Genomic DNA, 60,581 nt, shown 5'->3' with positions numbered 1-60,581 from the left:
TTTGTTCATTATAGCATTGATTGCAATAGGAAAAAAATAGAAATGACCTTAACATTCATCAGAAAGGAATGGTTTAAAAAGTAGATTACATTCATATTATGGAATAATAAGTAAAATGTATGTATTAAATGTATGAGATGCTTCTATATGTACTGACATGGAAGGATCCCTAAAATACACTGTTAAACTGAAAAAAAAATTCAGTACAATAGAATAAGATGCACAGTGATCTCACTGAAATTGTGTATTAAGGAGATAAAATGTATAGTTCTCTTTAGGCTGCTTCCCAATTCCCTCATTAGAGGTGACTACTATTAATATTTTATATGTATAATCCCTAATTTTTTTCTGTGCATTTATAGTTACATATATATAAGTCCATACCATATGATCTCATACACAGACATGCACAGAGGAAAGACTATGTAAATTGATACAGGGAAAACACCATGTAAAGATGGAGGATTGGAGTGTTGCATCCACAAGCTAAGGAACACCAAAGATTGCCCACAAACCACCTGAAGCTAGGAAGAGGCAATGATGGATTTCCCCTACAGGTTTCAGAGGGAGCATAGCCCTGCCAATACCTTGATTTTTGGACATCTATCCTCTAGAACTGCAAGATGATAAATTTCTATTGTTTTAATCACCCAGTTTTTGGTATTTTGTTATAGCTGCCCTAGGAAACTAAAATAGGGAGTAAAGGTGGAAATAGGGAGACCGAGAAGTGAGCTATTGCAGTGATCCAGGTAAATGTTGATGGTGGCTTGAGTCAAGGTGGTAGCTGTGAATGCTGGATATGTTTTGAAGACAGACTTTGCTGATGGACCGAGTAAGAGGTATAAAAAAAAAAAAAGGAAAAAAAAAAAAAAAAAGGAGAGGCATTAAGGATAATTCTAAAGTTTCAGTGCTGTTAGTGCCCCAGGTGGCTGCATCTTTGTGCCTGAGGCCTTTCCCAGAAGTGCAAAAGGAAAGCCAATCTAACAATTCCTACCTTAGACTGGAAGTGCTGGGAAATTAACCCCACCTAGGGGAAGCCCTCAACCAGTGATTCTCAGGAGTTGGTGTATAAATATCCCAGCTCCTTTGCCCCTCAGATGGGATAATTTTGACATGTGTGTTTTACACTATTTCTCACAAGATTAAGCTCCAGTCAATCAGTGGTAGCTGGCTTACCAACACATCTTTATTGGCTGCCTTCTCTTTCATGTATCTCTCCTACTGGTGACCCTTGTTTCTCTAAAATAAATTATTTGCACTTGAATCTTTATCTCAGAGTCTGCTTTTGGAGAAACCCAGACTAATACACAAGATTTTCAGCTTGAGCAACTGGGAAGATATTTATTCATATTTATTAATTAATAAATTGACATTTATGAAGATGGAGAAGACTTTGACAGGTGAAGATTCTTGGAGGGGGGAAGATCAGTAAAACATTTTGAACCCAATAGTTTTGAGGTGCTTGTTAGGTCACCAAATGGAGAGGTTGAATAGGCTTAGAGATATACAGTCTGGAGTCAGGAGAGAGATTGGTCTAGAGATATACATTTGGGAGTCAACAACATAGAGATAATATTTAAAGAAAGCCATGAGTCTGGATGAAATCACTAAAGGAGTTAGTGTAGCTAGAGAAGAAAAGAGGTCCCAGGATTAGTAGGGTTCTTGGCACTGTAACATTTAAATGTCAAGGAAATGAGGAAAATCCTGCGAAGCAGATTGAGAAGGAATGGCCAGTGAAGTTGGAGGAAAAGAAGAGTGTGTGAAATCCCAGAAACTAATGGAGGCAAGTATAATATCAGTCCCTTCTTTTTGTTTGTTTTAGTATCCTTCATTTATTTTGGAGGCTTTCCTCAAATATCTAGTGGTCATATTTTGTCTTTTCACATTGACGAGTCGGGTTTTAAAAGGTTGATTTGAATTCTGTATCCATGTATGGGTTTTGTCTTTTGGTGGCTTTCATAGTAGAAGCTGAAACTCTAGGTCATTTCTCTGAGGCTGTTTCTCCAGGGAATTCCCCGTTTTCAAGCTGAGGGAGGGAATAGCCTAGTCACCAAATAAGGAGATTATGGGGTGGGGGAGGGAGTGAGAGTGGATAGAGAAGTGTGTGGCCTCTTCGTTCGGTATGTAGACTTCCAATGACTCTCCCTTTTTCTAGTAAGGTACCTCTCTGTTTCAATTACTGCACAGACTAAACCTCTAGATTCCTGCCAGGGAGGAGTAGTAGTCATCTGACAGGTGCAAGATTATAGAAGGGACCTGAAGGCTAATGAATCCTTACAGAGACTTTCATCCAATCCTCTTGTCTTGAACCCATTCTTCTCCCTGGTTCTTTCTTCCTGGGTTTCTGGGTCCTCTAGTATTTGAGTTTAGCTGGAGTTCTGTGGCAGGAAATGGCTTGCTTCTCATTAGCACCACCTCTGTAGACAGTTGGTATGTGGCTTTTTCAGCCCTGCTAATTTTTCCACTTGGATTTCCACCTTCTCATCCTCTCATGTCTCCTCTCCCACTCTCTTTATCCTTGTGGGTTTATTTTGGTCTTATTCACTTGCTTTCCTTTTTGTGGGGCTCGAAGAACTAGAAGAGATAAACACATGTGTTCATTTTTCCTTCTCAACAACAGTATTTTTTTTTTTTTTTTGCAGTACGCGGGCCTCTCACCGCTGCAGCCTCTCCCATTGCGGAGCACAGGCTCCGGACGCGCAGGCTAAGCAGCCATGGCTCACGGGCCCAGCCGCTCCGCAGCACGCGGGATCCCCCAGGACCGGGGCACAAACCCGCGTCCCCTGCATCGGCAGGTGGACTCCCAACCACTGCGCCACCAGGGGAGCCCTCAACAACAGTATTTTGAGGTCATCAAATGTAGAGCAATTTTCTAGTGTCTGGGGCCAGAAATTCAAGAGAGATGTGAGTTCTTCCCTGGAGAAGCCACATTCCTTGAATTCTTGGTGTCTCTGGTCTTCCAGAGTATCTCTTATTTTCTTTTTCCCAGAGGCTAGAACTCGGCCAGAAGTATTTCTGCCTGGCCAATTCATCTATTTTCCAGTTACCTAACTGTGGAGGCATTTCCTACTTGCCAAGGAGCCAACTCAGGTTGACTCCTCCCTTTTGTCTATCCTTCTATGTCCATGATATCCACACAGGAGGAATATATATGCATAACTCTACTAAGTCCAGAAAGTAATGGAAAGTTATGAAAGGGAATCTCCAAGTTATATGGGGAAAATGTTTGGAAACTTCGGGCCGAGAGAATGTATATGGAGTGGGTGGGGGTGATTTAGACCATAAATTTTATTTTATATCACTATCCACACATCCCGGTGTTTCTGAATATGCCAAAGTTAATGCTAATAATAAATGGAAACATTTCTATAATGCTTGTTATAAGTCAGTACTATTCTAAATGTTGATCACTTAACTTGTAAAATAAATCATTATATATTAACTACATAATTGTCAGGTAGATACTGAGGTAGATACTACCATTATCTCCAATTTACCACTAAAGAAACTAAAGTACACAGGAATTAAATACAAGGCTACGGTGAAGGAATTGAACCTAGGTGTTCAAACTCCAGAGTTCAGATGCTTAACCACTAGCCTATGCTGACTCTCTTCTTCGGGCTAGATCATATTTTGCTTCCTTTAACTCATTAGGTGAAAATTTTAGGATACCAAGTGTCAGAAACCAATCAAAGTTTTCCCATACCATTTATTTATTATTACATTTAACACCCAGACCACATCTTGATGGTATCCTCACTAATTTTGGCCTTCTGTTTTTAATTGGGATTCTTCAACCATCTGGATACTTCTGGCCCCCAGAAGTGGTATTGCTTCCCTATAGTTGGAGTCAGTGATGGAATGGATGTCTGCAACCTTACAACAGAGTCTCTGAGTACTTAAGCGCTTTGTCTGGGTTGCAGTTCAAACGAGAAGGGTCATTCTGATCATTTTTATTATTTTCCCAGGGGCAAGTTTGGGCTCATACTAAAATTCGATTACAGTTCCTTTTTTTCTTATTTGAGATATAAAAGGAAAAATCTTTTCTTCATCTATTTATGGATGCATGCATTGGAGGAGGAGGAAGGATGAGCTGGGGCACTGCAGGCTCAGCCAAGGATGCCACAGTCATTTTGCAAAAGCTGGAAGCAGAGCAGCAGGGTGGAAAGAGATATCCTGAGGGACAGAAAACCAGGCATGAGACTAAATATCCAGTAACTCCCAAAGCTAACATCTAAACTGTGAAGTAGAAAGAGATCTCCCATGTTTCAGAAAGCTGGGAACTGGCTTAAAGCATAAAGAGTTTACTAAAATATTGCTGATACTCAAGAGTCCAAGTCTTGCTGAAGGGAAAGCCCTGATCCACCTTCCAAATATTTGAAAACAGTAGTGAACTGAATGTAATTAGAGCTGAAGCAAAGCTGAGATCCAGCTCAACTATAGGTTAGATTGACTAATTTCCCCATACTAGTGACCTGACAAAAAGGGGCTTGCCCTTTTTAATCTGTGTTGGTTTCTACAGTCCTTTTTCACAAAAACATATAATTAAAAGCTATCAGATACACAGTGAAACAAAAACAAACAAAAAGACCCATGGTCAAGAGTGGAAATAGTGCTAGAAGCAGATGAAGTGATAGCTCAGATTTTAAATGATCAGACAAGGACTTTAAAATAGTTATAATAAATATGTAAATGTTCTAGTGGAAAGGTGGATAAAATGCATGAACAGATGGAGAATTTTAGTAGAGAAGTGTAAACTATAAAATAAGAATCAAATGGAAGTCCTAGAAATGAAAAATAAGATATAAGAAGTGAAGAATGCTTTTTGATGGGCTTAACAGCTGACTGAACACAGCAGAGGAAAGAATCAGATGCTTGAAGACAGGTCAGTATAAATTATCCAAAGTAAAATACAAACAGGAAAAAAAAAAAGGAGCAAAAAGTATGGAACAGAGTGCCCAAAACCAGAGACAAAATGAAATGTTCTAACATATGTGTAATTGGAGTCTCAGACAAAGAGGGGAGAGAAAATCAACAACAACAAAAAAGTATTTGAGGAGATAACAGCTGAGATTTTTCTAAAATAGATGAGAGATAAAATGTACAGATCCAAGAAGTTTAGCAAATCCTAAGCAGAATAAATACACATAAAACCACACCTAGACATATCCTACTCAGACGACTGAAAACCAAAGATAAAGATAACATTTTAAAAGGAACCAGAGGGGGAAAAAGACATATTACATACAGGGGAGTAATGATGCAAAGAATGGATGACTTATCAGAAATGAAGGCCAGAAGACAATGGGTGACATCTTTAAAGTACTAGAAACAAAAACTGTAAATATCCTTCAAAAAAGAAAATGAAATAAAAACATTTGCAGGTAGACAAAGCTGAGATAGTTTGTTTCAGACAGACCTGCATTATAAGAAATGCTAAAAGAATTTCTAGAAGCTGATAAAAATTCGGATCTGCAGGGAAAAATGAAGAGTACCAGAAATGGTAAATATATGGATAAATATAGAAGACCTTTTCAAAAATAATATCTAATTTTATTTATATATAATGTATATATATATAATTATATATATATATATATATATATATATATATATATAATGTGTGTATAATATATTGTGGGATGTATAAATATACAACAAGGACTCAAAGGGCAGAGGTGGGTAAATGAAATTATACTATTGTAAGATTTCTTACATTATTCATAAAAGAGTACAATATCATTTGAAAGTTAGATTGTGTTAAGTAAAAAAATGCATGTTAAAAGAATTATAGCTAACAGTAGAGGAAATAAATGGGATAATAAATTCACCCAAGAGAAAGCAGGAAATGAGGAACAAGTGAGACCAAGAGAAAACAAATATCAAGATGAAAAACTCAAACCCAAGCACACTAACAATTATATTAAATGTAAATGGATCAAGCACTCCAATTAAAAGTTTTTCCATATTGGAAAAAAAAAAAAACAAGCAAGGAATTCCCTGGCGGTCCAGTGGTTAGGACTCCACGCTCTCACTGCAGAGGGCCCGATTCAATCCCTGGTTGGAACTAAGGTCCCATAAACTGCGTGGCAAGGCCAAACAAACAAAAAACCAAGAAAGGATTTCTAAATAAAGGAGCTTTAAGAAGCGTATTTGTATTTGTTCATCTTTTTTCTCTTAATTCAAACATGCAGCTATCTTGTAAGGAATGGCAGAGGGGTTGTGATAGCCATACCTTGATCAATGGTCATAATGTATGTCTCATTTGCTTCCATGAGAAGAAAAAATTATAGCATTGCTGTGCCAGACATTTCATTTGGTGATTTAGTCAATTGTTACTGGTAGTATCTGGCCTTATTGATCAAATACATATCCTTATATTGAGAACTTATATCTAACAGCCTCCTAAAAACTTGGCATTTCTAACAGAGTTTATATCTGACTTTTAATAGGATATCGAGGTCATGCTTCTGTAAATACAGAAAAGAAACATCCTGGAGCCATGGAAAGAGCATTGGACTTGGAGTTAGAGGGACTAGATTCAAATCCTAGCTAGATTAAAATCCTAATCCTACATGTTAGTGAACTATGTGATCCTGGGTAATAAACCCTCTTTCCTTCTCTGGATCTTAGTTTCCATCTATAAAAATAAGGATAATAGGGCTTCCCTGGTGGCGCAGCGGTTGAGAGTCCGCCTGCCGATGCAGGGGACACGGGTTTGTGCCCCAGTCCGGGAAGATCCCACATGCTGCGGAGTAGCTGGGCCCGTGAGCCATGGCCGCTGAGCCTGTGCGTCCGGAGCCTGTGCTCCGCAACGGGAGAGGCCACAACAGTGAGAGGCCCGCGTACTGTAAAAAAATAAAATAAAATAAGGATAATAATAATACAGGCCTTATAGGTTTGTTGTGTTGATTAAACAATGTATAGGAAGGGTCTAGTCTAGTGCCTGACACATCAGTTCCTTCTAAAAAATAATAGTTGAATCTAATGTCACAGAATTTGGAAAGCTAGTGGTAGCTCAAAGGGGAGAAATTAAAGCATTAACAGACAGAAAGAGAATATTAAGACTAGAAGCTCTTTCAAAGCAGACGTCTTTAGTTCTTTACCATCTCTGTACTTTGAATAAGACTAAGTGCTCTGCTTATTTGACAAGTTTGTTTACTTGAAATGATCCCGTCAAGCAAGAAGAGCAAGAGAATTCTAGCAGGTTATAGCCCCCCCCCCCTTTTTTTTTTTTTTGGCCACGCCGTGCAGCTTGTGAATCTTAGTTCCCCATCGGGGACTGAGTGTGCACCCTCTGCAGTGAATGCCTGGAGTCCTAACCACTGGACCTCCAGGGAATTCCCAGCCCCAACTTTGCTTCTAATGTTTGGTGACAGGTAAGAGGTTAAGCCCTTGCTTTAGGCTTAGACTAGTCTTTCTGCAGCTGTTCCATCATTCCACTTTATGGTTTAACGGTGGTGAAAGGAATTAGCATTTATTTAATGCCTACCACGTACCAATCAGTGAGTTAGGGGTCTTAACATATATCATCTCATTTTAATGGATTTTGTTTGGGGAAAATTGAACCTGGGAAAAAAGTGACTTCCCCACAGTTACATGGCTGATAAGTGGCAGAGCCAGCCTGTGAACAAAGAAAGATCTCTCTGATGCCAGTGTCCGGGCTTTTTCCATGACACCATGCTGCACCTCTGGCCCTTGCCTCACCTGGGCTATACAGCAACAATCTCTTCACTGGTGTTCCTGTATCCAGTGTTTCTCTTCCCAACCCATTCTCCGGATGGCAGCAAGCTGAACTTCCTAAAACACTGCATTGTCTTGACTCAACACTGGTTGGCTTCTCTTTGCTACTGTGGGTCCATATTGTTTGTTTGGCATTTAATGGTGTCAAGAATCAATTTGCTACGTGACCTTAGGCAAATCATCTTCTGTCACAAACTGACCCAAGCCACCTTGCTATATTATATTAATAAATATTTATTTACTAATTATTGAGTGGTGTTTTGTTGTTATTGCAGGGGTGAGAGGAAGATATCAGTAGCCTCCAACAGTGAGAGATGGGCTACAAGTTCTTTCTGGAAACCTTACCACAAAGTGGTGTGCTACAATGAAAGCAAGTCTCAGACTGAAATCTACTACACGCTCAACATATTTATTAACAAGCAGGCAAAACCAGTCATACAACTTGTAAGCTCAGTGAAGTCCCAGATGTTGATCCTTTTAGACACTTTGCCAACTACCTTGCCTGAAAAGTTAACTTTAAGTAAATAAGACAATATTCTATTTAGCAGGATTCATCTAGCCTGCTAGTCAGAATCAGGTGACAGGATCTTCCACTAATGGGGAGAAAAATACTGAATAGGTCCCAGCTCATAACATCACTCTAAAGAACCTCGTTGCTGGGCTCACTATATTCTTATATGTTTGTCAAGCAAGGGTGGAGGTACCTATATAATACAATGCTCCTAGCTAAATCACATATCTTGACACCATTTATTTCACCCATGAAAAAACATATCTAACATCTAACCCTATTTAATAGTCTTCTAATGCTGATTGAAGTTCTTGATGTAAACTGCTACTGGAATGTGGGATATTGATTAGAATTTCTCAGATACCACTCCTAGAGTGTTTATTTCTTATTAGGGTACTTCAGATGTTAACTAACAGCCTCCAAGCTTTACACTAAAACTAGTTAACACACACGTATATAAAACTTTCTAGTCTGAAATATTTAAACATATATTAACATATTATATATCATATATTTTATATGATATATTATAATATTTAATATAAGTAAATTACAGACAACATAACACCTTCACTGGGGTTCAGTTTGTTTATGTGAGGAAATAGGATGAGCTAACTTCTAAAGTTTCTTCCATGATTTTATAAGTGGATTTTAATGCAGTTAGAAGGATCTGGGTTAGAATCATGGAAAAACTTACTGACAGTTATCATCAAGCATGAAAACCTCTTTTCTAGAACACTTTCATATTTTCTTCAAAGAATTTATTTTTCTAAATAAATATCCTTAGCCCCAACCACACCTGTCATCCTCTAACCCTCTTTTTTATTTAAAAAATTTTTTGAATATTTATTTATTTATTTACTTAGGCTGCACAAGGTCTTAGTTGTGGCACGTGGGATCTTAGTTGCAGTGAGAACTTTAGATGCGGCATGCATGTGGGATCTAGTTCCCAGACCAGGGATCGAACCCAGGCCCCCTGCATTGGGAGCACGGAGTCTCACCCACTTGGCCACTGACTTGGCCACTGGGGAAGTCCCTAACCCCCTTTTAAAAATAAACATTTTTTAAAATTATTGAGGTATAATTGACATATAACATTATATTAGTTTCAGGTGTACAACATAATGATTTGATATTTGTAAATATTGCAAAATGATCACCACAATGACTCTAGTTAACATTCATCACCACAAGTTACAATTTTTTTTCTTGTGATGAGAACTTTAAGATCTTAGAAACTTTTGGATATGCAATACAGTATTACTAACTACAGTTCCCATGCTGAACATTACATTCTCATGACTTATTTATTTTATAACTGGAATTTTGTACCTTTTGACCCCTTTCACCCATTTCACCTGCCCCCAACTCCCTGCCTCTGGCAACTACCAATCTGTTCTCTGTATCTATGAATTCGGTTTATTTTTTAGATTCCATATATTGGTGAGATCATGTGGTATTTGTTTTTCTCTGTCTGACTTACTTCACTAGAATAATGCCCTCAAGGTCCATCTGTGTTGTCACAAATGCCAACACTTCATTCTTTTATATACATATAACATTTTCTTTATCCATTCACCCTTCGATGGATTTTTAGATTGTTTCCATATTTTGGCTATTGTAAATAATGCTGCAATGAACATGGGTGTGCATATATCTTTTTAAGTTAGTGTTTTCATTTTCCTTGGGTAAATACCCAGAGGTGGAATTGATGGATCATATGGTAGTTCTATTTTTAATTTTTTGAGGAATCACCATACTGTTTTTCATAGTGGCTGCACCAATTTCCATTCCCACCAACAGTGTACAAGTGTTCCCTTTTCTCCACATCCTTGACAGCACTTGTTACCTCTTGTAGTTTTGTGTTTTCTGGTTGCTTTGTTTCTTCATTGCTGCAGGCGGGCTTTCTCTAGTTGCAGTGAGTGGGACTACTCTTCCTTGTGGTGTGCGGGCTTCTCATTGCTGTGACTTCTCTTGTTGTGGAGCACGGGCTCTAGGCATGCAGGCTTCAGTAGTTGCAGCACTTGGGCTCAGTAGTTGTGGCACACAGGCTTAGTTGCTCTCAGCATGTGGGATCTTCCCAGACCAGGGATTGAACCGTGTTCCCTGCATTGGCAGGCAGACTCTCAACCACTGCGCCACCAGGGAAGTCCACGTCTTGTCTTTTTGATAACAGGTGTGAGGTGTTATCTCATTGTGGTTTGATTTGCATTTTCCTGATGATTAGTGATATTGAGCACCTTTTCATGTACTTGTGGGCCATCTGTATGTCTTCTTTGGAAAAATATTCAGATCCTCTGCTCATTATTTAAAAATCAAATTGTTTTTGTTTTTGCTGTTGAGTTATATGAGTTCTTTATATTTTGGATATTAACCTTTTCTCAGATATATGATCTGCAAATATTTTTTCTCATTCAGTAGATTGTCTTTTCATTTTGTTGGTGGTTTTCTTTGCTGTGCAGAAGCTTTTAGTTTGATGTAGTCTCACCTGTCTATTTTTACTTTCGTTGCCTTCGCTTTTGGTGTCAAACCCCAAAAAATTATCACCAAAATTGCTGTCAAGGAGCTTACCACCTATGTTTTCTTGTAGGAGGTTTAAGGTTTCAGGTCTTATGCTCAAGTTGTTGATTCATTTTGAGTTAATTTTTATGTATGGTGTAAGATAGTGGGCCAGTTTTTTTCTTTTGCATGTGGCTGTCCAATTTTACCAACACCATTATTGAAGAGATGTCCTTTCCCCATTGTGTATTCATGACTCCTTTGTTGTAGATTAATTGACCATATATATATGGGTCTATTTTTGAGCTCTCTATTCTGTTCCATAGATCTATGTGTCTGCTTTTATGACAATATCATACTGTTTTGATTGTCATAGCTTTGTAATATAGTTTGAAATCAGAACGTGTGATGCCTTAAGCTTTTTCTTCTTTCTCAAGAGTGCTTTGGCTATTTGGGGTCCACCCTGTAACTCCTTATTATTCTTTATTTTTTCCAAAACCTTTATCACTATCTGATATTATATATTTATTTACTTATTTGTTTTTGTCTATCTTCTGCTACAAGACTATAATCTCCCTAAGAGTAGAAACTTTGTTTCAAACTGTACTTTCTGTGCCTGACCTGCAGAGAAGTCAGGCATAGAGGGTAGAAGTTTATTTTATCTTTTGCTGCATAGCAAACCATACTAAAATGTAGTAGCTTGTTTATTTAAAGCCCATGATTCTGTAATTTGGCTAGATTTAGTTGGTCAGTTCTTCTTTTCATCTGACCTTTGGTAACTCACATGGCTGCATTCATCTGGAGGTTCAGTGGGACTGGATGGTCCAAGATGGTAAAATCTAGTAGTTAACTGTTGGCTGAAGTGCCTTGATTCTCCTCTATTTGGCACATCCAACAAGATACCTTGTGTTTCTTAAATGATGGCAACAGTGTTCTAAGATAATAGAAGTGAAAACTGCAAAGCTCGTTAAGGTTTAGCCTCAGAAGCTATCTATACAATGTTACTTTCACTAGATTCTGTTGATCAATGCAAGTAACAAGGACAGCCCAGATGCAAGAGATCAAAAATTAGATGAGAGGTGCAGCAAAATCACATTGAAATCACAAAGAGCTGTGATTATTCTAACAATCTATTACAAAGCTCAATAAAGGTTTGTGGGGCTTCCCTGGTGGTGCAGTGGTTGAGAGTCTGCCTGCTGATGCAGGGGACACGGGTTCGTGCCCCAGTCCGGGAGGATCCCACATGCTGCGGAGCGGCTGGGCCTATGAGCCATGGTCTCTAAGCCTGCGCATCCGGAGCCTGTGCTCCGCAACAGGGGAGAGGCCACAGCGGTGAGAGGCCCGCATACCACAAGAAAAAAATAATAATAATAATAAATAAAATATAAAGGTTTGTGAAGTGAATGAATGTATTATTATATCATGTCTCAAGTTCCATGCTTCATATTCAAGGTCTGCTGTGATCTTGCTTCCAGGGCACAAATAGCATATCTTCCCCAAGCACTCATCAAATCTGCTCTATTATTTATTTATTTGTATGTGTGTTTTATCCTCACAGAAAGCACATTATCTTGTTCTCTTGGTATATCCCATGTATCTATCAGATATCCAGGCTCCAAGGAGACACTCTGTTGGTCTTTAATGAGTTTAATTTAACTTAACAACCCTGACATCTTATCCCCTACCTTCCATTCCATCATCATGAAGTCACTAGTTGAACAATTCCCTGAAAATCTTATCATTATTCCAGTCTCCATGCTTTTACTCATTCCATTTTCCCCACCTAAAATACTCTTCTTCTTCCTCTTTGCTTATTTTAGTGTTTCTCACTGACATTTAGCAACTTCGGCCCTACCCACTAAATTCCAGTAGAGGCAGGGTCATTATGACAACCATGATAAATCCCCTGGTTAAATATCACTAGTAGACTATCCTTTGGGCCTACAGTGGGAACAATATTGTTTTGTCTGTCCAGTACCACCTCCTGTCTTAGGAAGTGTTCCTTCCCCACTCCAACTACATCGTTTTTGAAGAAGTTACTCTATTCCTGTAAGTCTGTGCCCTTCTAGGTACAGCTGAATTATCTGGCATGTCTGAAGAAGGTCAGGCACTAGCCTACCCAATTTGCTGAAATTTAATAGAAATTAGGAGTGGAGCAGACCCGTTGTGTCCTTCTGTAATGGAATCCCTTTCCTCCAAACATACATATATGGGTTGACCCCAAGTGCTGAGGATGCTAATATCTAAATAAACAATGCTCACACCAAAAGCAATTAAGTTTCTATAAAGCTTAGGGTAGGGTTGGGTTGTGAAAAACACTTGGGTTTTTACAAAAACTGAAGCAAAAAGCCTGGGCAGAAAACTGAATAAAGCAGGGCAGAGGAATTTCTCTTATACATTTTTCCTGGGTAGGTAGCTAGAAAGGAAACGGGAATTGAAGAGAAAATATATGAATGGAGTACTAAAAGCTGCTGAATTAAGGTTTTGGATGCTGCACAGATAGAAGTTTGGAACTAGAAAGGAGATAAGGACCTGTGCCTGGGGAATATCTCTTCAGTCACCAGAAAAGCTAAGAGAGAGAGCTCCAATGAGGACAAGGGGCAGACAGGGGTGACCTGGGAAGGGGAAACCTTTTATTCTACGTATTAACTTGTGCCAAGCTAAAGTGAGTCTGTACTTGAAATTAGTGACCTATATTCTCAATTTTGGTGACTGGCGCCCTAATTTGTCACTCAAGCAATCTAGAAACCTAAGAGTCACTAGTTTTACATTGACTCTATTGTCTCTTGCCCCTCAAGGTTAATCATCAACAAGCCCTGTCAATTTTGCCTCTTTTTTTCCAATCCATCTCCTCCTCTCTATTGTTACTACCATTGACCTAGTTCAGGTCCCTATAATCTCCCACCTAGACAACTGGTCTTCCTGCCTGCAGTTTAATCCCCTTCCAATCCATCCTTCATATGCTGCCAGAATAATCTTTCTCAAGCACATATCTAACCATGTTGCCCTCCTTCTTAACAACACCCCCATCCACCAGCTGCCCAGTTCATACCGTCTAAAAACTAAACTCTAAGCATAGCACTCCAGAATTTTTGTGCCTTGTTTAACTTTCAGCCTTCATTCTGGCCATCCATCCCCCTCCCCCAAACACACACTTCTGTGCTCTAGACACACTGACCTACTTTCAGTTCCCCAACACGACATGCTTTATCAAGCCCCTACACATACCTGGAATACCTTCTCCTCCTCATGCCAGCCTGAAGAATTCCAATCCATCTTTGAAACTCAGTTCAGGCATCATGTCCCCCTGAATTGCCCCAGACAAAATCAGTTTCCCCTCCTTCAGGGCCCCCACAACTGCTTGTATACTCTTCTTCCATTACACATGCCTAGTTACTTGCCTGTCTTCAACCAGCAATGGGAAACTCTCTGAGAACAAGACTATATTTTATTTATCTTCATATTCTCTGTGTCTAGCGTAGGCTTAAATAGGGGCTCAAGGTTGTTGAAGGAATAGATGGATATTTGATACTTTTTGGTACTTTAGGTTACCAAAAGTTGCAGTAAAGGAGCTTCTGCGTACAAAATAGCTGATGGTGTGTGTGCTGTCATGCGTTGGAAAGAGGCCCTGGTATTGTTTGGGGTTTTTTTTTAGGTGTATTTTAATAATTCATTCGACAATGATTTATTAATCATCCACTATGTGTCAGGTCCTGTGCCATTTTTAAAGGTCAGTGGATACTGGACATCAAGCAAGAAAAATAGCCTTGGCCTTCAAGCAGGTACTCTCCAAGAAAGCTTTACAACTATATGGAATTACAGTACAAAATTATTTTTGAAAGCAGATTCTGGGAGATGTAATTATTTTACCATTCCAAAGGAAAGTTTAAACAACTTGCTGAATAATTTTAAAATGAAGGGAAAAAAAAGGATAGAGTGGCTACAGGCTACAGGTAATAGATGGAATGACATGACCAATCCCTGCCACATGGTGGCAGTGCTTCTCCAGGGATGAGGATTTAGTGGCCTAGGACTTCAGAAAAGCATGTTCTCACACTAACTCCAGAGGAGGAAGAGTACTAAAAATTTAACATGGTGAACTCTCTCAATTTGCAGAAAAGATGAAGTAAAACATATAATTTAATCAACTTTCTCCCTCCAAACTTTCGTGGGCCTTTGGAATCTGCTTTTATTTGTTGGCCAGCAAGGAAATATAAATAGAACTTTGGACTGGGCTGAGCGTGTTGAATTACAAGGCTTATTTTTTCATAATTGCTTTCTTATATTGATTTTTTGTGATCTAATGATAGATTCTACTAGTGAAACAATTTCTCAAATTCTATGACCAAAATAAGTGTGTCAGCACTGTAAAGTATTTCCTGTAGAGTACCCTACTTCCAGGTGCTCTGCCAATCAAACCCATTTGAGAATCATGATCTAATCCAATGTTTTCTAATTACAAATAAAGAAAACAAGGCTCTGAGAAGCTAAATGACTTACTTAAGACCACAAAGCCATTTATGCGATAGGTTCAGGCTCATCCTTGCAAAGTGAACACTCCAGATCTTTCCCTCACTGCCATCTATCAACTTCATAAACAGAGCTTGTTGGATGATTAATCTTGAGAATCAAGAGACAGAGCCGTCAACGTGACTTCCAGATTTCTGAACTGGTAACTTGGAGTACGGTGTTATATTCTCACCAAAACTGAGAATATAGATTGCTAATTTCAAACACAGACTTGCTTTAGCTTGGCACAAGTTAATATATAGAATAAAAAGTTTCCCCTTCCTAGCGCACTCCTTCCACCTGTTGTCCAAATCAGAGCTCTCTTAGTTTCTCAGGTGACTGAAGAAGTGCTCTCCACAGAAAGGAAAATGCTAATCGTTCTGAAAATGTTAATGTCAGGAGTGTCACCTCATGTATTCACTTCCCAGAGGGAATTCAAGAATAATATAGTTGTCAAGCGACTGAGTTAATTAGATTAACAAATATTGATTGATTTCTCTACCATGATCCAGGTATGTTCTAAGCCCTTGGTTCTCAAACTGTGATCGCCATACCAGCTGCTTTAGCATCACCTAGGAACTTGTTAGAAATGCAAATTCTTGGCCCTCACATCAGACATACTGAATCAGAAGTTCTGGGAATGGGGTCCAAAAATCTGTTCTTACAAGCCCATCAGGTCATGCTGATGCATGCTCAAGTTTGAGAATGACTATTCTAGATCAGGAACATATGGTGTTAAAGAAAAAAAAATGCTTGTCATCTTGAAGCAACAATATACAAACACACAAAAATAAAACTTCAGGCAGAGGTAAGTGCTATCAGGGAAACCAGTACAGGGGATGGAGGGAGAATGTAGAGGGTGTGCAGGCAAGGTCCCTCTGAGGAGTATGAGCACTGGACTCAGACTGAGCAGGGTGTGAATATTGGCTCCACCAGTTACTAGCCTTTGAAAGGTTTAGTTTCCTCATCTGCTAAAATGGAGATAGTATTATTACCTTACAAAGTTACTCTAAAGATTAAATAAGATAATGCTTGCAAAATTCTTGTAACTGTTTCTGTCTCAAGGTAAGCCCCCAATAAATGTTACCCCTCCAAATATGAGGGAAAAGTGTGTAGATGTATATTTAGGAATCATCAATGTAAAAATTAATAGTAAAGTGCGTGAAAAGGTGGATAGACTGAGATGTGAGAGAAGAGGATGGAAGATGGGATCTTGTTGGTGGGAGCAGACATGGGTTGAAAGGAGGTGAAGAAATGAAGATGAGGAGAGAGAACTTTTATCTGAACTCAGCTAAAGCTGGAAACTTGGAAGAGGAGGCCAGTGGATAGGGTGACTAACCATCCTGGTTTGCCTGGGACTGAGGAGATTCCTGGGAGGTGGGACTTTCAATGCTAAAACTGGGCAAGTCCTGGGAAAACTGGAATGAGTTGGTCACCCTGTCAGTGGATAGGATCATGGCCGGTGAAGTGGGGGAGGTAAATGTGACCTTTCGTTCTTGGTGCACTCATATCTTCCTTACGGTAATCTTGTAAATATCTTCCAGTAGCTAGACTCAGCAAGAATCTGGAGGGCAAGGGAGCTCGAATAATGCAGTGGGGAGAAGTCAGCCTTGCCTGGACAGAGCAGGATAAGGAAAGAGAGAGAATGGACTTCACAGGGCAAAAAGATAGTAACCAGGACAATGACAAGGGATTAGAACTGTCTGGGATTAGTCTGACTCCAGACCTTTTATTTTTTTTCCTGCCTTGTCCAAAGAGTATGGAGGTGGGATGAGTGTGTGTTTTCTGCATACTCGAATTAACCTTAAATAAAATAATAAAGGTTATCCAAGGATATTCTTTGGTATCTGAGCAGCCCACAAAACTTTTCTTTTTTGATGTCCAGTGGCGTGAGTGCCATGTACAAGAAGGAGCAGGTGGGATCCAGCTGCTCCAGGAAAGGAGGTCCTGGAGAAAATCCCCACGGGGATGACTTCAGGTGCCCAGGGATCTTCTCCTGGCTCACTTCCCGCCTGCGGGCTTACTCCTCAAAACGCGCTTGATGGGAGCTGCCGCGCTACGGTAAAGGTCAAAGGTCAAAGATCACTGCTCGCACGGTAACTTCTTGCAAGGCCAGAGGGTCTGGCCGCCAGGCAGCCAGGACACCTCCAGCCTCCCCCTGCCTCAGTTGACAAGAGGAGCCGCGACCCGCCAACCTAACCCAGATTATATTCAACGGGCCGGCCGAAGGAGCTTCGATTGGTAGGACAGGATGGGGGCGTGGCCTCATATGGAAAGCCTCCTCCGGATTGGTGCAAATCGTTGAGGGCGGAGCCTCCACTCCGGCTGGGCGCGAAAGCTCGAACGCCGCTGCCTGGCAGGAGACTGCGGGAGCAGCTGTGTCCCGGGTGGGGGAAGCGGAGACCTGCTTCTTCCCGAGCGGCGTGCTGCGGAGGCCGGAGTCATGACGGGAGAAGTGGTTTCCGAGGTGAGTTTATGCACTTGCCTCTATCTGAAGCTGCGGAGGGCCGGCGCGGAGTGGGGGGTGGGGCAGGGGTAGGGGTCGAGCTGGCCGAGTGGGTCGTGGAGCCTGGGAGGACTACAGCTCCCGGCGTGCACCGCGGCGGCTCGGCTTCGCGGCCCAGAGGAGATAAAACCACGGGCCCCGCGCGCTCGGGACCCCGCGGTCGATCCCGGCGCTGGGGTCCCCGCGCCTCGGTCCCCTCGGGGAGGTTGCTCCTGGTCTTTGCGGCGCGCGCAGCCCGCCGCCAGCCTCTGATCAGCCTCCTCATCCCGCCCCTTTGGCGCGTTTCCTGCGGCGGGAGCTCTTCCTCCAACTGCGCCCCAAAAAGGAGGAAGGACCAGGCCGAACCGGGCCGCCAGGGTGAGAGGCAGCATTAACTGTAAATGGACGACAGGAATCTTAGAGACTTCGAAATTGGGTCTGGAAGAGGCCTCTGAGGTCATCACACAGGGTCCCGAGAGGTGAAGGTACCAGTCTCGGAGCCTTCCGGGAGGAGACTGGCTGGTCGCTGTCGGAATTGGCGTAGAAACGACATCTGTTTCCAGATCTGTGTTCTTTTCTGGGGCTGGGACTGGAGTGAGACACTCGTCTTGGAAGCAAAATTTAACGGGGCGCTTCAAGATAATTTTAAAAATTTATTTTTACTGAAGTATAGTTGAATTATAATGTGTTAATTACTGCTGTACAGCAAAGTGACTCAGTTGTACATATATGTACATTCTTTTTCTTATTCTTTTCCATTGTGTTGATCACAGGGTATTGAATAGAGTTCCCTGTACTATACAGTAGGACCTTGTGGTTCAAGATAATATTTTAATGCAGTATTTTTAAAAATAAAAATCAATGCAAAAAATTCTATTATTTGATTTTGAACAAAATACCAAACTTTGAAATGAAGACAAGATCCGACCCTGTGTTTGCACTACTCTGTCTCACTCACCTCACACTCATCCTGGCCCTGGTTCAAAAAAAGCAAGCAGCTGACCTCATGAGTCATAATTTGCCCATTCGATTTTTTATTTTAATATTGCACTAAAATATCTTGATTACTGAGTGTTTTGAGACCTTCTAGCCTCACCCTGTTCCTGGCCCTGACTTGCTGGTTCTGCTGCAGATTGCCAAGAATACAGTGATTAAGAGTATCACCATGGGGCTTCCCTGGTGGTGCAGTGGTTGGGAATCTGCCTGCCAATGCAGGGGATACGGGTTCAGGCCCTGGTCCGGAAGGATCCCACATGCTGCGGAGCAACTAAGCCCGTGTGCCACAACTGCTTAGCCTGTGCTCTAGAGCCCACGAGCGACAACTACTGAGCCCACGCACCACAACTATTGAAGCCCGTGCTCCTGGAGCCTGTGCTCCGCAACAGGAGAGGCCGCCGCAGTGAGAAGCCTGTGCACCACAACGAAGAGCAGCCCTTGGTCGCTGCAACTAGAGAAAGACCGCGGGCAGCAACGAAGACCCAATGCAACAATCAATCAATCAATCAATAAATAAATCTATATTAAAAAAAAAAAGAGTATTACCATGTATTGAGCAATGTGGTTACCTGAACTCAGTTTCCATATCCACAAATAGTCTTACTGCTTTCCATTGTTGGGAGGATCATCAGCATATACATCATGATCCTCACTGATATTCCTCCATTTGTGTTATTTTTGGTTATAATTTTAATAATTGTACTAAATATTCAAATCAATTTAATAGTTGTTTGAGAAACCATTAGGGTGAGGCCTTGTGACCTATTACATTGCAGATGTATTTTCCCCCTTATTAATAAGTTGATTCAGAGTTCTATGAACTAAGCGTGGTCACTAACTAGTCAAGTCACCCAACATACCCCCGTCTCCTTAGATTTTTCACTTGTGACTTAAAAAAATTTTTTGGGGGGGCTGAATTTCAGACATAAACATCGAAAGGCTGTTATAATGAACCCATCACCTAACTTCAACAATTATCAAATCATGCCAATCTTGTTTCATTTATACCCCCACCCACTTCCCCCCTTACTGGATTATTTGGCAGCAAATTCCACACATATTTCATCCACAGATATTTCATCATGCATCTCTAAAAGGTAAGGGCTTTCCAAAAAAGATAACTATATTATTACCATACCTAAAAAATTTAGAATTATTGCTTGATATTAAATAACTAATCAGTGTTCAGATTTCTTTGACTCATACATATACTTTCAGTTTGTTTGAATTAGAATCTGAACATGGCCCCTGCATATTGCAGTCGGTGATATGTGTGTGTGTAAATATCTTAACTCTCTCTATAAGTCCCCCTCCCCCTCTTTTTTCTTGCAGTTTACTGTTAAAGAAACCACAGAGTTTGTCCTATAGGGTTTCCCACATCTGGATTGCCGGTGATGTTATTTATCATGTCATCTGGATACACTGAGAAACAGTTCACACAGTAAAATGCAATAAGTGCTTGATTCTTTAAATTTATTTACCACAACTCAAAGAGTTGGTCCTATAATATCCTTCAAAGGTGAACAATGAATTTTGTTTTTTTGTCCAGTAATTCTTTTTTTTCTTTTATAAATTATTTTATTTATTTATTTTTGGCTGCGTTGGGTCTTTGTTGCTGCGCGCGGGCTTCCTCTAGTTGCTGCGAGCGTTGCAGTGCGTGGGCTTCTCATTGCGGGGTCTTCCCTTGTGGAGCACGAGCTCTAGGTGTGCGGCTTCAGTAGTTGTGGTACATGGGCTCAGTAGTTGTGGCTCTTGGGCTCTAGAGTGCAGGCTCAGTAGTTGTGGCTCATGGGCTTAGTTGCTCTGCGGCGGCATGTGGGATCTTCCTGGACCAGGGATTGAACCCGTGTCCACTGCATTGGCAGGCGGATTCTTAACCACTGCGCCACCAGGGAAGCCCATGTCCAGTATTTTTTTTGTGTGTGTGTGTGGTACGCGGGCCTCTCACTGTTGTGGCCTCTCCTGTTGCGGAGCACAGGCTCCGGACGTGCAGGCTCAGCGGCCGTGGCTCAAGGGCCCAGCCACTCTGCAGCATGTGGGATCTTCCTGGACTGGGGCACGAACCCGTGTCCCCTGCATCGGCAGGCGGACTCTCCACTGCGCCACCAGGGAAACCCATGTCCAGTAATTCTTAATGTCATCCTTTTGTTAAACCACTGTATTGGTTTTTCCTTATTTCATCCTGATGATCCCATGATAATTTGTGTATCTTTATGTACTTAGAGCTTTCTGTCACCTGATGGTTAATACAAAGTATATTCTCATTTTCTAGGTTCACCTAGAAATCAATGATTCAAAACTCATTTCACAAGAAGAAGCAGATAGTCCTTCAGACAGTGGACAGGGCAGCTGTGAAACAGTTGGGCTCTTGAGTGAACAAGGTTTGTAACAGTCAGTACTTTTATTTTTAGGAATAGAATGTGGCAGCTTGGGTTGTAAGGGGACTGGATTAATTTCATTATTCTCTGATTTATTAAATTATTAATGCTTAACCTTGTTTGTTCTGTTTATTATAAAAGCAAAATAATAGTGCTTGGACCCTTTTGAAAATAACCATTTCTATTATATTATTGAATGTATAAAGTGTCTAGAAGATACCATATTGCCTGGTTGAATGCATTCATCCTATAATAAAAGGACTTTTAACATCTGCCAGAAGGATCAGAACAGCTTTACACATTGTAATATATATAATTACATTTCTTAGTAAGAGATATTTTTCCAGGGAAAATGTTTTTCAAAATATAGTTTTAGATTTGCTTTGCTACAGTCAGTTCTTAGTGTTAGTTACATAATTTCACAAGGTGATATATCACTTGGATAATTGGATATGTTTTTGAGGAGTACGGGGACTAGGAAGAAGGCCAATGATGGTAGACTCTAAAAAAAATTGTGTTTCCTCCAGATTCAGATGAAGAGATATTTGTGAGTAAGAAATCGAAAAGCAGGAAGGTGCTACAAGAGAGTGATTCTGAACGAGAGGGCACAAATGCCTCTCCAGAGAAAACTACCTATGACGATATAGAGGAGGAAGATAAGGAGAACTTACATGCTGGAAAAAATGGAAAAGCCAGAAGGATTTACAGAACTCTGATGAACAGTGATGAGAGTGACATCGAGGAGTCTTTGTGTCAGGAAAATCTTGAAACCCAAGTGACACCTTGCTTAGAGCTGAGTCTCCAACCTGAAAACTCTGTGGATTTTACAGTTGACAGAAAGATTTCCAAAAAACCCATACATGCTAAAGAAGGAATTGGAGGAAAAGCAAAAGTAAAATCAAAGCGAAGACTCGAGAAAGAGGAGAGAAAGATGGAGAAAATTAAGCAGCTGAAAAAGAAGGAAACAAAAAATGAGGTGGTACATTTAAAAGAATAATTTGCTGTTTCTAAGGCAGGTTAATGTTTTAGAAAAAGTTGCTTTTAGGAAAAAAAGTTGCTTTTAGTCCTTGAGGTTGTTTCTGCACTCAGGATATACCTTCGAGTTGATTGTCTTGCAATGAGGTATGTGATTTCAAATCTGTTGGTCTCATTCTCCATTTTGGATATGAGAGGACACCTTCCAAATAAATGGGTTTCTGATTTTCTTTGTGAGCACGTGGAGTTATTCTTTGCTGTTTCTGATCTGATGAAAATTAACTTTCATGGGATTTTTCATGCCTCCATCAGTCAAAAGTCTTGTTTGCTAACTGGAAAAACCATTCTCAAATTTTATAAGCTAGTTGCTTAATGAAGTATTTAATTGACTTTTCAAAAACAAGTGTACTATTTATTAAGTTAGTTTTGGACAATTGTGTAAAATCACAGCATGGACTTCAAAGGATGACTATGGATTAAGAACCAGTGATAATGTTCTCGGATGCCATATACTTGTCTGTTGATGAAGCATGAGCTTTTTCTGTCTTGATGCAAACTGCTATATGCTGTTGTAAAACATTGGATTTGAAAATGATTGGATCTTGCTTTTTCTTTGTGTTACCCAGGAAGATGATGTGAAACAGCTATTTAATGACAGTGGCTGTCTACTTGTGGATAAAGACCTTTTTGAAACTGGGTTGGAGGAGGAAAATAACTCTGCATTAGAAGATGAAGAGTCATTAGAATCAATAAGGGCAGCTGTGAAAAACAAAGTAAAAAAGCACAAGGCAAGTAAAAGATGACTGCAATTAGAGCTAACCCACTGCTTCTAACCTTTGCTTTGTTTTCTGATTTACTGTTGGAACCTTAATTTTTTTTTTTTAACTGAAGAAAAACACATGTCAATTGATTTAAGTTTTTCAGCTGTTAATTTTGGAATTATGCAGTACAAGTGATAGACGTGCTACCTTGTTTGGGAACTAGTATTTTCATTCCCCTAATAAGAATGTTGAGGAAAGTAAGATACTTTATGTTTTGTAAGAAACAGGTAAAAAAGGGGTCAGAGATGTAAATTTTATAATCTGATGGCCTCTAGGAAATGAACCTATAGGGTTTCAGGAAGGGTATCAAAGAGAAGCATCAGTCAAAGCATCGTTGTCCTGAGTGTTTGGAAGCATAATCATTCTTCCTGAGATTAGCTTCCTGGAAGTCATTGTCCCTCCTTAGGGAAAGATGTAATAGAGAGGTGTAAGAAATGAGGGCCCATTGGAGACAACTAATGTGTTTTCTAGGCATTAGAGGCTGCTGTGTGTCTAACATTTTATATTTGATACTTATTGATTTATCATTAATATAGTGTGACGTGATGTTGTAGTGCAAAAGCAGTCTTTGCGTAAGCAACATCCTCTTGTGTCAGTTTAATTTTTTTCCCTGTTAATCCATTTGCAATCTTCTCTTTTAGAAAAAGGAACCATCTTTGGAGAGTGAGGTCTATTCACTTGAAGAAGAAACTGAGTTATCAAAAGGCACCACGAGGAAGGTGACATAGAGCCCTATATAGTTGTCATGTTGAGCTCTTTTCCCAGGAGATTGTGGGTTTTTCAGGAACTTTATTGTGTCTATCGTATTACCCTGATTCCTAGGATATTGCTTTGTACATAGTAGGGACACAAATATGAATTGGATTGAATTAATTCTATGAGACTTGCAAATAAATGAGCTCCTGAAGTTTATATTGTTTTGATCTTACTAATGCTTACTGTTCCCTCTCCATCCTCTTTTCTTGGAGAGAGCAGACTTTTAAGGGATGAATATCTATCAGTCTTTCTGGATAATAGCATTAATGTAGTCTCACTTTTTGTTTTCTTTAAGGAAAGAAAAGCAGCCAAGTTAAGTAAGGAAGCATTAAAAAAATTGCATAGTGAGACTCAGCGCCTTATTCGAGGTAAAGAACCCTGTATGGTAAACACTGAGGCAAATCACATTATTTCTTTGTAAGCTCAACTTGGATGTTGGGGACTTTCCTTTTCTTTTAACAATCTTAATATGAATGAGATTATAATAATCAAGTTTAGAATTGATCTTGATGAATGGCCATCGTTCTGAAGCCCCTGGAACATTAGTATAAACTGAGAAAATTTCCGGAACTGTAGTGGTGGTAATGAGGGAGTTTTTTAAAGGGTTTTTTATGGCCTGGCTGCATCAGGATCCCTTTTACAAACCTTTCAAATTTATGAATTCTTAGGCCCCACAGAAATTCTGATTCAGTAGGCTTGAAATGAGGTCCAAGAATCTCTATTTTTAAAAAATTACTGGATCAATTTGATTTCACAGCTAGTTTTAAAAGCCACTGGTCTTCAGGGAATTTTTTTGTAGTTGGATCCTGCTTTTATTAAAGGCAGGATTGTTTTCTATTTCTGGGGATGGCTTTGGTTGTTTAGTTAACTGATTGTAAAGTGACATTTCAGAATGTACAGTATATGTATTTGCTTGTTTTGTTCCATTTTATAGAGTCTGCACTTAATCTTCCATATCATATGCCTGAGAATAAAACTGTTCATGAATTCTTCAAACGTAAACCCCGGCCCACTTGCCAGGGAAATGCCATGGCACTACTGAAGTAAGAAGCTTCTTTCCTTGTGATTATAATTTTCATAAATATTCAGTTTTGAGGCAAACACCTGGTGTAAAGAGTTCAGATTCCTCACTTCCTTAAAATTGATTTAAACGATTCATTACGTACTAAGGGATAAGAATGTTTCACGTTTAGGATAATTTTCAACTCCAGGTTATTTTCCCTTCTCTAGGTCATCTAAGTATCAGGCAAGCCATCACAAAGAAATCACAGACACTGAAAATACAACTGAGATAAATAGTGACCACCATAGCAAAGATTCTGAGCAGACAACAGGTGCAGGATATGAAATGGAAATTAATGCACTCCCTGCACTTTCAAAGGAACCCCAGATCACTGCTGGATCAGATGAGTCTTGCAATAAGGATTTGACAGGAAGTGAAGAGCTAGAAATTCCCGAGAAACAGGAGCAGAGTGATGCTAGACCTTCACCTGGGGACATCTCGGTGGCACAACAGGAATGCAGCTTCCTTGGGAATAAGGACAGTGAGGAGTATCAGGCTGGAGGGCTTGTGGCACCTGAACCTTGTGCCCTGGAGGAAGAAGAAGGCCTGAAAAAAACAGAAGAAGCAGATGAGAAGGTGGAAGAGCCCCACCAGCAAACTAAATCAGCAGCAGTGGTGCCACCTGAAAAAGTGAGGAGGTTCACTGTGGATAGACTGAAGCAACTGGGGGTAGATGTTTTCATTCAGCCTCGGCTGGGTGCTGACAAAGATTCTTTTGTGATACTTGAAGAACCTGAAACCAACAGAGGTAATCCTTTGAATTGTGAGGAGCTTCTCTAGAGTGATTTGTTCTGGCAGCTTTCTAGCATTTGCCACTGTGGAGGACAGGGAATACAGGAGAAACAAATAATCACACATGGTCTTATTCTACAGATGTACCAGATAGCAGATAGAAATCATTTAGATACACTTGGCAGGGTACTAGAATGTTCTAAACCTTGTTTAAATGGAAACCTGTTGATAGTTAATGTACAAAGCAGGGTACCTTGCTGTTGTTTTACGGTATGACTTTGATAAAAGCATTATTCAGTTTTTCACAGTTAGAAATATCTTGGTTCAGCAAATTGTCTGCAAAACTGAATTTCTTTCCTTTTCATTCATTCAACAAGTATTAAACTATCCACTACATGCAAGTTGCTGTAAGGCATACTTGAGAAATCTGACGTTTATCCTACACTTAAGGTACTTATGCTCTAGCCAGGGAGATAAGAAGTAGGCAAATAACAGTAATACAAGGAGGTGACATCTTCTATCATGAACATGTGTCACTGATAATTGGAAAAAGTTAAATAACACGGAGAAAAGGGAAGAGTATTCTTTGCCGAAAGAAACATTTAGAGTAAAGAATCATAGGAGTAAAGAGGAGGGATAAGTTTCTTACAGTAGGTGATTAAAGAATAAGTGGATGTAATTGCTTGTTCACTACCTTCCCCTTTATACCTTGAGTAGGGATCTCCTGGCTTGTTCCTTACTCTGTCCCCCGTGCTTCCACAGTGGATGACACATTGTAGGCAGCCATGTTTACTGAATGAATGAATGAATGAATGAATGATCCTTCAAGAGAGAAATCAAGTATTACCCACATTGGGTAGACTTCCTGACATGTCGGTAAAATTAGGTGTTCCCTCCTCTGCAATGTGATATGATAATTAAGAGCTTAGGCTCTATAGCAAGGTTGGGATCTGAATCTGGATTACACTACTCACTGTTTAAACTTGAGTCTGCTATTTGACCTCTCCAAGGCATCTTTTTAAAAAACTGAAATAATGCTATGTGGTTCACAGGGCTTTAGTGAAGATTTGTTGAAATAATGCATACAAGTGGATAGCATAAAGAAACGCTCAGGGCTTCCCTGGTGGCGCAGTGGTTGGGGGTCCGCCTGCCGATGCGGGGGACACGGGTTTGTGCTCCGGTCCGGGAGGATCCCGCATGCCGCGGAGCGGCTGTGCCCCTGGGCTGTGGCCGCTGGGCCTGCACGTCCAGAGCCTGTGCTCTGCAGCGGGAGGGGCCCCAGCGGTGAGAGGCCCGCGTATCGCAAAAAAAAAAAAAAAGAAAAAAAAAAGAAACGCTCAAATGGTGGCTGCTTTTTCTATTATCAGTGAAATTATTTACATCAAGACTCCTTCATTAACTAACATGGTCGGCAGGTGCTAGGTCAGCCACAGTATCAGTCTTTGTTGATTGCATGGGTGGACTTTGCGGAAGTGGAGAGAAGGACGTTCTTAGAAGGGACAGAAAGAGCTCTGTGTGGTGCATATTGGGAGGACGTGTAAGTCAGTTTGACCAGAGCCGTTGGTGGGGGTGGAAGGGTTTTGTAACAACTAGCATAGCTCTGTTAGCAAAGAAGCGTGGAAATAAGCTGTTGTCCAGAACAGGGAGAGAAAGTTTTGTTGTGTGGGACTAGAAGTTATCTAAATAGTCTCAGACTAAAAGGTGCGGTAGAACTTTTTGAGTACTTACTATACTAATACTGTGAAATTTTGTTATATGGGACTAGAAGTTTTCTAAACAGTCTCAGACTGAGAAACAGAAGAGGGAAGAAACCTTTTTTTTTTTTTGCATACCTACTATATTAGACACTGATAGATCTTTTTATTAGTTATCTTTCTTAATTTTCATAGCCCCAGATATTATTTTGCACATGAAGAGCCTGAGGTTTGGAGAGGTTGGGTAATTTTTCCAACATTACACTTGGCTTATACAGGGAACTAGCACCATGCCTGGCTCATAGTAGGCACTTATTTTTAACTCAGAATATGTTTTCCTTCAGAAATAGTATTTGACATGGATATTGGGTTTCCAGATCAGCCTGTTTCATAATATATGAAGTTAGGATCAACATTTGTTCATTCATGCCGTAAACTTTTATTTAGCATGGTGTTGGGTGCTGTGTATGCAAGTAAGATGTAGTCCCTTCTCACAAGGAAATTAAAGCCTAGTAGGAGTAACAGGCAGAAAAATTGGATGTTAAGTGCTGTGCATACTTTGAGCCTAGAGAAAGTTCCTCACAGGGAGTCAGGGAAGCTTCTGAAAGGAGCTCATACCTGAGCTGAGTCCTGAAAGCTGAGTAGGAGATACCAAGGCAGAGAGGTGAGGGAGGGCTTTCTTGGTGGAGGGGACGGAGCTACAAAAGACACAAAGACAAGAGAAAGCTCTGGTTAGCTGAAGTGAAGATTGCAAGGAGGTTGGTGACTAGAGGCCAGATCATGCAGGGCTTTTAGGTGGAGACATGAGCTGGAGCAGAGACTTTTCACTTAGAGAGGAGATGAAAGGTGTTGGGAAGAGACGATGGAGGGAGAGGAGCTTGACCAGGGGTTGTATAGTGAGGAGGGTGGTGGTTGAGTCACGTGGTAAAGGGCAAGGAAAAGGGGTGCTCCAGTGGGTTGGGGGATGAAGAGTTCTGAGGGACCTGGCTTTCTCCAGAAGAATGAAGGCAACTCCTGCCTCACTCTTATTTAAGGTCCTGAGTAAGCTTCCTCCCCTTCCACTTCTTTTATTTTTTTGGCACCAGTGATGAGCTGCCTATTTCTGTTCCCTTTCCACTGCCACTACCTGTTGCTTCCACCTTACTGAAATAATATAAAATGGGATGCAGACTTACAGCTTCTCTCCCTACTCTTTGGTTTGCAATGTAAACATGCCATCCTTTGGAATTGGGTTTTTTCTACTAATAAATAATGTTAGGGACTCAGAATAAAAAGGTTTCTTTCCAGTTCTTCTCTTTTTCTACTAAGACTCTCTAGGGAGGGAAAACCCACATCTACATGCCAAGCACAAAACTACTAAAGTATGATTTGAGCGCATTTTAGAAAAAGAGCCAAACTTGGAGTATCTTGGACATTTTATCATGGAAGAGAACGCACAGCATGTGAAAAGAGCCAGCATCCCTCAACCCCAAAGGAGCTTTTCTTCCTCTCCTTTCCTTTCTGTCAGCTCTTCTACACCGGATCCCACTATGGTATGATTGACTTGTTAAACAGTGAGAGAGGTAACAGCTAGCTGAGGGAGAAAGGAAAGAAAGTTCTGAGCAATAGCAGTGGGGAAGAAGGGAAAGGCCCTGTTGCTATTAGACCATTGAACTCATACTACATGTGTGTGTGTGTGTATTCATATTCCTGTTTATATACAAGTTGGGCGTGTGGTACAGGGACCACTTCTAACTGGGATTTCCTTTCTGATTGTACGGATTATATCTGTAAAATTTTCACAAAGAAACTTTTCCAGTCCTGCCGCTGACTTACATCACTCATTGCATTGATTGTTATTTTTTTTCCATTTTTTAAATTGACCTTACTCGTATTTAGTGAGATTGCTAATAAGCAGTGAAATGTTCAAAGAAGGGAATTTTTTAAAAGGAGACTGAAACCCATGAGAAATTAAGCCCTTGAATAATTGAGGAGTATGGTATTTTTTCTACCAGCTTAATACTTTTAAAAAAAGAATTGCACATATTTATTTTTATTTTTATTTTTTTAACATCTTTATTGGAGTATACTTGCTCTACAATGGTGTGTTAGTTTCTGCTTTATAACAAAGTGATTAGTTTCTGCTTTATAACAAAGTGAATCAGCTATACATATACATATATCCCCATATCTCCTCCCTCTTGTGTCTCCCTCCCACCCTCCCTATCCCACCCCTCTAGGTCACAAAGCACCGAGCTGATCTCCCTGAGGAATTGCACATATTTAGAAACTTCATTGTAAATTTCTACCCTAAAATGAGTTTTGAAGTATATTGAGGAAGTTGCAGCAGTCCATTAGTTTGGCTTAAGTTATATGAATTGGACACAGGTGTTGGTAGCAAAGGAGATTTTGGTATTTCTCTGTGTGTGTTTTTTTCCCTACAAGTTTGTTGAACTTAAAAAACACAGCTTGTAATTCTTAACTGGAATCTTAAAGGCAAACTGACATACTGGTTGGCGTTTTGTTTAGAACTGGAAGCCTTGAAGCAGCGTTTCTGGAAGCATGCTAATCCAGCAGCCAAACCCAGGGCTGGTCAGAAGGTGAATGTGAACATCATAGTGAAAGATGTGGGCACTGATGGAAAGGAAGAGCTCAAGGTAGATACGGTACCTGTGACTTTGGCAGCTGAGAAGCTAGATGGAGCTAGCCACACAAAACCAGGTATTTGTGTTCATGGGGGTTTCTTGGTTTATTTTTTTGGCTGGGGGCGGGGATGGGTGCCTCACTCTTTGTACTCTGGCAGGTCTTTATGGCTACTGAAGACCCTACAGTGAAACGTTATAGAATCTTTTTCCTTGGAGACTTTGGAGATGGGACAGCAGTACCTCTAGCCTGATTCATGTGTGTAGCATTACCTAGTTGTGTGGGGTGGGTAAGAGGAATTATTTCTTAAACTAGCCTTTGTCTTATTGTTTAAAAAAAAGTATCCATTGTAGAAAATACATGGAATAAACAAAAAACTTCTACAGTTCTCTATCAGAGACATCTTCTGTAACCATGTGTTATATCCTTTTAAACTTTTTACATGTATTTTTTAAACAGACAGTACATGTCTGTTTAAAAAATAAAACAGTAATGCAGTCATACTGTGCATTCTGCTTTGTAATCAGTATTAGGGACAGGTCTATTGTTTCCACTCCCACTTTGAAAATACGAGTAATATATCACATAGAAAAAAATCAAAACACTGAGGAAAAGACATAAAATGAAAACTTAGTCTTTCCAAAGGTAACTTAACAATTTCTTGTGTGTTCTGGGAAGATTCATATGCATATGCCATTGTGTGTGTGTGTGTGTGTGTTTGAGTGAGAGTGAGAGAGAGAGAGTGAGAGAGAGAGACATTGAACACTTATACTCTCTGCCAGGCACTGCTCTAGGTGCTTTACAGCAAATAACATTAGTGTCCTTATTTTATATGTGAAGAAACTGATATACAAAACATTTAAACAACTTGTGCAAATTTATATAACTAGTAAGTAGTAGAGCTAGCAGCCTAATCCAGACCACCTAACTCAAGAGTTCAGATACACATATTGCTTTGGGGGCTTTTTTTTTTTTTTTAACAGCTGCGTGATATTCCTTTGTGCAAGTATAACATGATTTGTTTAACCATACTCCTGTTAATGGACATTGTGTTTGTTTCAGTTTTGGTGTTTCATACAATATTGCATCCTAGTATCACATATATGTTAGTAAATTTTGATGCAAAATTCCTTACAGTGGAATCAGTGAGTCAAAAAAATATATATATATATATATCATTCCCATTGTCCTTCAAAATAGTTGCACCGATTTACACTCTGAATCATGGTGTATAAGAGTTCCTGTTTCTTCCGGTTAATAACGGATATTATCAAGCCTTCAAATTTTTGCCAAATATATAAAAAATGGTATCATTATTTTGATTTGTATTTGTAATGAGAAGGGATGGTAAGCATTATTTTTTAAAATAATTTTTAATTTTATTTTTGGCTGCATTGGGTCTTTGTTGCTGTGCTCGGGCTTTCTCTAGTTGTGGTGAGCGGGGGCTACTCTTCATTGCGGTGCATGGGCTTCTCATCCCGGTGGCTTCTCTTGTTGCAGAGCACGGGCTCTAGGTGCACGGGCTTCAGTAGTCGTGGCCTGTGGGCTCAGTAGCTGTGGCTCATGGGCTTAGTTGCTCCACGGCATGTGGGATCTTCCTGGACCAGGGCTCGAGCCTGTGTCCTCTGCATTGGCAGGCGGATTCTTAACCACTGCGCCACCAGGGAAGCCCTTAAGCATTATTTTAATTTTATTTACAATATATGTTCATTTTTCTGTGAACTACCAGTTCATATCGTTTGCCCATTTTACTCTTGAGTTGTTTCTCTTTTTCTTTAATGTGGATAAATGTATCAATATTTTCCTTCATGGCTTCTGAACCATAGACTTTTGAAGGCCCACTCCCCCACCCATCTTTTTTTTTTTTACCCTTTTAAATAATAATTTTATAATCTCTGTAATATATTATCCCAGGGTGTAGAACATAATTATGGAAGTTATCTCCTACACTCAATTCATGATATTCTCCATTTGTTAAGATAACAAAAGCCTAGACTCCTAAGGTCTCTGATTTTCCTTTTGGGATGTGTCTAGAACACCTCTGGAGTTGCCTAAAGTAGACATTTTGTTGTTGTAGTGTGTAGTTGGTCATTACGTCTAAAGCATCTCTTCATATTTCTGTTCAGGGGAAAAGCTTCAGGTGCTGAAAGCTAAGCTGCAAGAGGCAATGAAACTCCGAAGGTCTGAGGAGCGCCAAAAGCGCCAAGCATTACTTAAGTTAGATAATGAAGATGGATTTGAAGAAGAGGAGGAGGAGGAGGAAGAAATGACGGATCAGTCCGAGGAAGACGGAGAAGAGGAGGGAGAGGAAGCTTTGGAGGAAGAAGAGGCAAAAGAGGAGGAAGAGGAGGAAGAAGGCAATCAGGAGGTTTCTGGCAATTATGTGATTTTGTTACTAGGTCATGATGAATAAGGAAGAGAGAAAATCAGATTTGAGTAAGAATATAATGAGCATGTTCAATTGTATAAGAGATTTCAGGGGCAGAGATAAATGTAGCTCATATGTACTTAAATATTAGTGCTTTCAGTCCTTTCAGCACGAGGGAACACCTGCAGTTCACAGAGCCATAGCCTTGGCTTCTACCTGTTGGTTTGCATATTGCACCATCATGCTAATATCGAAATGGCTTTGTATTAATAGAGATTTTATCTTTGTTGTTCATTTAGGTTTCTCTATTCAGAATAAAAAGCACTTTTAACCTTGGCCAAATTGAGGTCTGGAATAAATTCTCAGACAGCCCGAGACCTTCCTGAGTTAATTTTATTCTTTGTTGAGGAAGATATTTGTAGAAGGGCCTCTTGCCCTTTTTCTATAGTATTGTTTTCCACCTAGAGAAGACAGATGGTGATAGGACTTTTGGTATTAGAAAAAAGAAAATCGTCCTTGTTTGAACACTGGAGTCATTTAAAAGAACGGGTTAATGTTTAACCCTGGGTAAAGGAAGAGGAAAGCCGTGGCTGAACTGGGCAGGATGTCATAGTTTGTGGTTGGTTGGAGGTCAGTAGTTGTCCTGCAATCTCAGGCTAATCATGTAACCTTTCACTGACTCAATAAAATGATAATCCAGTTCTTTCATGATCTTGTGGCAGTTTGGGGAGGGTAAAGGTAAAGTAACATAAGTATAAAAGAGCTTTAGAAGTGTTAGCATAAATTGTGTTAATGATAATGGTTAGACTGAGCTTCCTTCAGGTTTACCTTTTCAGATTTAAGATGTGACTTGTAACTAAGCAGCCATATTTCAGGCTGACAGTGTGTTTGCTTGTAAATTTTTTGACTTGTATTATTCTGTTTTGGGGTTGTGTGATTGGTAAAGATTGCAGAATTCCTTCTCGGTAGTGAAGAAATAGAAACCAAAGATGAGAAAGAAATGGATAAAGAAAACAATGATGGCAATGGTGAAATTGGCAAGGCAGTTGGCCTTCTCTCTGTCCCCAAGCCTCTCTTGTCAGATTCTACCTTCCTTCTATTTAAGGACAACTCTTCCAAGATGGGGTAAGTAATTCTCTCTAAGGAAAGATAAGATTCCCTGGTATTTGCCCCTCTAGTAGGAAGCAGAAACAGATACTCAAACAATTTACCTTCTTATTTTGTAGTTACTCTGCTAGTGAAGAAAAATCAGAAATAGATGAAAACTCAGGCAAAAGACCTAGCAAACTAGGTAAGTAGTGACTCTTTCGTAGAACGTGACTTTTCTCTGATCCTCCAGCTTTGACGCTTAAGGACTACAATTCCTTAAGGTTCCATTTTTCGGAACCCTAGTGGACTTTTCCCAGTCTTACCTGTGGCAATGACAGGAATTTATGAATTAGAATATTTTTCTTGGTCCAGTTTTTGAAAACTTACATGCAGTTTCTTTACAGTTGACCATGAGCATGTAATAGGTCCTTAGTGACTATGTGTTCATTGAATGAAACATGAAACATTTCTATCATATGTAGATCAAAGGAAGATATGTAAGTGATTGGATAATGGAGAGAATGATCATAGGCATTAGGCAGAAAGACAGGAACTTTCAGGTGTCACTTAGCTCACAGTGATAAACCCTGATTATATAATGTTATCTTAGTACCATAATTGACCTTTTTAAAAAAAAATTTATTTATTTTATTTATTGATTTTTGGCTGCGTTGGGTCTTCGTTGCTGTGCGTGGGCTTTCTCTAGTTGCGGTGAATGGGGGCTACTTGTCGTTGTGGTGCGCGGGCTTCTCATTGCGGTGGCTTCTCTTGTTGCCGAACAAAGGCTCTAGGCACACGGGCTTCCATAGCTGTGGCATGCAGGCTCAGTAGTTGTGGCTCGTGGGCTCTAGAGCGCAGGCTCAGTAGTTGTGGCGCACGGGCTTAGTTGCTCCGCGGCATGTGGGATCTTCCCGGACCAGGGCTCGAACCTGTGTCCCCTGCATTGGCAGGCGGATTCTTAACCACTGCGCCACCAGGGAAGCCCCCGTAATTGACCTTTAATGTAATGTTTTGGAACATGTAACTTGAGAGGTTTGCCAATGGGTCTTACCTGACAGTTTCATTCTCAACTCTTTTTCCTAAACAAATCTAACTTATTTCTGGAATCATGCACTTAAAAGTTATTTCTCTTTAGATGAAGATGATTCATGCTCATTACTGACAAAGGAGAGCAGCCACAATAGCAGCTTTGAGCTGATAGGCTCCACAATTCCATCCTATCAGCCTTGCAACAGACAAATAGGCCGTGGGACCAGTCTTTTCCCTACGGCAGGAGGATTCAGATCTCCTTCCCCTGGACTATTTCGAGCCAGTTTGGTCAGCTCAGCTTCTAAGGTAAGATGGCAGTGGTTTTCTAATCTCCTTCCGCTTTTGCTTCCCACATTGTTAATGAAGTGTGTCCAAGCCAACAACTCCCACCACATTGTGTATGTTTAGTTTAAAAAAATCCACCCCTTTGTGTATTTTTATATATATATATAAATTTATTTTATTTGTTTAGTTTTGGCTGCGTTGGGTCTTTGTTGTTGCACGCTGGCTTTCTCTAGTTGCGGGGAACGGGGGCTACTGTTTGTTGCATTGCGCGGGCTTCTCGTTGCTGTGGCTTCTCTTGTTGCGGAGCATGGGCTTCAGTAGTTGTGGCTCATGGGCTTAGTTGCTCCGCAGCATGTGGGATCTGCCCAGACCAGGGCTCGAACCCGTGTCCCCTGCATTGGCAGGCGGATTCTTAACCACTGCACCACCAGGGAAGTCCCCCTCTTTGTGTATTAAAAACAAGCCTCATCCAAGGTTCTTACTTTCTTGAAAATATTTTTCTTTGTGCTCCTCTTGGCTATGCATTGTCCTCCTCAACTGCAATTGCCTGAGAGTAGATTAAATTTTACAAATAGCAACTTCTGTTGTTGTCATGACAGTGAATGACATTTGTAAAATGTTTTGTTTTTGTTTGGTTTTGTTTTGGTGCCAGAGTTCAGGAAAGCTGTCTGAGCCTTCACTTCCCATAGAGGATTCCCAGGATCTGTATAACGCCTCCCCAGAGCCTAAGACACTTTTCCTAGGAGCAGGAGACTTCCAGTTCTGTTTAGAAGATGACACTCAGAGCCAACTGTTGGATGCAGATGGGTAGGTAGTTTTATGTTTCTGTGGGTGGATGGTGCTGGGTACTGCTTAATTTCGTTTAAAAATAAAGTGAGCTTCTGTCGCTCCATCTGTGCTTTCTCTTCTGAGAAAGAGGTGTACAGACCATTAGTATTACATTCCACACGTTTGAACAAAGTCTGTCTAGAAAATTAAAAGTAAATAGCCTTGGGCTTCCCTGGTGGCGCAGCGGTTAAGAATCCGCCTGCCAATGCAGGGGACACGGGTTCGAGCCCTGGTCTGGGAAGATCCCACATGCCATGGAGCAACTAAGCCCATGCACCACAACTACTGAGCCTGCACTCTAGATCCCGCGAGCCACAACTACGGAGCCTGCGAGCCACAACTACTGAAGCCCAGGCGCCTAGAGCCTGTGCTCCGCAACAAGAGAAGCCACCACAGTGAGAAGCCCGTGCACCACAATGAAGAGTAGCCCCGGCTTGCAGCAACCAGAGATGGCCCGCGCACAGCAATGAAGACCCAACGCAGCCAAAAATAAATAATTACATTTATTTAAAAAAAAAAATAGTAAATAGCCTTGCTGGCATTCTGATCCTTCAATTTCTGCATTGTATGACATGCATAGCTCTTATAAGGTCATCAGATTTCTCTGCATCCATCCTACTATGTTAGGATTGTTGGATAGGATTGAGAATTGACACTTCTGTGGCACATTACATGGCCATAAATTTTGGCTGCATTGGATCTTCGTTGCTGTGCATGGGCTTTCTCTAGTTGCGACAAGTGGGGGCTACTCTTCGTTGTGGTGGCTTCTCTTGTTGTGGAGCACGAGATCTAGGTGCACGGGCTTCAGTAGTTGTGGCACATGGCCTCAGTAGTTGTGGCTCGTGGGCTCTAGAGCACAGGCTCAGTAGTTGTGGTGCACGGGCTTAGTTGCTCCACAGCACGTGGGATCTTTCTGGACCAGGGCATGAACCTGTGTCCCCTGCACTGGCAGGCAGGTTCTTAACCACTGCGCCACCAGGGAAGTCCCATACCCTTTATCTTTTGAATAGGCTTTATTCTTTCATAAACTTCCCCCTCCCTCTTTAGATTGTCACAGGCTAAAGTGTGACACTCTTGTCTTCTGGTTCAGATTCAGCTTCTAACTTTGGTATTGGAGATGAGTTTGGGCTTTTCACCCACCACTTTGTTTTTTTCCTAGAGAATTTCTTACACTCTTCATTGGGCTTGTAGGTTCTTAAATGTTAGAAACCACAGGAATCAGTACCAAGCTTTGAAGCCTCGATTGCCATTGGCCAGTATGGATGAGAACGCCATGGACGCCAACATGGATGAGCTGTTGGATTTGTGTACGGGAAAGTTCACATCTCAGGCTGAAAAACCTCTGTCCAGGAAGAGTGACAAGAAAGAGAACATGGAGGAACTTCTGGATCTTTGTTCAGGAAAATTTACTTCTCAGGGTAATTATCCAACAGAGCATCAGGCTCACCACAGCCAAATATCTTAAGTCAGTGTCCTTGAAGAGATGCCCCTTACTCTCAGGTGAGAAGTTCACAGAAAACAGAGCTGTGGTGGATTCTTGAGCATAGGTTGAATTCACTGCTTAGCTCCTGACATTTAGAGCTGTTACTTTCTTAGAGTGGTGAGGTATCAACTTAAAACTGCTTTAGCTTTGGCCATATGACTTGTCATTTATGGCTAATATATTTGCAAAGCTTAGAGCAGTATCTGCTGCATAGAAAATTTCATATAAATGCTAACTTATTACTTCCACCTGCACACCCCTTTCTCCCCCTCACACCTCTGCTAGAATGTAAGCTGTTTGGGAGCTGTGATCTTTGTTTTGTTTGCTGAATGAATGAATGAATGGTGAGCTCTTTTTGGCAAGCTTACCTTAGAACTGTGTTGAGCCGGCATGTCTTCTGATGGCTGGGGAGAGAGGATAAAGCTGTCATTTCTTGGTGACAAATCTTTTTCTTCATTGTGCTGTAGATGTCTCTACTCTGGCTCCATCAGAGTTAAATAAGCAGGAGAAGGAGAGCAGTCTGGGTGATCCAATGGAAGAAGCACTTGCTCTTTGCTCAGGCTCTTTCCCAACAGACAGGTGAGTCTCAGTGATTGGAGGGAACTTGGCAAGTCTGGTGTTCTGATAAAATACTGGGGTAAGTTTTCTGGGCTCAGGAATAAATGGTCATCTTAGGGGCTTCATATCCTGTCTGAGAGTCTTGCAGTCTTTTTGAGTCTCATATTTGCATAGTAAGGAAATTATAATGCTTTCATTTAGTTGGTGGGGAACAGGGTAAAAAAAGGCAAGAAAAGGCACATGAAAGTTCTCAACATCACTAATAATTAAGAAAATGCGGGGGCTTCCCTGGTGGCGCAGTGGTTGAGAATCCATCTGCCATTGCAGGGGACACAGGGTTCAAGCCCTGGTCCAGGAAGATCCCTCATGCTGTGGAGCAACTAAGCCCATGCACCACAACTACTGAGCCTGTGCTCTAGAGCCTGTGAGCCACAACTACTGAGCCTGTGTGCTCTAACTACTGAAGCCCGCGTGCCTAGAGCCCGTGCTCTGCAATGAGAAGCCACCGCAATGAGAAGCCCGCGCACTGCAATGAAGAGTAGCCCCTGCTCGTCGCAACTAGAGAAAGCCCGTGCGCAGCAGCGAAGACCCAACACAGCCAAAAATAAAAATAAATAAATAAAATAAATTTATTTAAAAAAGAAAATGCAAATCAAAACCATAATAAGATACTACCTCACCCCAGCAGTTATTCCACTTTTGGGTATGTACACAAAAGAAGTGAGAACAGCGTCTGTAATAGATATTTATACACCCATGTTCATAGCAGCATTATTCGTAATAGTCAAAAGGTGGAAGCATCCCAAGTGGATACATACACAGTGGAATAATATTCAGCATTTAAAAAGGAAGGAAATTCTGATACATGCTACAGCATGGATGAACTGTGAGGAGATTATGCTAAATGAAGTAAGCTAGTCACAGAAAGACAAATACTGTATGATTCCACTTACATGAGGTACTTCAAGTAGTCAAATTCGTAGACACAAAGTAGAAGAGTGGTTGCCAGGGATTGTGGGGAGGGAAGAATGGGGAGTTGCTATTGAAAGGGTATAGAGTTTTAGTTTTGTAAGATGAAGAGTTCTGGAGGTTGGTTGCATAACAATGTGAATGTACTTAACACTAATGAACTGTACACTTAAAATGGTTAAGATAGTAAACTATGTTGTGTGTATTTTATCACAATTTAAAAAATATTTTTAAAGGCAAGATATCTCGTTTCCTGTTTCTTGAAGAGATTGTTGGTGCTATAAAATATTTTCAATTCCTAAGTTGGCTGACTGCTTGTAGTTTGCTTTCAACTTGTTTATTGATTTGTTGATTTGCATTTTAGGGAAGAAGAAGGTGAAGAGGAGGAATTTGGAGACTTTCAGCTTGTCCCAAATGATAATGAGTTTGATAGTGATGAGGTGAGTTTGAAGGGGACAGAGTAATCATAACTGAACTCCATGTATTGCTGCTTTGTTTGCTTGTTTTGTAGTTTGAGTTCTTTTTTTTTTTTTTTTTTTTTTTGCGGTATGCGGGCCTCTCACTGTTGTGGCCTCTCCCTCCCGCTGCGGAGCACAGGCTCTGGACGCGCAGGCTCAGCGGCCATGGGTCACGGGCCCAGCCGCTCCGCGGCATGTGGGATCTTCCCGGACCAGGGCACGAACCCGTGTCCCCTGCATCGGCAGGCGGACTCTCAACCACTGTGCCACCAGGGAAGCCCTGTAGTTTGAGTTCTTGAGAATTCTGTTTGGCATGTTATCAGAAGCAATTTCCTAGAATGAAATGTTTGGGCAGAAGTTTATAAATTCCTGTCTTAGTTGAGGACACATTTTATTCTGTGTAACCTTGCATGTGATACTATATGATTTTGCAGGATGAGCACAGTGACTCTGACAATGAAGACCCGGCACTAGAAGACCATGAAGATAGTGATGAGGAAGACCTCCTGCAGCAATCCGAGAAGTTGAAAAGGCAAATGTAGGTGTTATGTCCCTTCCTTCAATTGCAAGAAAGTTCTCCTGACAGTTGAGTTGTAGCTTGCTACATTTGCTGGTTCTATTTTTGCTTTTTGTGGTTAACACAGATTGAATAAAATCCATTTACGTGATATCTCTTGAGAATTCAAAGATGGTCACGTCCTCCTCAAGTGATCCCTATACTAAACATCCCTAGTTCTTCAGCTGTTTCTCACGTGACATTGCTTCCAGACTCTTCACATGTATGGATACTCTCTTTATCTTCAGGAGTGATCTGACTACCGCTGTATATAGTGGTACAACCACATCCCTTGTTCTGGTTGCATACTACTTATAAAGTAACCAAAGAGCATAAGAGCTGAGTCACTGTAGATCCTGAGGATCTAGTAGATGACTAAAATTCCCCATGTCTTTTTTCCTATGAATTACTGTCATTCCAGGTTTTCCTCATCCTAGTCTCAAGCAAATGACCCCCCTTTATTTTTTTAATATTGTTGTTGTCTCTTTGATCATGAAAGTAAGCCATTTATTTTGGAATATTTCAAAGAATACAGAAAGACATAAATAAAAAGTCATCCAGGAACTTCCCTGGTGGTGCAGTGGTTAAGAATCCACCTGCCGATGCAAGGGACACAGGTTTGATCCCTGGTCCGGGACAATCCCACATGCCGCGGAGCAACTGAGCCTGTGTGCCACAACTACTGAGCCTGTGCTCTAGAGCCCGAGAGCCACAACTGCTGAGCCCGAGTGCTGCAACTACTGAAGCCCGCATGCCTAGAGCCTGTGCTCTGCAACAAGAGAAGCCACTGCAGAGAGAAGCCTGCGCACCACAACAAAGAGTAGCGCCTGCTCACCGCAACTAGAGAAAGCCCGCTTGCAGCAACGAAGACCCAACGCAGCCAAAAAAAAAAAGTCATCCATGTCCGCCGTCCAGGATATTTTTGAAAGTGGTGGTGGTGGTTATTATTACCTCATAACTTTTTTTCAGGCATATATTTTTATGTGGTTGAGATCTGTACAATTTTTTTTGTATGTACAATTTTGCATCTTGCTTTTTTTTCCTACTTACCATATCTGTAAGCTTTTTTCCTTGATATTGAAGGTTTTATAAGAACCATTTTAATAGCTATTCCACATTTTATTATTTGTGAATGACTTTTGGAATTCAAATATAGGGCATCATATTGATCCTTATTAGATTTATTTTGTTGTTTTTAGCCCATCATTCCATTCGATTGAGATCAGTTTGGGTTTCTAATTTGTCACCTGTCAAATTAACTATGCATACAGCTTTGGGCCATCTATAGATTTTTAGTCTAAGGCAATGGTTCTTAAACCTTATTTAACTATAGAGTCCTTTGTTCAAATGAAATCTTATAAAGAATGGCAGCTAAAAATTGAACTGCTCAAGGAGGGTAGATGGGAAGATTGAGAAGCTTAGTGGCTATTGGCCCCTGAAGGAATTCTTCAGGAACCCTAGGAGTTAGAGGAACTCAGCTTTAAAATAATAATGGAAGTCTTTCATAAAAAATCAGCCTTCGGGGCTTCCCTGGTGGTGCAGTGGTTGAGAGTCTGCCTGCCGATGCAGGGGACACGGGTTCGAGCCCTGGTCTGGGAGGATCCCACATGCCGCAGAGCAACTGGGCCCGTGAGCCACAACTACTGAGCCTGCGTGCCTGGAGCCGTGCTCCACAGCGAGAGGCCGTGACAGTGAGAGGCCCGCATACCGCGATGAAGAGTGGCCCCCGCTCGCCGCAACTGGAGAAAGCCCTCGCACAGAAACGAAGACCCAATACAGCCAAAAATAAATGATAAATAAATAAATAAATTTATTTTTAAAAAAAACCAGCCTTCAGAAAGCCATCAAGCTTCTGCCACTCGTGACCATAGGTGACAGCACTTTGAACTCAGATGACAGCAGATTTGTTCTCAATGTGAGCTGAAGTCAGAAAAACTAACTTGTAGTGGTTTTGATTACTACTAACTCTGAGCTTCAATCATACCTCTAACTTGAGGGTCAAGATTTGGCGGGCTGTAAGAAGACCCCAGTCTATTACCTTTCCATACTATACTCTCTCTAGTCTGTCTCCTGAAGCTGGTAAGCTTAAATACATGACAAAATAGTTTGAACCTTCTGGCAGGTATGTCCCAAATATATAGAGGGGATTGAGAGTTCTGGCTTTAGAGTCACCAACCTAGGTTGAATCCAGGCTCTGCTGCCTCCCAGCTCTGTGACCACTGGTAAGTTGTTTACCCTCTGAGTCTCAGTTCCTTCAACTGAAAATTGAAAGGAATAACAATACCCCTCCCTGAGATAACGCAGTAATGCTCCAAAGCACAGTTATTGGCACACGGTATATATTAAATAATAGACTTTTAAGTATTATCAAAATGTATTATTATTATTAATTTAATCTTATTGTTATTAGATATGGCTCTGTGTTCTGCTTTTCTCATTGCTGTGTGTATATTCATTGTTGTATTTTCTAATTTTCAATTTTCCAGGAGATTGAAGAAATACCTGGAGGATGAGGCAGAGGTGTCAGGGAGTGACGTGGGAAGTGAAGATGAGTATGATGGGGAAGAGCTTGATGAATATGAAGAGGATGTAATTGATGAATTACTTCCTTCTGATGAGGAACTGCAGAGTCAGATCAAGAAAATACACATGTCAGTATCCCAGCAAGCCCTTCTGAATAATGAATGGGGTGTGTCTTAAGGCAGACCCTATAACCAGCCAGAGTAGTCCTGGTTTTGAACACCATATTTCTCCTGTTGTAGGAAAACAATGTTGGATGATGATAAGCGACAGTTACGTTTGTACCAAGAAAGGTACCTTGCTGATGGGGACCTGCACAGTGATGGTCCTGGACGAATGAGGAAATTCCGATGGAAAAACATAGGTATTTTGATTGTTGCCTTTAGAAGCAAATTGTACAAGGTACATGTTTGTCCAGTTTAAGACAGCAAGAGGAAATCCAAACTAGCAGGCAGCTGTGGAGGAGGACCTTGCCTTGACCTTTATTTTCTATTAATGGATAGGAAAAGCTTGTGTCAGTATATTGTAAATGAAAAGGGTTCACTTGTGTCTGCTGAGACACCCTCTCCTGTGGGGAGTGCAGAATGCTAATAGCCTTAACTCTTTGCTTCAGATGATGCTTCCCAGATGGACTTGTTCCACAGAGACTCTGATGATGATCAGACTGAAGAACAGCTTGATGAGACGGAAGCCAGATGGAGGAAGGAGCGAATTGAACGAGAGCAGTGGCTTCGGGATCAGGTAGGAAGCCTGCAAGAAATTCTTCTATTCCGACCCTACTTATGAGGGTCACTCCGTCACCCAGCTTGTCATGATAGTCGTCAAAATCTTGGGCAATATATCGCTGTCACTTTTTTTTTTTTTTTTTGCGGTACACGGGCCTCTCACCGTTGCGGCCTCTCCCGCTGCGGAACACAGGCTCCGGACGCGCAGGCTCAGCAGCCATGAGCCTGCCCAGCCGCTCTGCGGCAGCCGCTGCATGTGGGATCTTCCCAGACCAGGGCACGAACCCGTGTCCCCTGAATCGGCAGGTGGACTCTCAACCACTGCGCCACCAGGGAAGCCCTGCTGTCCCTTTTAATCCTTGAATTTTCTTTTGTGCTTTGAGAAGGTTACCGTGGGCAGTTCTAGTCATGTTTTTGTCCAGAATCCTTTGTGTGTGTGTGTGTGTGTGTAAAGCAACAAAGAGTTGCAAAAAGGAAAACAAATGCTGTCCCAAGTACTCTAGCTTCCAGGCTATACTAATTATTTGGGGGAGCTGTGGGCTTCTGTTAATGCTGTCTGATTTTTATTTTCAGGCACAGCAGGGGAAAATTGCAGCTGAAGAAGAAGAGGAGATTGGGGAAGATAGTCAGTTTATGATGCTGGCCAAGAAAGTTACAGCCAAAGCTCTGCAGAAGAATGGTGAGCTCTTAGTCCTCCTCAGGGTCTAGCCCCCTGGATTGTTAGGGCTGGAACCTTAGAGGTGACTCCAGCCTTCAGGGGCTGTTGCAGCTTACTCATGGGCCGATGTCTCATGTTATCTTAAAGAGGTCCCTCAGATGGGGAGAGACAGTATTCTTTCCATCTTAGACTATTGGGCAGTCGACATTGTGATTGTGAGTATATGTAGCTGGTTTTGCTTTATGTTCTAAGGCAGCTCAGAGGAGTGAATTCTGGCTTCTTTACTCAGTTGCCCAGGATTATATACTTAAGTGTTAGAGCTGGAATTCGAACCCAGATTTGCCTAACCCCAGAGCTGAAGCTCTTAAACACTCCTTAACACTCTTACCACTCTTGTTTTTTCTTATTATTACTGTTACTTAGACAATAAGTTCAGCTGAGTTGTCTGTCTTCTCTTAAGCCGCTTAGCTGTACTTTCAAGTCATGATTATAAAATAATCAGAGTTCCTATGGCTTTAGTTTATTGGTTTAGTTAAAGGCTTGTTAGCTTGTTTAGATTTAAAAGTAATTCTACGCAGCTTTGTCCAGAACAAGCCTCTCTGTCTTTTCTTTTCAGTCAGTCGCACTGTGGTTATTCAAGAATCAGAGTCTTTATTCAGAAATCCTTTTGAAGCCACCAAACCGGGAAGTGACAACCAGGTTGGTTGGGGACCTTGTTAGCCTGATGTCATGATCTTCAGTGTTATAAAGGCCCAGGTCAAGTTAAGGGAATGCTCTTTCATTAGCGGAGGGAGGTGGCTGCAAGAAATGGAAGTAGATGTCAAAGGAGCCTACCGTTTCTTTTCTACTTGAGCAGGGTAGGACTGTGTCCCCTCAATACCTGGTGGAGGCGGGGAGGAGCTGACTTCTCATTCTTCCCTTGGCACTTGGAATTTGATACCAGGAATTTGATGACTCTTCTTTCCTCAGCTGAAGATGGGCTCACTGCTAAACCAGCCCAAAGCTGTGCTTCAGAAACTGGCTGCCCTGTCTGACCTCAACCCTAGTGCTCCCCGAAATTCAAGAAACTTTGTCTTCCACACACTTTCTCCTGTCAAGGCTGAGGCAGCAAAGGAATCATCTAAGCCTCGGGTAGGGAATTTGAGAACTGATTTGGTGACTCTCCACAGCAGAGTGAATGAATGAATGAATGAGTTGAATTGAATTGAATTGAAAATATATATATATTTCTGGCTTAAAGGCTTAAATGCTGCAGTGTTAATCTTGCACTCCCAATAAGGTACAAGGGGATTGCTACCTGCAGTAAGTAATCAGCTTTGAAACTTGCCTGGAAATTTTCTATTTCTTTTTTTTCTAATGATCCGTGATTTAACTATGAGCTGCTTAAGAGCTAAGTGAAGCTAAGTACGTGTATGAAGGTCTTGAGTTGGCTCTTTCTCTGCTCTCTAGGTGAGGAGAAGGGGTCCGTCTTTAATGACATCCCCTTCACCTAAGCGCCTCAAAACAGATGATAGCACTTCAGGATCGAAGCAAAGCATCTTCAGATACTTGGAAAGCTAACACCACAAGGGCACCAGCACCTGTGTTGAGACTTCGTTGAGAAGTTTCTGGCATTGAAGGTTGGAATCGATGCTCATGTGGATGATCCCCCCTTCCTTCATAATCAGTGCATTAAGATTGAGGACAGAGATTCCAGTTCTTTCCACTGCATGGCTCTGGACATCTCTTTCCTAGTGTGACTTCCTGGGTTGGCCACTAACTTAATTCTTCAGTGTTTACAACATCAACTTATGGGATACCTGGGTGTCCTCCATTAAATACTTGACATTTTACCCTAGCAGCTTCCTGGGTTGATAACTTTTGGTGAAAGGGGTGACTGGAGAAAGAAAAAGTGTGGCATGACAGAAAATTACAGACAGCAGTGAATGTCAAAACTGGGATGACTCCTTCACACCCCTATGATCTGCACCATGGTGACCAGGACTCAGTGAAAGAGAGACTTCTTAGAGGACCTAGGAATCGACAGATGGGCTGTTTTATTACCTTTGCCCCTTCCCTTTTCTTTTATGCCTCTTCCCAATGCAGTCTCAAATTTCCAATTAACCTGTGCTTCCTTTATAAGAAGGACTCAAACTGGTACCCAAGTCAGAAAGAGCAACTTCTCTGGAGTATGAGGATGAAGATAAAAGGTTATATCCAGTGTCCGTCGACATTAGATATTCCATGGGGCAGAGAGCTCTCTCTTAGGACTAAATTTTCGATTTGAAGCACTGTTGCTCAAGGACCTTCCTTCTCATTCTGACTGGAAGAATTATATATAATCATTATTTATTGCATTAAACTGGGTTGAGTACATTGCCCTGAGCAGAGGACAATTTAATACTTCATTACTTATTCTGAGAAAAGATCATCATGGAGTCTCATCAAAATATTGTTAGGATTGCCACCACTCCCGATTTTCCCTGAACTACCATGAGGCTGTCAGAGTTTTAGACAGATTTTTTTTTTTTTTCCTCTCAGCACCAAGTGTCACTGCTGCTTTGGAAAAACATTTCATGTAAATACTGTGGTTTCATTGTCAGGAGCTGGACTTGGGAAGCTGGATGAACTGTGCCAGTTTTTCACTGGCAGATAAGGAATACCAATTTAACTGGTGGAATTAGGATATAGGTTTTCTACAGTTGTTTGTAATATGCAAGATGCTGACTTTGATGGAATTTACATTTGTATATTTGTAATCTTGTAATGGTGAAAATGTATATAAAGATGTTTTAATATGTATGTAGTTTTTCAATAAATCCCAGTGCCTTGAAGGCAGGATTTGCTGTCCAGATTGAATGCTCATTCTTAGGTCAGAGCCTGTCTAATGTTGAGCATTTTGTTTTCAGGGTATCTGTCTCTCAGGGGAGGCCTCTGGACCTGGAGTGAGAGGCTGCTGCCATTGTCCCCTCACTGTCTTCTCAACTCTGGTGAATTGATCGCATTAACTAACCAAGTGGTTTGGGTTCAGTGCAGGTGAGGAGAGTTTACATAAATGGTGCCTGTTGTTTTAGCCCTTGGATTGGCAGCCATGGGTCCAAGGTGGGCATTATTGCCCCTCCCTTTGAGCTCTCTAAACAGTGGCCAAGGCTAGGCAGCCCTTGCTAGGCAATAGAGAACTAGGGAGGGGGGCTGGATACTTCTCCCCTTTTGCTTTCCCATATCCGTTTTTGGCAGGGAGAGATGGAGAAGAGTATTAGGATTGACCACTAAGGATAAGAAAATCAGTGCCTGAGAAATCTAGGGAGCAAAGGGTTTCTATTCTAGGCTCCGGAAAGAAAGCACTCTTTGGAGAAAGAAAAGTTGAGTCTTAAGCTCTGGGTCGCTTTCCCCATGTCAGTGTAGCTGTCAGAAGGCAAGCTAAGCCTTGGTAATAAGATTGAAGTGGAGAGTCGGGACCTGACCATGTGACCTGTGCCCAGAGCACTGAGCCTCCAGCTTCAGCTCCATTCTAGTGAAACTGAAGCCCAAGGCCTGTGCTGTGGCTCCTGCTAGGACTCAGCTTCACTAGCTTGGAAATTATCTGCTTGGAGGGATGAGAGCACATGAGTCTGGGAGATGAGGGTGCTCAGTGTCAATCCTTTCACCTCCTCTGTGTTCCACACGCTGGGGTAGGGACACATGGTATTTATTTGATTTAAACAATTCAGTCCACAGCTGCACAAACCATACTAGGGTCTCTTCCATAAAGCATCAGGTTATATCACCAAAGCGCTGTAGAAACAAGGTACTCAGCTTCCTGTGCAAATTCTCAACTGCCTCTCTACAAACTTTACCCCACTTTGAGAATCTCTAATGGCTCAATGTGAGTGTTTTCAGGGTTTTATCTCCCAGAGATATATGTAATATCTCTTGGGACTTCCTGTCCCTAGGCTTGTACACCTCAGAATAGGAGAGAGTATTTCTGGGAGGAATATTGTCATGATACTCTCTGATTGTATCATCCCTGAGATGGCATTATATCTTCTACCTTTGTGTCCTACTCACTGCCTGGCACATGGTCTGGAATGTGGAATTGCCCAGTAAAGGGTGAATGAAAAATACCAAACCTTTCAGAGCCTCCATTTATCTCTATAAAATGAGGATAGTCATTCATGCCTGTCTCAGAGTTGCTGTGAGGCTTGTTGGAAGATGTATGTGGATGCGTTACGTCGAACACTACTCTGCAAGCATATGGATTTGCCAATATTACAACTGCATCATGTTTTGTGGACCACTTCTCAAAGGCCTGTTGTCTCATAAGCATCTCAAACTTGACATCTTTAAAAATGTGATGTTCCTTCTCTAAAAACATGCTCTTCCTCCTGTGTTTCCCATTTCACTGAAAGGTACCTCCACGTACCCAGTCACTCAGGCTGGAAACCCAAAGGATGTTCTCAGTCCCTCTTTCCTTACTCCCATAATCAAGCAATCTCTAAATCTTGTTATTTCTACTTCCAGATTGCATCTTGAATTACCTCTATAGCTGATGCCCTAATCCAGGATTCCATAATTTCTTGCCAGGGTGTTGGCGGTAGCCTCCTGATCACCCCACTCCCATTTTTGCTTCCTTTCCATCCAATCTGTGCACAGCAGCCAAAGGGCGATATTTGCATAATTAAATCGGAGGATGCCACTCCCTCACTCAAAACCTTTTCTGTCTTCCAGTGCACTCAGGATTAAGTTCAAACTACAAGACCCTCCACGATATAGTTGTGCCTCCCAATCTCCTATCATTCACTGTTCTCCATTCACATTACACAAAGCTTCAGAGCCTTCCCCCTTTTTTTCAAATGGGCTTCTTTTTTTTTTAATTTTTCTTTATTTTCTTTATTTTTTATTTATCTTTTGGCTACGTCAGGTGTTAGTTGCGGCATGTGGGATCTTTTGTTGGGGCATGTGGGCTTCTCTCTAGTTGCGGCACTCAGGCTTCTCTCTAGTTGTGGCATATGGGATCTTTCATTGCAGCGCTTGGGCTCTTCACTGCAGCACGCGGGCACGCGGGCTTCTCTCTAGTTGTGGTGCGAGGACTCTAGAGTGCACGGGCTTAGTTGCCCCACAGCATGTGGGATCTTAGTTCTCCAACCAGGGCTTGAACCTGCATCCCCTGCATTGGAAGGTGGATTCTTAACCACTGGACCACCAGGGAAATCCTCCCTTCATTTTAGAAGGAACCACAGTCTGGTATTCTTTTTTTTTTTTTAATTATTTTTTTTGTTTGTTTGTTTGTTTTGTTTTTTTGCGGTACGCGGGCCTCTCACTGTTGTGGCCTCTCCCGTTGCGGAGCACAGGCTCCGGACGCGCAGGCTCAGCGGCCATGGCTCACGGGCCCAGCCGCTCTGCGGCATGTGGGATCCTCCCAGACCGGGGCACGAACCCGTGTCCCCTGCATCGGCAGGCGGACTCTCAACCACTGCGCCACCAGGGAAGCCCTAGTCTGGTATTCTTGATGGCTGGTGGGGTAGAGGTGGGAGTGAAGAGGCAGCTCCCAGCTCCAGGCTGGAGAATCACTGGGCCCAATCTAAGGGGTGGAAGGTGCAGGGGCAGGATTGGGAGTGAGTCCTGTAGGTTTTTCAGTCCCCATCTCTTTTTCTCAGAGGCTGAAGGAAGGAAAAAAGCTGACTTCCCACCCCTCTCTTTGTTTGTCTTGTCTAACTTATGTTATTTATCAAAACGACAGGTTATTTGGAAAACCAGATGGACCCAGGCAAAAATCATCTGGGTTTTCCAAACGTGAAATATTAGGTTCTGGGGGCCCAGGAGGAAAGGCGTATGAGTGAGTGAGTGAGTGAGTGAGTGAGTGTGTGTGTGTGTGTGTGTGTGTGTGTGTGGTTGGGAGGGGGTGAGGAGTATTGAAAGTATTTTATGTCTCTGTAGTCAGACCCGGAAATCCCTCCATAACATCCAAGCTTTCCCCCTCCCTCTTTTTCCTTCAAGTTCTTTATGATTACAATCTAAATGAGAAAACTAAAATCTGTATATTGGTGGCTGGGAGTGCTGAAAGGTTTAATTGGCCAAGAATGAGAACATGTCAGGGCTGTAGCAGAACAGCAGCCGACGGCTTTCTCTAGCTCTCCTGCCCTCGCCTCCTCCCACAGATCCGCTGGGTTAGTGACAGTGTCAGGGTACAGAGGTCTCTAGAGCAGAGACCTGGTCCACCTCTTGTCCCTTCAATGTTATCATCCCAAAATGATCACAGCAGTTATGGAAGTTAGACATTAAGGGAAGAACTTACCCTTTCATAACTTTGTGATGATATTATGGCCAAAGAACACTGGGGGTTAAGGGCTGTCTGTCCATTAAATATCCAGGGAAGGAGCTAGCTCTGTGGCTACAACCAGGAATTTTTTGTGTGTGTGTGTGTGTGTGTGTGTGTGGTACACGGGCCTCTCACTATTGTGGCCTCTACCATTGTGGAGCACAGGCTCCGGACGCGCAGGCTCAGAGGCCATGGCTCACGGGCCCAGCCGCTCCGCAGCATGTGGGATCTTCCCAGACCAGGGCACGAACCCGTGTCCCCTGCATTGGCAGGCGGACTCCCAACCACTGCACCACCAGGGAAGCCCTACAACCAGGAATTTTTAAAGCTTGTGGTTCTGTTACCTCTGGGCAGCAACATTATTAGGATGGAACTAAAGCAGGCAACTATGGAGGCATGGCTCTTGGCTGCAATAGGGGAAATGTTCTGGCTGAAATCATAGAGAGCCCTCTCTCTACATACACACATGCACACTCGCAGAACAGAGCCAAGACCCTTTCTGGCCTGAAGAATCTTTGGCAGCAGCAAGAGCACTTGTCCCATTTTGAGTGTCATTTGGTTTTTTTTGTTTGTTTTTGTTTTTTTGTTTGTTTGTTTTTTGCGGTATGAGGGCCTCTCACTGTTGTGGCCTCTCCCGTTGCGGAGCACAGGCTCCAGACGCGCAGGCTCAGCGGCCATGGCTCACGGGCTAGCCTCTCTGCGTCATGTGGGATCTTCCCGGACCGGGGCACGAACCCGTGTCCCCTGCATTGGCAGGCGGACTTTCAACCACTGCGCCACCAGGGAAGCCCTTGAGTGTCATTTGTCACTGAGCCCTGCCCGGCCCACTCACCCATTGTCACAGTGCCATCTGACTGTGATAGCCACTTAATAACTTGATCTCATCTGTATAATCTGAGTTAACTAGCTCCACAGCTGTGAGGATTAAATTTGAGAAATTTGTAAAGTGTCTGCCTCCAGGTCCAGCACATAGTAAATCTCAGTGAGTGCTTATTGAATGAATGAATCCGTGAATTGGAGCATTAAGGCTCCCTTGACCATTTCCAAAGGTCAATGTGTAACAGCTCGAATAACAGGCTTGTGGGCTGTCCTGTGGAGCCTGGAGCCTGAGGCATGATCTAACTGTATCTGTGGTATGTGGGGTAGACCCCGTGATGCACCACCCTATCCCCTTCAGTGAAGGCTTTGCTGGCCCCACTGCAGACAGCCTTCAGTGAGGGGACGGCCTCAGCTGCAGAGAACTCCTTACCCAACGCTCACGCCCCATTCCAGCACAGCCCACATCCAGTGATGACAGGAGTGTAAAGGCCTGGCCACCTCAGCTCATTTTAGGACAATTCTAAAGGGCCCATTCTCACTTCAGAGCTCCCTGGGGGGTTGGCTGAGGCTGTCATGGACCTGTATGGTAGTTCAGCTCCTTTCCCCTCACTTCCACAGACGTTGATCCCAAGGGCACTTCTTAGGAAGTATCCGGTGTCCTAAACTGTCTGAGTCTGCTTCCTGGGGAATCCAGCCTATGAGTGTGCTAGTCCTGGTGGCCAAGCCTTTAGGACAGGAAAGGACAGAGACTCCTTTGCAGTTTCCAGCATTTGTTTCCAGCGTTGGAGGTGTCCATGCTGCCTTCTTATGTCCACCAGAGGGCAGCAGCAGCATAGCAACCTGTCCTCCTGAGGCTCAGTGGGGTGGGCTTGGAGGTCTTTCCCTCAGCCCCCTCCAATTTCCCACCCCTAGTACTGAGTATTAGGCAGGATCACCCTCCTAAGGGAAGAAACCTTTGGGAAACTGTCTAGGCCTTAGTTTTGTCAGTCTCAACACGGCCCCCTCCCACTCCAGTCCCAAGGCCAATCTGTCTTCCTAATGTGGACCCCATCCCCCTCCTCAATGGGCAACCTCCTTGCCCAGGATCTCCCACCTCTCCACACTCACCATCCACAACAGATTTGTTTTCTGTGTGACAAGGTAATTATGAGCTTGGGGATAGGAGGCCCAGGGGCCAGTCTGAGGATGGTCACTTCAATCTGGTCCTCCCTGTTCTGCTAACATTATTGATTTTTTAGTTTTCTTTATTATGATGATTTTTCTGTGTGAACTGGCTCTGATGACATGAGGTATGGAGGTAAGAGAGCAAAAGCGAATTTATTCTTGTCACAATTTAGCTTCCTGAAACCACCCACCCGACATTTTTTTTTTTTTTTTGGTCTACTGGTTTTAGCATCTTTGCTTACCTGCCTTCATTCTATTCCCTACTCCCCAAGTTTCTCCCGAAGATTCTTCCAGGAATTGGAGCCAGATGTGGCTAGAGAATGCCATTAACTTATCAGCAAGCCTTTATTGCATTCCTATTACTAGTCAGTTATTTCTAGGCTAAGCTCCCCAACTTCCTGCTTCTTTCTCAGCCCTTCCCCCGGGGCAGTCCTGAGACAGGCTAAGCTACGTGCCTTTTTTTTTTTTTTTCCTGCAAGAGTTTCTCTGGCTGTGAAATGGGTATGAGGAAAACCTGACTGAGGAAGCTTTCAGAGAGGGAGATTGACATTGAGTGGAGCCTATTCAAAGAGCACGCCTGCCTGACCTTCAGGCTACTAAAGGCCTCCCATGGTGTACTCTACTTCCTTATGGAGAACGGGAGGGGCAGGGTGGGATGGGGCACGGTGATTGCCTGATTGCCGTGGGAATCAGCTGAGGCCGAGGGCGATTTGTGGAGCCACGTTCCCCCAGTCTGTTTTCTCTGTGTGTGCCAGAAGAATGAATAAATCATTGTTCAGGGGTGGGATGCAGCTGCCGGGCTCCTCCCCTCGGCACATGCCCCGACTCCAGCTCCCCCATTGAGGGCTGCTGGCGCAGAGCAGTTTATACACCCAGCTCCCCAAATCCTATGGAGGCCTCCCCCTCCGCACGAGCCACCGGCTTCAAGCCCATTCAACCTGGCCCTTTGTGCTGGAGGTTAAGTGGTTACATGTGGGGGGCACCCAGAAAGGACCTGTCAGTCCCTGAAAGCCTGTGCTGATAGCGTGCCCTCCTACTGATGAATGGGTGGGTGGAGGAGAGGTGGGCGGCCCGAGGGTGGGGTGGAGGAGAGGGCAGGGGGATTATGGAGCCCATGGAGGCAGCTGCTAGGAAGGGGGTGGAACAGGCACTCCCTTCTCTCATTCTCCCTTCAGATCGGCTTCTCTACCTCACTCTGTTGTGGGCTCTGGGACCTTGGATTTGGCTTCTCTGGGCTCCTGGTGGAAGAGAGGCTATTTACCATTTGGGTGCATTGGGGAGAAAGAGTCTATACTACCTTTCAGGCTTCCAGCATCTCCAAGACACACCTCAGTTTCTCCTTTTCCCCTTCAGGGTCAGGAGGGAGGATGCAGGGGGGCTTGGGTAGAGAAATTCATCTCCTAGGTTCATGTGGAGCAGTACATTTGGAACTGCCCCACTGAGCTTTAAAAGCTTCCTGGGGGGCTTCCCTGGTGGCGCAGTGGTTGGGAGTCTGCCTGCCGATGCAGGGGACGCGGGTTCGTGTCCCTGTCCGGGAGGATCCCACATGCCATGGAGCGGCTAGGCCCGTGAGCCATGGCCGCTGAGCCTGCGCGTCCGGAGCCTGTGCTCCGCAGCGGGAAAGGCCACAACAGTGAGAGGCCCAGGTACCGCAAAAAAAAAAAAAAAAAAAAGCTTCCTGGGAGGCCTCTCAGGAGCTGTTCAGCGTGGATGGTTCAGGGCAGGAGAGATCTCAAACTGGGTATATTACAAAGATTTTGTTGGAAAAGGACGATTCTAAGGCTTAAGAAAAAAAAAGCTGTAAAATTTCACATTTGATATACCACCCCCTCATTTTACAGCTGAGAAAACAGCCATGTTGGGGGTGGAGAAGGGACACATCTTACCTAAGGTGATCACACATCAGCTTCTGGATAGATTAGAGTGACACTTTACCTTTAAGAGGTGGTAGAGAAATGGATGAACAAAACAACTAGGTCACCAGCTTCCTAGGCCTTCCTTTCCTGAGCTGAGCTAATTCTGGAGAATGGTTTTTTTCTGCCTTAAGGGCTCTCAGGTACTTCAAAGGTCCTCCAGGGCTCTGCCTGGCCTTAGGAGCCCAAGCAACAGTGTTCACAATTTCAATGTTATTTAACAATGTTCAAGGCATATTATCTTTATTTAACCTAAAAGGGTTAAAATGCTTTGATTTGTCCAAGTTCCCAGAGCTATGTGGAAAGTTGACAGATGATATGAGCTCAGGAAAAGAGAAGAAAGCAGGTCACAATGTAGCTTGTCCCCCAGGATTAGATGCCTGTGCTTTGTTTTGATGTGGAATCTTTGGGGGCTTCCTCAGTTATTTCCCTGCCGTTCACAGGATGAAGCCCAAGCTCCTTGGAATGCTGGTCAAGGCCTTTCACAACTGGGCCAACTTCATCCTCCAGCCTCATCTCCCATCTCCATTTCCTCCCAAGCTCCAGCCACACTGGCCTCCTCTGTGTTATCTGAACATGCACAGTGCATACAGTTTCCGCTGCCTTCTGCTTTCTCTTGGTGAGCTTCTATTCATCCTTCAAAACCTGGCTCAAATATCACCTCTGTGAAGCCTTTTCCTTCCCCTCTTTTGGGCTCATTACTTGTGCCTTCTAGCTCTGTTGTAGGACATATCACATTGTACAGCCCACTCTTTTCTATTTCCCTTTCTAAACAGAGAGCTCTCCGAGGCCACCACCAATTCTGATTCTGCTCTTAATCCTCAGCACATTACCTGGCACAAAGTAGCCCTGTGTAACTGTGTCCTGAATGTGAATAAATGAATGGGAAGGGGCAAGGTCCTTGAGATTAAAACACCTTGATCCTAGCCATCTCTTTTTTCCCCCCGGGAGGACTGACATTGAGAAATTATCCACCTATAGAGGAACTCACGGTCCTATTCCTTGAAGTAGAAATTCCTCTCCTCTCCCTTGTCTCCTTGCCTAACCTCCCAGGCCCCTAGGGCCTGGATCTGGCTACTCACTGCTAGCCAGTCTTGGCTCTGACATCTGTCTGCTCACCAAGATAGCGACTCACTGCCCACTGCTAGATCTTCATGATGGGCTGGCCTTCTGCAGAGCCCTGTTTGGGCTGGTACTGTCCATCCCTGGTGATTTCTGTGTCCCTGCCAGTTAAGTCCCTGCAATCTATGTAGCTGGGTGGACACAGCCACAGACACCCCTTCACCTGGGGTGACTGATTCCCTGGCATCCTGACTGAAGAAACCTCTGGTGACTGAATAACAGACATCTGTATATCTGCTTTTCTGTGGTCACGGATGCCCCTGCCTTCCTGGGGGTTTTTGTTCTCCAGGCTCCCAGCTCTCTGAAAGTCATGGAGCTGCCAGGACCACTGTCTGAGCACTTACTGCATTAATTATACGTGCTAGAGTATCCCACCCATCTTAGGCAAGATTATCCTTGCCTAAGAAAAGAGAAGCTACATTCTGATGCCCTTGGAATTCACTTTACCTGTCAGGTATCATGTTATTTAGAAATAATCAGCTTTATAGAACAATGGAGTGACCAACTGATGACTCAGCTATGTCAGGTTATTGCACGCTGAGTATAATATAGGCTTTAGTTCAACAATCAATATATAATTCTTGGTTTTTTTGTAACCAGAACACATAGGAAGAGGTAGTGGTAGGTGTGGCATGCTATGCGATTGGACCTAATGACTTTCTCAGAGAGTTTGCTTCCTGTCTCTGACATTCTACATTCTGCCGTTCAGGAGGTTTTAGCATCTAGGGAGAAATGTTTCTAACCAGGGAATGCAGAGACGATTCCACTGCGTTTTGGGCTCCTCATAATACTAGAGGAATAGAAGAAAGGAGGTCACACTTGTAGGCTGATAATGGCTATTAAGGGGAAACAGAGTTGCTACTACTTAATGAGCACTGAGAGGTGCGTCAGTGGGACCCAGGGGACCACCTTGTGCTCTTGTATTAATCAAGATTCTTTTGATTGCCAGTGAAAGAAATTCCATTCAAGTTAGGCTTGGCAAAATAAGGGCCTTGTTGCAAGGTATACCAAGGCCTCAGGAAACAGGGACAGGACCATCACCAGGACTTCTGTCTTTCTGTGTCTGTATGTCAGCACTACTTTCTCCTACTACAGACTGACTTCTATTTGGCAGGAAATGTGATTGTTACAGCCCTAGGCTCACATCTTCCCTGCTTTGTCTTCCTTTAATTTTATTTCAAAAAGTCCCAGAGAAGGACTCTGATGCCTAGAGTGCGAGTCCTATTCCTAGATTCATCAGGCTTCCATATGACCCACCTAATTAGAGCTGGGAGAGACAGGAGAGGTATGAGGAGGAGCTATTCAGGGCCCACCAAACAAACAATTAGATTTTGTTGTGACTTTATGACATAGGAAGACCTGTATCACTGCAGACCACCAAAGCTCAGAGACTTTACAAGTGAGGATTTGGGTCACCTCATAAGGAAAAAAACTCCAGCTGAAGGTAAGGGGAACTTGCAGTGGATAAGGGAAAAGGGAGACTAGTTAGGCCTAGTTAGGTCCAAAGCTTGAGTTACTTCTGCCTTTTCCTTTTTATTTCCTTTTCCCTCCTAAAATAGGAGTTGTCATAATCATGAAATGCTTTTTTTTTCCTTCCATTTCCCTTATTTTGTATATAGGATTTGTTGGTGTGATTTAATTTGCCATTTAATTTCTAGGTTGCAGAATGGTAAATTGGAATTAAGTTGGAAATGGAAGAGGATGCCTCATTATGGAGATCAGACTCAAATTCTTCTTTTAAAACATAGAAAGTGGGCTCCCATGGTGGTACAGTGGTTGAGAGTCCGCCTGCCAATGTAGGGGACACGGGTTCGTGCCCCGGGCCGGGAAGATCCCACATGCTGCAGAGCGGCTGGGCCCGTGAGCCATGGCCACTGAGCCTGCGCATCCGGAGTCTGTGTTCCGCAATGGGAGAGGCCACAACAGTGAGAGGCCCGCGTACCGCAAAAAAAAACAAACAAAAAAGTCATGCATAACAAAAAAAGCAAAAGAAAGGGAGGTGGGAAAGACAAGGGTATTTTTTAATGTATTATGATTCAAAGATGAATCCATGTGAGTATTGTTTTGTTTGTTTTTAATTGGTGGCATGGAGTGGGTAGCAGGAGGAAGGTATAGCCAATTGCTTGGTTTACTCAGTAAAGCTGGGGGGTAGGAAGGGACCTCCTGGAAGCTCATGTGCTCTAAAGGCTAAACTTGTCCCAGACTTCTTTCTGGGGCTGCCTCTCCCTAACAGCAGCCAGTGCTTTTTGGTCTTACCATTAGAGTAAGCAATTACTCTGCTCAGTAAGTGACTTTAATAAGCACACAATGAACATATAACTTCAAATTGTGATAGATGCTTTCAAGAAAAGGATCAAAATGCCCTGGGATAATATAAAAGGGGGAACTAATCCGGCCTAGGAGGTCAGAGAAGGTTTATCTGAAAAGAGATCTTAAATATGAGAGGGGGAAGAGAATTTTAGGCAGAGGGAACAGTGTGGCAGAAAGGAGCATGAGACCCAGTTCCAGAGACTGAAGGGCAAAGGCTGAAGCTGGAGAGATAGAGCAGGATGCTCAGAGCCCTGCGGCTGCAGCCTTAAGGATTTACCCTGCAATGCGGAAGCCATTGAAGGGTTTTAGGCAGGAGGGTGGTGACATGATCAGATTTTCATTCTGAAAATGTCACTGTATCTGCAGTGAGGAAAACCAATCAGAGGGACACAGTAAATGCAGTTAGGGAATTAAACAGGACCTGCAAGGCCTCGGTCCAGGCTGCCGAAGGCGGGGGAGGCGATTCCGACGCTCCGGCAGGCGCGCGGCTCCGCGGAAAACCGAACCGGCACACGTGGGCCAGGCTGCCCCGCCCCGCCGCGCTGACGCCGCCTGACTCGGCAGTCCCGGCTTGCATTGGGCGCACGGCCCGGGATCTCACACCCCACGCGCCGGCCCGCGTGGACGCCCAAGCCGAGGGATTCCTCTACCCCTCCTCCGCCCAGCCCCGAGGGACGAGTTCCCGCCGCGGGCGCTCGGAACCAGAGCCAGCCGGGCGGGGCGGCGCCTCCAGGCCGTGAGTCGGGACCCGGAGCGGGAGGGTGTGGACCCCAGCAGGGGGCGGGGGTCACAGCCTCTGCCCAGCTGCCTCTTTTGGAGAGATTAGGGATGGACGGTCAGTATCCTCTGTCTCCTGGGGGTAGTCTCCCTCTCCCGCAAGGCTAGGCAGGAAGGGAGGCCGCCTCCCCCCATCCTTACAGAGCGCTCTCCCACACGCAAATTGTGGATTAGCTTAGAGAGAAGCCTGATCCTGGGGTGTCTCGGTTCCCACTTTACCGTCTCCGAGAACCCCTAGGTCCTTAGCAAGACCCCCCACCTCATTCCAGCTGCCTTCACGGCCCCGCCCAAATTTAGAAAATAGAAAACATTTGGGCGGGGACGATCTCCGGGCACCTTGCTTAGCGGGATGGAGTCTGTAGATTACGAAGGGACTGTCCCTACACCATTGCCCCCAGGACTTCTTCCCACTACTGGATGTGGGGAGGGTCCCTGCCACCTCCACTTACACTCTCCCTCACTCTTACTGATCCCCAGTTTTTCTAATCCTAGTAATTTATGGTCAGTAGGAACTTCTTGTCAATCTAAACCCTAATTTTGGGAGAAGTCGTTATTGGGGAGGAAAGAATAATGTGCTGTGTTCTGTCTCTAGGGCCTCAGGATGGAGCAAGCTAGAGGCAGGGACCCGGCATAGTACTAGACATGGAGGGAAGGGGCAAGGTCAGAAAAGAGGCTTGTCAGTGGGAGAAGGGCTTCCTCACTGGGCAGAGGAGGGAACCCAACCCAGCTCTTCCAGCCCTGGGCAGTCAGCAGTAGCCTCTGCTACTCTTGGCCCATCTCCCTGAGCATAGATATCCCACTGCAGTCCCCCTCCCCCATTCACTTACTCACTCAGCAAGGATGTGCTGATGCCTGCTTAGTGCCACGTTCTGTGCTGGCTCCTGAATATGATGGAGGGTATATAGAGGAGTTCCATGTCTAGCTAGGGAGCCAGTGAGCTGCTATTACAAGATAGAAAACAGAAACAAAAAAAAGATGAATAGACATTTATTGATCATAAACTATGTGCCGGGGACAAGAAACAAACATGAATAAGACAGCATGTACCCAGGGCAGTGGGGATCCTGAGGAAGGCATAGTTCACTGTGTGTGTTTGTGTATATCGGGGCAGTGGGGAGGATATCAGGATGGCTTCGCCCATGGGAAGTGGGCGTACTAGAGCTGCGTTTTGAAGTATGAAAAGGAATTTGCTGGGTGCAGAAGGGAAGAGCTTAGAGGGAAGGGGAGAGGAGGGATATTATAGGCCCAGGGAGTTGTATGAGGAGAATAACGGTGTGTCTGGAGATCTCTGAGCTGTGTGGAGGCAGAGTGGCAAGAGGCAAGTCTGGAGCAGTGAGCAGGGGCCAGATGAAGCGCGGCCTTGCAAGCTGGGAAGAGGGTTAGCAGGAGGTTAGGGAGGGAGCCATGACAAACTTACATTTTTAACTAGAGACAGAGAGATCAGAGGACAGCCTGCCTCAGGGCTGAGGGAAAACCCTGTGAGGAGACTGAGAATCAGAGTCAGAGAGGGAAGAGGAAAACCACCAAGGGAGGTGTTACCAGAGCCAAAGGAAAGGATCAGCCTTGTCCCTGCTGCTAGGCTGCCTCGACTTCAGGCACCCCACCCTGTCCTGCTCTGACTCATTCTCTGCTTCCCTTTGACAGACCAGATGTTTGCCATCCAGCCAGGGGTGGCTGAAGGGGGGCAATTCCTGGGGGACCTGCCTCCTGGAGTATGTCAGCCCGACCTTCAACCAGACAGCAACTCCAACTTCATGGCAAGTGCCAAAGATACCAATGAGAATTGGCATGGGATGCCAGTCCAAGTGGAACCCATACTGATGAGGAGCTTCTCTGAGTTGCCCTCTGACAACCAGGCTTTCCAGGATCCTGGACTCCCTGAGGGGGAGGTCCGCAGCCCACCAGAGGGGGCAGAGATCCCTGGAGCTGGGCCTGAGAAGATGGGTGGTGCCAGCACAGTCTGCTCCCCTCTGGAGGACAACGGCTATGCCAGCAGCTCCCTGAGCATTGACAGCCCTAGCTGCAGCCCTGAGCCTGCCTGTGGGACCCCTCCCAGCCCTGGCCCTCCAGCTCCCCTTCTGCCCTCGGTGGCCCAGGCCGTACAGCAGCTGCAGGCTCAAGAGCGCTATAAAGAGCAGGAGAAGGAGAAGCACCATGTGCACTTGGTGATGTACCGTCGCCTGGCCCTGCTCCAGTGGATCCGGGGCCTGCAGCACCAGTTGGTTGACCAGCAGGCCCGTCTGCAGGAGAGCTTTGACACCATTCTAGACAACCGGAAGGAGCTTATCCGCTGTCTCCAACAGAGGGCAACACCATCCACACCCCAGGACCAGGGCTAAGGGTGTCTCTGTACAGGGGTGCAAGGGTTTATGTATATATTTGCAGGCATGTGTGTGGTTGTGCACAAGCAAGTACAGATTATTTGCTGGTATGAGTGCAGGGAAGCATAAGTGAGTATGTCAGTGCTAACATGTAGGCAGATGTGCACAGACCATGTGAGAATCAGCAGCCTTATGTGTGAGTATGTACATATGTGTATGTATAGTATGTATGTAGGAGGAAGTAAATTTGTATATGCATGTGTGGACGGGTACCCCACGGTGTGTGTATATGTGCATGAGTGAAGATATATATGCAAAAGATGTGTGTTTATGTATGAGTGAGTTTGAGCGTGCAGATTTGTGGTGGGTGTTTGTGACTGAGCCCTTGTGTGTGCAGGCCTATGTGTAAGGGTGCATGTGTGCAGGTGCGTGCATGGGATGTATACATTAGGAGCATGTCTATTTGCAGGCTGACTCAGGAGCAAGTGTGTGCAAATATATGTTCAATTGCACACGTGGGGCATCCATCCATACCTTATGTTACCCGTGGTCTCCACTAGCCTTTTTT

At 43.2% G+C, this 60,581-nt stretch overlaps 2 protein-coding genes across 3 annotated transcripts; both read left to right on the top strand.

Moving 5' to 3' along the window:
* Positions 1 to 17,601: 17,601 nt before the first annotated feature.
* CLSPN (claspin) lies at positions 17,602 to 46,132 on the top strand. The gene is made up of 25 exons (XM_082615303.1): positions 17,602 to 17,729; positions 21,016 to 21,124; positions 21,649 to 22,097; positions 22,723 to 22,884; positions 23,559 to 23,636; positions 23,969 to 24,041; positions 24,608 to 24,716; positions 24,904 to 25,484; positions 29,671 to 29,862; positions 31,911 to 32,152; positions 33,099 to 33,277; positions 33,379 to 33,443; positions 34,377 to 34,576; positions 35,208 to 35,362; positions 36,575 to 36,801; positions 37,334 to 37,445; positions 38,758 to 38,833; positions 39,286 to 39,389; positions 41,894 to 42,058; positions 42,170 to 42,291; positions 42,541 to 42,668; positions 43,226 to 43,331; positions 43,927 to 44,009; positions 44,280 to 44,441; positions 44,760 to 46,132. The coding sequence occupies exons 1-25, from the start codon at positions 17,706 to 17,708 to the stop codon at positions 44,868 to 44,870; spliced, it is 4,014 nt and encodes a 1,337-aa protein (XP_082471429.1). The 5' UTR covers positions 17,602 to 17,705; the 3' UTR covers positions 44,871 to 46,132.
* An 11,333-nt stretch (positions 46,133 to 57,465) lies between these two features.
* On the top strand, positions 57,466 to 60,036 carry LOC309800052 (UPF0500 protein C1orf216). Of its 2 annotated transcripts, none has more exons than XM_082613870.1 (2): positions 57,466 to 57,651; positions 59,337 to 60,036. In XM_082613870.1, the coding sequence occupies exon 2, from the start codon at positions 59,342 to 59,344 to the stop codon at positions 60,029 to 60,031; it is 690 nt and encodes a 229-aa protein (XP_082469996.1). In that variant the 5' UTR covers positions 57,466 to 57,651; positions 59,337 to 59,341; the 3' UTR covers positions 60,032 to 60,036. The 2 variants fall into 2 exon arrangements, with proteins under 2 accessions (XP_082469996.1, XP_082469995.1); XM_082613869.1 differs by lacking the exon at positions 57,466 to 57,651 and adding an exon at positions 57,661 to 57,750.
* The last annotated feature ends 545 nt before the right edge of the window (positions 60,037 to 60,581 follow it).

This window comes from Mesoplodon mirus (genome assembly GCF_964341445.2).
Source record: "Mesoplodon mirus genome assembly, chromosome: 3".
Taxonomy (NCBI): domain Eukaryota; kingdom Metazoa; phylum Chordata; class Mammalia; order Artiodactyla; family Ziphiidae; genus Mesoplodon; species Mesoplodon mirus.
Note: the sequence above shows the minus strand (reverse complement) of the source record. Positions and strands in the feature narration are given on the sequence as shown.

Bases quoted from the DNA above. Each gene is read 5' to 3' on its own strand.
- CLSPN (XM_082615303.1), top strand. From the start codon at position 17,706: ATGACGGGAGAAGTGGTTTCCGAG. The intron at 33,444-34,376 runs GTAAGTAGTGAC...ATTTCTCTTTAG, and splicing joins CAAAAGACCTAGCAAACTAG to ATGAAGATGATTCATGCTCA. The intron at 36,802-37,333 runs GTAATTATCCAA...ATTGTGCTGTAG, and splicing joins AGGAAAATTTACTTCTCAGG to ATGTCTCTACTCTGGCTCCA.